The sequence below is a fragment of the Panthera onca genome, chromosome X, assembly GCF_046562875.1.
Source record: "Panthera onca isolate mPanOnc1 chromosome X, mPanOnc1 haplotype 2, whole genome shotgun sequence".
In the NCBI taxonomy this organism is placed as follows: Eukaryota; Metazoa; Chordata; class Mammalia; order Carnivora; family Felidae; genus Panthera; species Panthera onca.
In genome coordinates, this window is record NC_138357.1 from 46,380,174 (window position 1) to 46,452,262 (window position 72,089).

At 39.7% G+C, this 72,089-nt stretch overlaps 1 pseudogene; it reads right to left on the reverse strand.

The window, feature by feature from the left end:
* Positions 1-1,797: 1,797 nt before the first annotated feature.
* On the reverse strand, positions 1,798-56,425 carry LOC145713740 (NADH dehydrogenase [ubiquinone] 1 beta subcomplex subunit 5, mitochondrial pseudogene; annotated as a pseudogene).
* Positions 56,426-72,089: the final 15,664 nt, after the last annotated feature.

The window sequence follows — 72,089 nt, forward strand, 5'->3', positions numbered from 1 at the left end:
CTTTTATATTTATTGAGGTCTGTTTTGTTACCCAGTATGTGATCTATCTTGGAGAATGTTCCATGTTCACTCAAGAAGAAAGCGTGTTCTGTTGCTTTGGGAAGCAGAGTTCTAAATATATCTGTCAAGTCCATCTGGTCCAATGTATCCTTCAGGGCCATTGTTTCTTTACTGATTCTCCATCTAGATGATCTGTCCATTGCTGCAAGTGGAGTATTAAAGTCCCATGCAATTACCATATTCTTATCAATAAGGGCGCTTATGTCTGTGATTAAGTGTTTTATATATTTGGGGGCTACCGTATTCGGTGCATAGACATTTATAATTGTTAACTCTTCCTGATGGATAGACCATGTAATTATTATATAATGCCCCCCTTCATCTCTTGTGATAGTCTTTAATTTAAAGTCTAGTTTGTCCGATATAAGTATGGCTACTCCAGCTTTCTTTTGACTTCCAGGAGCATGATCGATGGTTCTCCATCCCCTCACTTTCAATCTGAAGGTGACCTGGGGTCTAAAATGAGTCTCTTGTGGACAGCAAATAGATAGGTCTTGTTTTTTATCCATTCTGATACCCTATGTCTTTTGATGGGGCCAGTTAGTCCGTTTACATTCAGTGTTATTATTGAAATATACGAGTTTAGACTTGTTGTGTTATCTGTAGGTTTCATGCTTGTAGTGATGTCTCTGGTACATTTTGGTCCTTGCAACTTTTCACTCACAGAGTCCTCCTTAGGATCTCTTGTTGGGCTGGTTTACTGGTGATGAATTCCTTCCGTTTTTGTGTGTTCGAGAACAGCTTTATCTCTCCTTCTAGTCTCAATGGCAGGCTTGCTGGATAAAGGATCCTTGGGGGGCATATTTCTCCTGTTCATCACATTGAAGATTCCCTGCCATTCTTTTCTGGCCTGCCAAGTTTCAGTAGATAGGTCTGCTACTACCCTCATTTGTCTACCCTTGTAGGTTAAGTCCCATTTATCCCTAGCTTCTTTCAGAGTTTTCTCTTTATCCTTGTATTTTGCCAGTTTCACTATGATATGTTGTGCAGAGGATCGATTCAAGTTATGCCTGAAGGGAGTTCTCTGTGCCTCTTGGATTTCAATGACTGTTTCCTTCCCCAGATTGGGGAAGTTCTCAGCTATGATTTGTTCAAGTACACCTTCAGCCCCTTTCTCTCTCTCTCTTCTTCTTCTTCTTCTGGAATTCCTATGATACGGATATTGTTCCGTTTGATTGAATCACTTAATTCTCTAATTCTCCCCTTGTAATCCTGGATTTTTTTTAACCTCTATTTTTCTCAGCTTCCTGTTTTTACATAATTTTATCTTCTAATCTACCTATTCTCCCCGCTGCCTCTTCAATCTGCACTGTGGCCGCCTCCATTTTATTTTGCACCTCATTTATAGCATTTTTTAATTCATCATGACTATTTCTTAGTCCCTTGATCTCTGTAGCAATAGATTCTCTGCTGTCCTGTATGCTTTTTTCAAGCCCAGCAATTAACTTTATGACTATTATTCTAAATTCTTGTTCAGTTATGTTGCTTAAATCTGTTTTGATCAATTCTTTAGCAGTCGCTACTCCCTGGAATTTCTTTTCAGGTGAATTCTTTCGTTTCATCATTTTAGCTAGTTTTCTGTCCCTTATGAGTTTTAAAATTTGTCGTGTGCTCTGCACCTGTGAGCACTGCTATATTAAAGGGTGGTCATACACTGTCCAGGGCCTGGCCCCTCAGGAGGTATTTTTTTGGAAAGTGTTACTTGCTCTCTGTTGTGACTTTGGTTAGTTTAGTTCCCTACTCATAGTCATGTCTTGGACCCTCCACCAGGTGTGCTTTGATTTTTTCCTTGACATACCCCTGTAAAGGAAAACAAACAGACAGTCAAACAGGAGACAAGAACATGCAAACACACAAACATATAAAACAAACAAACAAAAACAAAAAACCAAAACAATCCGACAGCAAAAGCCCAGAAACACCAGCTAAAAGTAAAGAACAGGGTGGAGGCGGTGCTGATGGAAGAGCACATACAAAGAGAAAGGACAGGGGCGGGGAAAAAGAAAAAAATAAACATTAACCAGGCAGAGAGACTAAAAGACTTAATCCAGAGAAAGAGCAAGGAAAATAAGGAAGGAGGCGGGGAAAAGAAATGAGAATAAAATTACCCAGACAAAGAAACTATATGGCTTGATTATTCCAGAGAGAGAGAAAGGAATGTAAAGAACGAGGTGTAGAACATGTATCAAGAGAATGGATTAAATATGTCTGTGTAAACCAACCAATAACCAGAGGAATCAGCCTAGAGGAGGGAAGAGATAAGAGGGAGAAATGGAGGGGGGGGGAATATATCTATATAGCAAGAAGTGTCCCAGAATTAATCCAGGCAATGCAGCAGCACTGATCAGGAGGAGGAGTCTGTCTGGTCCTACAGTGTCTACCCAGCTCCAGTAGATACACAGTTACCCAGCGTGGAAGGACCTGGTTTGGCGTAGGCTGGTCCCGCCTCCACTGTGGGCCCTGCAGACCGATCTCTGAGGTCCCACCTTGGTGGTGGTGGGGAGAAAAATGGCAAACCCCCAGTCTCTTCTCCATGACCCAGTGTCCCGAATCACTCCTTTGGAGCCATCCTCCCTGTGCTGCAGGCGCAGACAAGGCTGTCTGTCTTGCTCCTCCAACTCCTTTGCCCTGGAGGCTTGGCTGGGAGTTAAACTCAGCCTCCGTGTGCCCCAGTACTGGGGAAGCGCCTCCCCATATGAGGTCCTGGCTGCTTTTGTCCTGTGCCACAGCCCTTCAGGGGAGGGGACCGGTTTCTCCTACTGTGAACAGCGCCCCTGATCTCCCAGTGAACCCGGGGGTGGCTCCCCTCCTCCCCAGGTGTGCTAACAGGGCAGCGGACCCCAGCCCAAAGATGGGATCTGCAGTTAGAGATCCTCTAACCTGCAGTTAGAGATGGGATCCCTCTCCGTCCTGGTCCGAGGTTCTTCCTCTTGTCCAGATACAGTCCTACACTTCCCCAGCTGCTCTTTGTCTCTCAGCAGAAGGGGATCCCTCCCCTCCGTGCCTACACAGCCCATTTTATCTCCCCCAGTTTGCAATCACCCACCTATGGTCTCTCAAGCTGTCCCAGTTTCTCCCTTGTAGACTCAGTTTCTTTTCCTCCCAGACTCTTGTGGTTCAGAGTCCTTTCGCTTCAGTCCTTCTTTGTTTGGGAGACATGGGAAATACAGATCCCCTACTTCTCTGCCATGTTGTGAGCCTCATTTGTTTCTTAAATGCCACATATGAGCGAAGTGATATAATATTTGTCTTTCTCTGACTGACTTATTTCACTTAACATTATGCTCTCTAGCTCCATTCATGTTGTTTCAAATGGCAAGGTTTCATCCTTTTTATGGCTGAATAATATTCCTGTGTGCGTGCGTGTGTGCGTGTGTGTGTGTGTGTGTGTGTGTATCACTTCTTCTTTATCTATTCATCTTCCGGTGGGCACTTGGACTGCTTCCATAATTTGACTATTGTAAATAATGCTGCAATAAGCATAGGGGTGCATGTATCCTTTTGAATTAGTGTTCTTGTATTTTTGCATAAATACCCAGTAGTGCGATTACTGGATTGTAGGGTAGTTCCATTTTTAACTTTCTGAGGAAACTCCATACTGTTTTTTACAGTGGCTGCACCCGTTTGCATTCCCACCAACAGTGCAAGAAGTTTCCTTTTTCTCCACATTGTCGGCAACACTTGTCATTTCTTGTGGTTTGGATTGTACCCATTCTCATAGGGGTGAGGCGATACCTCATTGTGGTTTTGATTTGTATTTCCCTGATGATAAGTGATGTTGGGCACCTTTTCTTTTTTTAATTTTTTAATGTTTATTTATTTTTGAGAGACAGAGAGAGGAAGAGACAGAGAGTGAGCAGGGGAAGTGCAGAGAGAGAGGGAGACACAGAATCCGAAGCAGGCTCCAGGCTCTGTCCGTTGGACATCTGTATGTCTTCTGTGGGTAAATGTCTGTTCGTGTCCTCTCCCCATTTTTAAATTGGATTATTTGACTATTGAATGTCACAACAGCACTTCTAAATCATCAGTCACATCTCCAATGATTTGAAATGCTGCTTTAATCACATCCTAATCTTGAAAATATAATTAGGTTGTATTAGTATCATATTTTCTGTTTCATTAGTCATGCTGTCAATTCAAGAGTCAACATCATCTTCTTATATTGTACACTATGTATTGTGTGCTTTAGTATCTGATAGGACCAACTGTCACATCCTCCCATTACACTTATTTTCCAGATTTATTTGACAATTGCTGTTTATTCTATCAAACAATCTGACAATCAACTTATCTAAGCCTATCAAAACAGCTAATGGCATTTTAATGGGATTGCATTAAGTTAGTAAATTAACTTAGGGTCATTGGGACCATTATGATATTGAGTTCTTACCTAAGAATATTATATGTCTTTCTACTGCCTCAAGTTTAATTTTGTGGGGTTTTTCTTTATTCATTGCCCATTGCTAGCTGAGTTTATGACCAATCGTTTCCTTCTCGCCCATTATACCGTATAATGCTTTTGTTTGTTTGTTTGTTTGTTTGTACATACGAAGGTTATTGAGTTTTGATGTTGACAGCATAACCTGCTACTTTCCTAGATTCTATTTTTGTTTGTTGTACTTTTCCTAGCATTGGGGGGGGGGTTCCAACATGTAATCATATTATCAACAAATACAGAGAATTTTACCTCGTCCTTTGCTTCTATTGCTTGCCCTTGTCAGTTGTATTCATAACACCTCTCACACAGTGTCGAATATTGGAGGAGAAAAGTAGGCATCGTGTCTTGCTTTTGGCTTCATAAGGAAAGCCTCTAGTGATTCTCCATTAAGCAGGATGCTGGGGCTTTGTGTGTATGTGTGTATGTGTATGTATGTATATATGTATATACACAAATATATATACATATTATCCTCTGCTTTCTACCTTCTTGAGTTCTATAACATGGATGGATCAATGGATGAATGTGAATGGGTATTGATGCTGTCAAATGCCTTTTCTGCATCTGTGGAGGTCGTCATGTAATTTTTCTCTTCAGCTCTATTAATACAACAGTCATATTATTAGATTTCATGACATTACACCTTTGCAGTCTTAGGATAAACTGCACCGTGTCATGAACTGGTGTGTGTGTGTGTGTGTTTGTGTGTGTGTGTGCGTGCTTGTGCCATAGGATTGTGTTTGCTGATATTTAAGAAACTCCCTTCGTCATATTCTTCTGTGCAATTAGACTGTAATTTTCATTTTTGGTGAAAATTTGCGAGATTTTGGAATCAATTATGTACTTGTTTCATCATCTTATCATTAAAAGTTTGGTAGAATTTGCCTGAGGAAAGTACCACTCCAGCCACTTTTCTTTCTTTCTTTTTGTTTAATATAATTTATTGTCAAATTGGCTTACATAGAGTGTGTAAAGTGTGCTCTTGGTTTTGGGGGTAGATTCCCGTGGTTCATCGCTTACATACAATACCCAGTGTTCATCCCATCAAGTGCCCTCCTCAATGCCCATCACCCATTTTCCCCTCTTCCCCCAACAGACACATGAAAAGATGCTCAACATCACTCATCATCAGGGAAATACAAATCAAAACCACACTGAGCTACCACCTCACACCAGTCAGAGTGGCTAAAATGAACAACTCAGGAAACTACAGATGCTGGCAAGGATGTGGAGAAACGGGAACCCTCCTGCCCTGTTGGTGGGAATCCAGTCGCTTTTCTACGGGAGAAGTCTTGAGCCCGTTCCTCTATTTCTTCCAAGTAATGGGTTTGTTTAGACCTTCTGTCTCAACTGGGGTCAACTGGGTTAAGTTGTAATTTTCTAGAAATACGTCCATTTCATCTATGTGTTCAAGTGTAGTTGAATAGAGTTGTGCAAGTTCTTCACTTGAGAGTCTTGAGATCTTCCTTTGTTTTGATGACAATTTCCCACTTGTTACTTGAAATGTTCTGTGTCTGTCCTTTCCTGCCTGTTTTCTTGATTACTATACCATTGATTTGTGCATCTTGTTGATCCCTCCTGAACAAGCCTGCCAATATCTTTATGCATAAGTTCTATTGTAGTTTTGTTTTCTAACCCTTTTATTTCTAATTTTACTTTTAATGATTCTCTCTGTCTACATTCTTTTAGTTTCCATTGTGGTCCCTTATCTGGCTTTTTGGCTGAATGTTTTATTTATTTATGCTTATTTTTATTGACACAGGTATTTTTACCATAAAATTTACTCTGACAATTGTTCTAGCTTCCAATTCTGATATATTGCATTTTCATTATCATTACTCCCATCAAATTCTGTAGTTTTAACCTGAATTTTCCACTTATTTCTAAGATTTGTTTAACAGCCTCAGAAAGAGTCAGTTTTCACGAATGTTCCATGTTCGTCTGAAGAGTAGATGTATTACCTAATGTAAAGCTTCAGAATTCAGATGTCTATCTGTAAGGTGTGTCTTTTGCATTCTGATGTTTAGATCTTCTGTATGATTATTACATTTTTGGGGGACAAATTGGTCATTCTTGGAATGAGGGACTTGTGTTAAAATCATTGATCATCAGTGTCTTTCTTCCTATTTCTCCTTATACTTCCTACAGCTTTTGCTCTATGAATAGTTTTGCTGTGTGACTGGGTACATAATTATTCATAACTCACATCTTCCTTGTAAATTTTATCCTTTAGCTTTATCAATGGTGCTCTTTTTTCTCATCTAAATCATTTTGATGTCAATTCTATCTTCTTGAATATCAGGATTGTAAACCCTGCTTTCTTTTTTTATTTGCAATTGCCTTAACCGTGTGAATGACATTGTTTTAGGTGTATCTCTTGAAAGAGAATGGTTTTGGATGTTGCTTCAATGGCAACCTTGAAATATTTCTACCATTTACACTTTTTGATGGGATCACTATGTTTGGTCATTTGGCTCTGATCTGTTATAATGTTTATACACACATATAAACTATATATGTAACCTCAGTAGGTCTTTCACTAGGTTGTCCACTTCACTCTCTCCTTTTTGTTGGTGTTCAGAATGGTTATTATTTGTTTTCCAGTAGTTACTTCCATTACTCCTTAATAGCCTACTTAATATTCTTGATATGGAATGGACACTTATTTGTAAATAAATAGGTGGGCAAAGGATATCAATACATAATTCACATAAAAACAATACACATACAAACTGTCAGTTATATGATTGAATTAGTTCTGGAGATCTAGTGTACAGCATGGTGACCATAGTTAATAGTATTATATCGCATACTTGAAATTTGTTAAGAGGCTAGATCTCAAGAGTTCTCATTAAAGAAAAGTAACCATGTGACGTAATGGATGTGTTAATTAGCTTGATTGTGGCAATCATTTTGCAATGTATACGTATATCGAATCATCAAATTGTACACTTCAAAATATATACAATTTTAATTTCTCAATTATACTTCAATACGGCTGAGGAAAAAACCAACTGCATACCCACTGCCCTTTTAACATATGCTTAATTAAAATAATTAGAGAAATACAAATTAGTACCTTGGGCTATCATGCTAAGTGCAACAGGCACGTTGCTGAAAAAAATATATAATGCTATCTCAATTTTGCAAAAGGATATATGTATGTGAATATGTTTTGTGTATTTCAACACACGTGCATACACACACATCTCTAAGTAGGTGAATGTGTACGCACACACACACACACACACACACACACACACACACATCTCTAAGTAGGTAGATGTATGGGATCGTGAGTACTGAGTTCCTGAGTTCCTTTCATAAGCCTGACTGACCTCAGTTGTCTGTAAAATGGTCATAGTAATACTTACCTCACAAAGCTGTTATGAGTAGAGAAGAGAAAACCTATAGAAAATGTGTGACCCATAATGCTTCAACAAATTAAAGTTTGTTCTCCCCAGTGTTCTTCCTCTCACAAAAGGGCTCACTTAAGCATGGATATCTCATAGAGGTACTTGGATCAGAGGCAGCAAGAAATAAAATGTATACACACTTATATGATAAATGAGCTTTGCTGTCATTTCTTTGTAGGAGGAGATACCTACACATGGTGTGGGAGAGGAAGCAAATCATCCCCTAACTACTTTTTATTTGATGTGTGTTATCCTACTTGCCACAAATATGCCACTCATAGATCATTCCTGCTAATGTTTTCACCTGCATTGTATTCTTCCAAAAGTTTTCTTATTCAGGTATTTAGATATTTCTGCATGCATGTATTTATATGTTTATATTCAAAAGATGAGGTCTCAGGTTTCATGTAGTCTTATAAACTTATATCACTCTAGTGGATTTATTTGTGCCCCCCAAAAGGTATGTCCAAATCCTAACCCCCATATCTGTCAACATGACCTCATTTCAAAATAGAGTCTCTGCAAATGTAATTAAGTTAAATATCTCGAGATGAGATTACCCTGAATTTAAGGTGGTTCCTAGATTCAATGACTGCTGTCCTCCTAAGAGAAACAAAAGAGAGATTGCACACACACAGGGAAGAAGATCAGTGGCACTGCCACAAACCAAGGAAAGCCAGGAGCTACCAGAAGTTGGAAGAGGTAAGGAAGGATTCTCTTCTTGAGGCTTCAGGGAGAGTGCGGCCTTGCCAACACCTTATTTTAGACTTCTGGTCTCCATAACTGTGAGACACTAAATTCCCCTTGTTTTAGGTCACAAATTTTGTCATATTTTTTTTAATTGAAGCCCTAGGAAACTAATACACCTATTAGCAACATACTTCAGTGTCATCGGTTGTGAATTCATGTCAGTCTATATCCTTTTTTTTTTAATTCCTGTGGGAATGGTAATATAAATTATGATATATAAAAATAGATATGGCTGAAAATTTCTTATGTGCTAATATTTTATGAATTATCTCATTTAATGGTCACAGCACTCCTATGAGGTAGATACTGCTGCAAATTCCTATTTTGTAGGCAAAAAGTTGAGGGACACAAAGAACAATGACTTGGCCAGGACCGCACATTTAAGGAGCAGGACAGCTTGGGTTTGTACCCAGTACTTCATGCTCCAGAGCATGCCCCATGCCTAGGAAACTGTCAAAGATTTGCTGCTCATTAACAGAAGCAGTGTGCACAAATATTATTATTTTAGGAGGTTATTTAAATGAATATTCAGTATGTGTCAATATATGAAAAAAGTTGGACCTGGTGACAAAAGATGGCTTGTGATCTTGGTGAAAGCACATTCATTGCAATTATGGGGAAGGAAGACACAGTGCAGTGAGGTAAGGAGTCAATGGGAAGTGAAGAATGATAACAGGAAATGCAGGAAATGACTTCTGTAACTTTGTCTTTGAAGGAATCAAGGAGAGAGGAAGAGACAGAGAGAGGGAGAGAGAGAGAGAAAGGGAGAAAGAGAGAGGAAAGGTGAGAGAGAGAGAAAGAAAAGAAGAGAGAGAGAGAGAGAGAGGGAGAGAGAGAGAGAGAGAGAGAGAGGGAGAGAAAGGGAGAGAGACGGAGAGAGTGAGAGCGCACCACCTCTGGCTTAAAGGAGATGAGGGGTCCAAGGAGAGACTATTTTTCTTGTTTTTAATCTTTAATGCCTTGAAAGAGCTAATTTAAAAGTTCGTGTGAAGGAGCCATCTCATCTCAGATTTAACACTTGATTTTGCCCACATATTTATTTCTCTTCTTAGTCTCTTGTTTTAATTATAGAGTTAATGAAATGACTCTAATGGAACAGTATGAGTTTTAAGTTGAATACCACATATATTTAATTATCAGTGAATGAAATAAATGGATAATTGTGTATCAAAGAAATGTTAGCAATTTGTAAGTTTTTGCCTCTCAGGGAGGCATCAGACAGCTGAAATCCTGGTGGATGTGGTGAGATAACATATGATCTGAAGACCCCTGTACTGATGACTGCACAAAAGGTCCAAATTTTTCCTATAAATGTATTAGCATTCAGAGCAGTCCAGGAGCAGCAGTTAAGCTAGTACCACACTGTTTCCCTGGTGTCATTTCTCACTGAGCTCATCAGGTGAGTCAAAAACGAGACTGTCTTCCCAGCGTGGGGAACTGCATTAGGTTCTGCTCAGAGGCAGGATGGTATTAAACAGCCCTTTGGGGCTTCTGAGTCACTGAAGAAAGTAGAGAACCTTCCCTCTACTATATATTGAGTGCCCAATATCAAGGGCACTCAAAGGCAATTTTATTGACTTATTTTTTTAATGTTTATTTTTGACAGAGAGAGAGAAAGAGAGAGAGAGAGAGAGAGAGAGAGAGAGAGAGAACCATGAGCTGGGGAGGGACAGAGAGAGAGGGAGACACAGAATCTGAAGAAGGCTCCAGGCTCTAAGCTGTCAGCACAGAGCCCGACATGAGTCTCAAACACGCTGACCCCAAGACCATGACCTCAGCCCAACGCTAAGACTGGATGCTTAACTGACTGAGCCACCCAGGCACCCCAATTATTTTTTTTTAACTGAGTGTGGGTCACGGTTATGGACTGAATGCTTCTGTCCACCTCCCCATGCCCCCATGCCCCCATGCCCCCACACCCTCGCCAAATTCATGTGTAAGTTCTATCCCTTAAGATGATGGAATTTGGAGTGGGGCTTTCAGGAGCTCATTAGGATTGAATGAGGTCATAGGGGTATGACCCTTATGATGGGATTAGTGTCTTTAGAAGAGGCAATACTAGAGATCTTGCCCTCTCTCTCTCTCCCTCTCTGCCAACTGAGGGCTCAGCAAGAAGACAGCCATGTATAAGCCAGGAAGAGAGCTCTCCCCACATACCAACTGTGCTGGAATCCTGGTCTTGGACTTCCAGCCTCCATAACTGCAAAAAAAATGCACGTTTGTTGTTTAAGTCACCCAGCCTATGGTATGTTGTTATGAGTGCCCAAGCTGATTAATGTGTTCACCTTTTCCTCATTTTTATGTCTTGCAATATTTTTGAAAATTAGACCTTCTACATAATACATGTTTGCAACTCTGGCTTCTGATATTTTTCAACAATTTTGCTGTTGCTAGATCTATATCGTTTGTTTGTTTAGCCATATGTCTGGAAGAAACCTTTGAAATTTGCTTCCTTTGTCAAATACAGCAGATGATGCCTTGTTTAGTGTGTGTGTGTGTGTGTGTGTGTGTGTACTTTTGTGCACATGTAGGAACATGTCTTGCTCAGTTTTGTTCTTGCTTCTATTTATAGGTCTGTCTTATTAAGGGCATCCACTGGTTCTGTGTAGTCTAAGGATGAATAAATTACTGAATAGAGTATGTGCTCCAACAACTCCAGCCAGTAAGGCTTCTGTGCTCTGTCATTATATCTGTGTGTGGGTAGGGGAGCACATTCAAAGTTCTGGGTTCTTGTCACATCTCCTCTGTCTGTGAATGCTTGGCGCTCTCAGGGCTGGGGCCCTGGCTAAGGTTTGGGTTAGGTCTCAAGAGGGGACAGGACCTGGACCCCCAGCAGTGCAGTGGTCTCCCCAGAGGGCTGAGTTGAGGGCACAGGTTAGGATGTGGGTCAGGCTCAGTCTTTGGGTTCAGGTTAGGATGCAGGTCAGGCTCAGTCTTTGGGTTCAAGTGCCAGCCTCTGGTGTGGGCCAAGCTTAGCTTTGACCTCAGCACCCCCCTTGTGCAGCTCCATCCCTGCTTTAGAGATGGCATGATGACTTTCCAGGTTCCAGCTCAATAATCTTGCACCGGTTCTGGGCTCCAAATCCATTCTGTTCTCAGACCTAGGAATTGGGCCCCCATAAGGAAAGAGCCTTGGCTAGGGATAGGGTTAGATCCCAGGAAGGTTCAGGGGCTGAACCGACACCAGTCCAGTGACTTCCCTGGAGGGCTGAGTTGAGGGAGCCTGTTAGGGTGTGGGACTGGCGTAGGGTTTGGGTGCAATGGACGACCGATTGTGTGTCCGATGCTTAAGTTTGGGCCCCAGATCCTCCTCTGAGGCTCCATTCAGGCCCTGGAAATATCAAGGTCAACTCACCACTAGTCAGGAGTGTTTGGATAGCTGGGCCCTTTCTGATCTCTGCTATGCATTCATGTAGCTGCAGCCAGGAATATGCTCACCGCAACCATGACCAGAAGCTCAGGCTGGCAGAGTCATTACAGCTCCCACCTATCCACTTCAGAGATAATCAATGCCACCAACAGCTTCCCAAATTCAGCCAATCCCTTTAAGCACAGCAGAAAACCTCCTGTTCCTCCTGACCTGCCACACTGTAGAATTCCATACCTATCAAGCTGGAGGATGGAATGAGATGGAATGGGAACAGCCCCACCCAAACATCACAGAATCCCACTATTTTATGTAAAGTTCAGCAGTTTTCAAAGCATTCAGATTATTGTGCACCTCTGGTCGCTTTCCAAGGCATGGAAGTGGCTGGTTATTAAAATGTTGTCCAGCATCATAGTTGCTTTTTTGGGGACAGGAGCTGCCAGTCCTCTCAGTGACCATAGCCAGAAATCCTCCTCCTTTTTCTGAGCCCGACCTTCTTTCACAATTGTAACATTGCTCTTGTTGGCTCCTCTCTGAGCTCCCAAGATAGAGAAACACTTTGTGATGTCAGCTTTGGGTCTGGGCACTCCACTGTGGCTACTGCTTTCCTCCTCATGCTCTAGTGATGACTCAGCCTACAAAGGTGGCAGTGGAAGCAGCTGTACACTCTGGCCTCTTATTGAGTAAGAGTTGCCTCAAGTCCTCATTAAAACAGCATATGTATTTTGATTTAATAGACACCAACCGTCAGTGGCTTGTAAGGAGATGGGGACTTATGAGGAAAGCTTTACACATTCCCAGGCCCTTGTTTATAATCCCAGTAAGAAAAACCCCTGACCTCCCCTGCTTATAGGTAATGTGTTGGCTGAAGGTCAAAACCTGAAATAAATATTGCAACTGGTGTTCATGACTTCAACTCGTAAGAAAGACTGCACTCTCTACAAGGCCAGCTTCCACACATAAATCTGCATTTATTTTATTTTATTTATTTATTTTATCGGGGGGGGGTATTACTTTAGTTAGTAAAAACACAAGCCTTCCTCCCTGAGAAATTTCTTGACTTCATTTTTTAAACGCATATTTTTTTTCAAAAAGTAATTTTAGGCTTACAACAAAATTTGGAGGAAGGTAGAGATTTTCCAAATACTTTCTGCCCTCACACATGCATGATCACCCTCATTATCATCTTTCACCAGAATGATACTTTTTTTTTAACCACTGATGAACCTACATTGGCACACCATAATCACCCAGTACCCATAATTTGACCTCAGGCTGACCATTGGTGTTGTACATTACGTGGATTTAGACTAATATATAATGACACATTTTTATCACTATAATATCACACACAGCATTTTTATTGCTGTAAAAGTCCTCTGTGCTCTGTCTATTCATTTCTCACTCCCTCCACACACACACTGTCAGCCTTTACATTAAGTCCATAGTTTTCCCTTTTCCACACTGTCATATAATTGTAATCCTACACTTTTCAGATGGCTACTTTCACTTAGTAATATATATTTAAGGTTCTTCCATGATTTTTCATGGCTTGATATCTCATTTCTTTTTAGCACCGAATAAATAAATATGCCATTGTCTGGATGTATCATAGTTTATCTACTCACAAACTGAAGGATATCTTCAGAAACTTGATTGCTTCCAAGTTTTGGCAATTGTGAATAAAAATTCTACAAACATCTGCGTACAGGTTTTTGCGTAGACATAAGTTTTTAACTTCTTTGGATAAATAAACAAGGTGCATGATCATTAGGTAGTATGGTTAGAGGGTGTCTAGTTTTGTAAGAAACCACCAAACTGTCTTACAAAGTGGCTGTACTATTTTGCATTCCCACCAGCAATGAAGAAGAGTTATTTTTGCTCTACATCCTTGCCAACGTTTGGTGTTTTCAGTGTTCCGGATTTTGGCCATTCTAGTAAGTGCATAGTGGTACTTCACTGTTGTCTTAATTTGCATTTTCCTGATGACATATGATGTGACTCATCTTTCATAGGCTCATCTACCATCTACCTATCTTCTTTGATGAGGTGTCTGTTAAGATCTTTGGCCCATTTTTGTAATCAGGCTATTTGTTTCTTATGGTTGAGCTTTAAGAATTCTTTGTATATTTTTGATAGCAGTCCTTTGTCACATGTGTCTTTTGCAAATACTTTCTCCCAGATGGTAGCATGTTTTCTAATTTTCTTGACATTGTTTTTCACAGAGCGGACGTTTTCATTTTAATAAAGTCCAACATATCGGTTATTTATTTCATGAATAGTGACTTCTGAATTTTATCTGAAAAGCCATCACCATACCTAAGGTCATCTAGTTATTCTCCTATGTTATCTTCAAGAAGGCTTATAGTTTTGCATTTTACATTTATGTCTGTGATCCATTTTAAGTTAACTTTTATGAAGAGCATAAGGTCTGTATCTAGATTTTTATTGTTTTGTATGTGGATGTCTGTTTGTTCCTGCACTATTTTTGAAGAGACATTTTTTACCCATTATATTGCCTTTGCTCCTTTGTCAAAGATTGGTTGACTACATTCATGTAGGTCTACTTCTGTGCCCCTCCATTTGATATAATTTTCTATGACTTTGTCAAAATTACACTGTCTAGATTGCTGTAGATTTATAGTAAGTCTTGAAGTTGGGTATCTTCAGCCCTCTAACTTTGTAGTTATCCTTCAATATTGTGTTGGCTATTCTGGGCTTTTGCCTCTCCATATAAACTTTAGCATTCATTAGTTTTTGTTTTTGTTTTTGTTTTTGTTTTTTTGAAATGGGTTTAGACAAGTTAATTACCAAATACATTGGGCAGAATAAGCATCAAGCATAATCAATACATTCTGGAAAAGAAGTATCATGGGAGGGGATAACAGGTAGTCCTAACAGATACTAAAGCATAGAATATGCACTATAAAAGAGTGTGACACTTCCCATGAATAGACAGAAAGATTAATAAAACAGTACAAAGAATACTTACAACCAACTACATTTGAGAATTTAAAATATAATTAAGACAGTATTTCCAATCAGCAGATATATCACAGATTATTTACAAAATGGTATTGTGATAACTTGATGCCCATAAGCATAAGGCCATTCCACATAGAACAATTCCTGACAGCAGAAGACTAGAAATAAGACTAATGTCCACCAATAGGTAGATAGTTGAATAATCCAACATACATCCATGCTAGAGAGTACTATGTCACTATGAAAACAATAGAGACTCCGTCTCTTTACTGCTATGCAGTGTTCTCTAGGTTATACTGTTAAGTGAAAAAAGAAAGGTGCAGAAATGTGTGTAGAGATGCTGCATTCCAATACGGTATCTACTAGTCATGCATGGCTATTTATATTTAAATTTATTAAATTTAAAAGACACTCAAAATTTAGTTATTCCAGGGTTAGAGGAATAGCAAGGATGAAAGCTTATGATGTATATTTTCTGAAAAATATAATACATATTTACTGGCTCCATGAACTGAGAAGGCAAGAAACAGTGATCAATCCAGTAGTACTGAGCAATTCTAGTACCCAGGGTGATTCCTCTAAAATAATTTCCCACTGAAAGAAAGCCAGGATTCCTTGGAGAAATGGTGGGTTCCAGGTCTGGGGTAGAGTTTTTCACAGGAGAGTCTGGACCAAACTATCATTCCTGAAAACATGTCAAAACCAGTCAGAGGCCAACCTAAAGAGGCTCCCACTGGCCAAACATAGAACAATTTGAGCATCAAATAAAATAATGACTACAATGGATCAAAACACAACACACATACAAATATTTACGAACTCCGCATGACAGTCTAAAAGCAAAGCAAAACAAAACAAAACAAAACAAAACAAGCTCATTGCTCATCTTTAGAGGCTCCTAGAGAAACAACTCATTATTGTGAAAAGTGGAAATGTTGCCAGAGAATTAAGCAGTCATCCTACCCTTCTTGTGCATACCATATGCAGCGTGATCTAATAGCCAATGAAAGGAAGTTTCTTGTATATATGGATTCCAGCTAATAAATGAAGAGGTAATTATAGAACTAGAATAGCGCCCTTTTGCAACCTTTAATGAAATGCAGTTCTGGCAACTATCTTCAGACTGCAAAAATCATGTGGTAAAAAGGAGATGGAAATGTTATACTAGATGTATCAGGCTGAGAGCACTCAAACCCAGCCATCAACTTTAACGTCAGAGAAGAGACAAGACACAATGAACCTTCTGGTGCAACTCTATAGGAAGTTCAAGTTTGCTGTCAGAGGGCAAAAACCGTAGATTACCTCACTGGGTCTCTGTGTACTGATAATACTCTCATAGTGTCTCTTTTTTGTTTCTTTGGGTTTTTTTCACACAACACTGTATAAGTTTACAGCGTGCAGCATAGCGACTTAACATACAAATACACTTCAAAATGATCATCACATAAAGTTAACATCCATCAACTCACATAGTTACAAAAATTTTTTTTCCGTGTGATGAAAACCTTTAGGATTTACTGTCTTAGCAACTTTCATATATACCATACAGCATTGTAAACTATAGTCACGATGCTATACATTACATCCCAAGACTTCTTTATTTTATAGCTGGAAGTTTGTATTTTTTTGACCATTTTCACCCAACTCCTCCTTCCCCTCCCCCCGTACCACCACTGCTTTTGCTAACCACTAATCTGTTCTTCGTACTTAGGAGTTCAAGTGTTTATTTGTTTGTTTGTTTGTTTGTTTGTTTGTTTTAATTTTTTTTTTTAACGTTTTATTTATTTTTGAGACAGAGAGAGACAGAGCATGAACGGGGCAGGGGCAGAGAGAGAGGGAGACACAGAATCGGAAGCAGGCTCCAGGCTCTGAGCCATCAGCCCAGAGCCCGACGCGGGGCTCGAACTCACGGACCGCGAGATCGTGACCTGAGCTGAAGTCGGACGCTTAACCGACTGAGCCACCCAGGCGCCCCTTTTTGTTTGTTTTAGATGCCACATGTAAGTAAAATCATATGGTATTTGTCTTATTTGACTTATTTCATTTAGCATATCATAGTGTCTGTTTTTTTAAACCACACAAAATCCTTGACAACAGGGAAATGTTTTGCTTCACAACACTGAGCAGAGTTCTGCCAATTGCCTGGGTCCAAATCTAGTGCCTCTAGTATGCTCTTGCAGTCAGTGGTGTGAAGAGCCAAGGTGTTTTGTTTTCAGCAAAGGGTTAGGGACCTAAGGCAATGCCAAGATACTTCTGATACAGAGAACAAGTCAGTGAATCATGGTTGCCATTGAAACCTAATGTTATTATGGTGAACATGAGGACTTTTCATCATGACTTTACAGACAGACATGGCCATGGAGAAGAACAGGTCCTGTCTTCAGTTATTTGGGTCTCAGAAGAAACTGTGAGTGTCTTACTGTGGTGGATGAGTCGACTTGGGGTGTGGGGAGACAAAGGGATCTTAGATCCATTCACCTCTTTCCTCCTTTGGGACTCAATGTCCTGGCCATCTCTTAGGGAGATGAAATGGCCTTTGGGGTCCCACCTGGCTCCAGTAAGTGTAGTGTCCAATTACAGGGGTGTCCTGGAACTATTTTCTTTTTTAAAAGGCAGGGTGACTGACTCTTTCTGAACCTCAGCTTCTCCTTCTGCAAAACAGGGATGAGAATGCTGCACCCACACGATCGCTGAGAACGTTCAGTGATACACATGAGCAAGCTTCTGCCCTTGTGGTTATTGCAGGATCATGAATGCCTGTATGAATTTAAGCCACTTCTTATTCCTTTTCAACTTTGTAGTTAGGAGGTAGATGAGGGAAGATGAAGAAAAAGGCCTCGTGAGAAGTCCATTATAACATGTCCCTGTTATGTTGTATCATTGTATTATTGTCACTAACCCAGTGCCTCACACGGCTCCCAGTACCAAGTTACATCAGCAAAGCGTGGTGATTGCTGGATTTCTCTCTCTCTCTCTCTCTCTCTCTCTCTCTCTCTCTCTCTCCCTCCATGTACATCTCTTCATGCCAGTGGAAGAGCTCATATAAAGAGCCTGATGGAGACAGGTCCCGAGTTTCTGTGTCCTGATGGCTGCTGAAGCTTCTACTCCAGATTCAAGGGCAGCGGTCCTCACATTTTTATTGGGATATGATGCCTGGCTCAAATGAGTTCATAGATCTGGGGAAAAAAAAGCATGTTGTGGAATTTCTCCTGTGAGGTTCACACATGAGCCTTAAAGTAGAGAAGCTACTTTAATCTCATCATGGGAGAAGAAGTTTAGCAGGTGAAATTTCATTCCACCAGCAGCTATGTGCTGTGTAGCAGCCCTTGAGCCCCATCTTAGAGATTCCAGCTCTTGCTGAAAGGAATGAATTGTCCTACTTGAAGAAGGAATTTGATCTTCAATATGCATTTGGAATGAATGTACCTACATTGTCCTCATTTTATAAATATTAGTCAGAGATTCCTATGTTTCTTTCAGATGGATTTGATATATGCAGTTGATTAGAAGCTCTTCACGGCAAGTGGAGATTTTAGCATGGATTTCTCCCTGACAGCCACATTTTATCCATTTTGCAATCAATTTTTTAAATCCAGAAAGCTTGCAAGTGTTACTTAGAAATTGTCAGTTATGAGAATATGATAATTTCTAAAATAATAATTACTATAGAATTTTCGCTGCTGTAGTAATACCCAGCCACATTCCCTAAAACAACCAGGCATTCTTAAAGAGCACTATGGTTCTTTTCCCAGGATATAACATTTTCAGTTCTGTACTGTAAGGCTTTCTCTCCTTAACTCCTCTGCCACAACTCACAACTTGCTCTGTCCCCAGGCAACCACTGATATTCTGCCACTATAGATTATTTTTTATTTCCTACAATTCTGTTTAAATGGAGTCAATGGAACCATAAAGGTTGTATTATGTTATTAGGGGAGGTCTTCCTACTTTCCTTCAGCCTATTTATTTATAGATTTTTCCATATTATTGTATATGTCAGGAGTTCCTTCACTTTTATAGCTGAGTAGTATTCTGGTATATGAATATACCACAAATTGTTATATCCATTCACTTGTTGATAGATATTTGGTGGTTTCCATTTGGGGGCTCTGGTAAAAAAAGCTACTAGGAACGCTTGTGTGCAGGTCTTTACATGGACGCATACTTTCTCTAGGACAAATGCTAGAACTGCAATGGCTTGATGATATGGTAGATGTAAGGTTAACATTGTAAGAAACTGCCCAACAGTTTTTCAAAGTGGTTCTACCATTTTTGTCCTACCAGCAGCGTATGAGAAGTCCACCCTCCACAACTTTGCTGATGTTTGCTATGGTCAGGCTTTTCAGTTGTGGCTATTTACAAGAGGTTGCAAAGGTACCTCACTGCAGTTTTAATTTACATTTCCCTAATGATTGATGGTATTGAGTATATTTTTGTGTGCTTATTTGCTATTCTCATGTCTTCTTTGATGGAGTTATGTTCAAATCTTTTGCCTGTTTATTTATTGGACTGAGTCTTTCTTATACACATTTCTTTTTTAAATTGTGGTATAAAAACATAACTTAAAATTTAGTGTCTTATCCTTTTAGCTTTACAATACTGTTTCCTTATGAATCTTGTTGTGCAGAAGGCCTCTTAAATTTTTCAACTTGCAAAACTACAACTATATGGCCATTGAACAACAATTTCTCTTTTCTCCCTCCCTAAGCCCCTGGCAACTGCCGTTCTACTTTCTGTTTCTACGAGTTTGACTACTCTAGATATATCATACTACTGGAATCATGCATGTGCCTTTTTGTGACTGACATGTTTAACTTAAATAATGTCCTCAAGGTCCATCCATGTTGTAGCATATGACAGAACTTCCTTTTGTTTTAAGGCTGAATAATAATCCATTGTAGGTATATACCGCTTTTGAAATCCATTCATTCTATGATGGACATTTTGGGTTGCTTCCACCTCTTTGTTACTGGGAACAATGCCGTGATGAATATGAGTTTGCAAGTATCTCTTTGAGAACCCATTTTCAATTCTTTTGGATATATACCAGAAGTGGGATTGCTGGATCACATGATCATTCTATTTTTAGTTTGCTGAGGTGCCTCAATGAGGTTTTCCATAGCGGATTCACCAGTTTACATTTCCATCGACAGTGCACAGAGGTTCCATTTTCTTTACATCCTAGCCTACACCTGTTATTTTCTGTTTTATTTGAGATTGGCCATCCTAACGGTTGTGAAGTAACATCACATTCAGTTTTGATTTGCATCTCCCTGGTTGTCAGAGATGTTGCACATATTTTCATATACTTGCTATCCATTTGTATATCTGCTTAAGAGAAAAGTCTATACAAATCTTTTTCCCATGCTTTAATTGGATCATTTAGAGTTTTTGTTGCCGCTGTTCCTGTCGTTGACTTGTAGGACATCTGTATATATATATATATATATATATATATATATATATATATATATATATTATATAGTATATATAGCATAGTACATATAATATATATATATATATATATATATATATATATATATATACACCAGATATACAAGATATTTACCTTTTATAAATGGTCTACCAATATTTTCTACCAATATTTTCTCCTATTCCATAGCTTGCCTCTTCAACCCCTTGAGTGTTTCTTTTGCTGTGCAGAAGTTTTAAATTTTGATGTAGTCATATTTGACTACTTTTGCTTTTGTTGCCAACGATTTTGGCGTCATACTCAAGAAATCATTACCAAATCAAATGTCATGAAGATTCTCCCCCATGTATTCTTCTAAGATTTTTATAGTTTCAAATCTTAGATTTCAATCTTTAGTCCATTTTAAATTACGTTTTGTATATGGTGGAAGGACGATACAGCTCCAACTTCAGTCTTTTGCATGCGGATACCCAGTTTGCTCAACACCATATATCGAAGAGACTATACTTTCTGCTTTCCATAGCCTTGGCAACCTTGTCAGAGATCATTTCATCATACACATGAGGGTTTATTTCTGGGTTATCTAATCTGTTCTATTGGTTTATATATTTGTCTTCATGCCATTACCATACTATTTTGATTACTGTGCCTTTGTCATATATTTGTAAGCAGGAAGTGTGAGGCCTACAGCTTTGTACACCTGTTTCAAGACTGTTTTCACTATCGGAGAGGAGTCTTTGAAATTCCATATAAGTCTTAGGAAAATATTTTTTCTATTTCTGCAAAAAAATGCCATATTAAAAACTGACATACAATTATCCTGCAGTGTTATACAGTATCAGCTATACAGTGTAATGATTTAACAATTCTGTATGTTTCTCAGTGCTCAAGACAAGTGTACTCTTAATCCCCATGACCTATTTCACCCATCCCCCCTCCCACCTCCCCTAGAGCAACCATCTGTTTTTTCTCTCTATTTAAGGGTCTGTTGTTTGTTTGTTTGTCTCTTTTTTTATTTGTTTGTTCCCTTGTTTTGCTTCTTAAATTCCACCTATGAGTGAAATCATGTTATTTTTCTTTCTCTGGACTAGCTTATTTCGATTAGCACTATACCCTCTAGGTCCACCCATGTCACTGGAAATGGCAAGACTTCATTCTTTTTTATGGCTGAATAGTATTCCTTTGCATGGTGTGTGTGTGTGTGTGTGTGTAGCACTTCTTTTTTTATCAATATATGAAATTTATTGTCAATTGGTTTCTATACAACACCCAATGCTCATCCCAAAAGGTGCCCTCTTCCCTACCCATCACCCACCCTCCCCTCCCTCCCTATCAACCCTCAGTTTGTTCCCAGTTTTTAAGTCTCTTATGCTTTGGCTCTCTCCCACTCTAATCTCTTTTTTTTTCCTTCCCCTCCCCCATGGGCTTCTGTTAAGTTTCTCAGGATCCACATAAGAGTGAAACCATATGGTATCTGTCTTTCTCTGTATGGCTTATTTCACTTAGCATCACAATCTCCAGTTCCATCCACGTTGCTACAAAGGGCCATATTTCATTCTTTCTCATAGTGTAGCACTTCTTTATCCATACATCTATCAATGGACACTTGACTTGCTTTCATATCTTGGCTATTGTACATAATGCTGCAACAAATATACACATGCATATATCTTTTCCAGTTAGTGATTTTTGTATTCTCTGGGTAAATACCCGGTAGTGGAATTTCTGGGTCATATAGCAATTCTATTTTTAATTTTTTTGAGCAATGTCCATACTGTTTTGCACAGTGGCTGCACCAGTTTGCGTTCCTGCCACAGTGGTTCCTTTTTCTCCACATCCTCACCAGCGCTTGTTGTTTCTTGTGTTCTTGATTTTAGCCATTCTGACAGGTATAAAGTGGATATCCCATTCGGGTTTTAAGTTTCATTTCCATGATGATTACTGATGTTGAGCATCTTTTCATGCACATATATTGGAAGAATCAATATTGTTAAAACGTCCATACTACCCAAAGCAATCTACAGATTTAATGCAATCCCTATCAAAATATCAACAACATTTTTTACAGAACCAGAAAAATCAATCCTAAAATTAGTATAGAACCACAAAAGACCCCAAATAGCCAAAACAATTTTGACAAAGAACAAAGCTGGAGGTATCACAATCCCAGATATCAAGGTATGCTACAAAGCTTCAGTAATCAAAACAGTATGGCATAAGTCTTTTGATACGGATTGCACTGAATCTGTAGATCATGTTAGGTAGAAAGGACATTTCAGCAATTCATAGCTTCCAATCCACGAACATGGATGTCTTTCCATTTGTTTATGTTTTCTTTAATTCTTTTCAGCATGGTTTAGAAGTTTTCACTGTACGAGTCTTTTGACCACTTGGTTAAGTTTAATTCTAAGGATCTTATTCTTTTTGATGCTATATAACATGGGATTACTCTTTGAATTGTTCACTGTTAGTGCATAGAAACACAACAGTGTTGCTTTTGCGTCGGGCAACTTAGCTGAATGTGTTTGGTAGTTGTGGAATGTTTAGGGTTTTCTACATACAAGATACTGTCATCTGTGAACACAGATAATTTCACTACTTCCTTTCCAAATTGGATGTATTTTATTTCATTTTCCTTCCTAATTGCTTTGGCTAGGACTTCCAGTCCTCTGTTGAATAGAAGTAACAAAAGAGGGTATCCTGTCTTTGTTCCTAAGGAACACTTTGAGTTTTTCACTGTTGAGAATAATGTTAGCTATGGTCATTTCATACATGGTCTTTGTTATATTTCTATAACTTCCTTCTACTCACAATTTTAGTGTGTGGTGTTTTTGACATGAAAGTGTGTTGAGTTTTGAAAATGCTTTTCCTGCCTCGAGAAGATCATGTGATTTTTGTCCCTCATTCAGTTTTATATGGTGTATTACACTGATTGGTTTCCCTACCTTAAACTATCACTGCATTCCAGGAATAAATCCTACTTTGTCATACAATATAATACTTTTAGTGGGTTGTTGAATTGAGTTTCCTAATATTTTGTTGAGGATTATCCCATCAATATTCCTCAGGTATATTGGTCTCTAGTTTTCTTTTCTTGTAGAATCTTTGTCTAATTTTGGCATCAAGATCATGCCAACCTCATAAAAATGAGTTTTGAGAGAGGAGCCAAGATGGCAGAAAAGCATGGAATTTTTTTGTGTGTCTTGCATCCATGAAATACAGCCAGACCAACACTAAACCATCCTGCACACCTAGAAAACTGATCTGAGGATTAACACAACAATCTGCACAACCTGAACCAAAGAATTCAGCAGGTACGTGGCACAGAGAGGTGAACTGGGGGAGAGGGAAGCAGCGTAGGGCAAGGAGCCACTTTTGCGTGCGGAGAGAGGATGGAGAAGGTGTGTGGGGGAGAATACAGGAAAAGCGCCCCCCACAAAGCAGCTGGGGAGAAAGTGGAAAAGTGGAAACAGCCGCAGGGACAGAACTAAAAAGGGAGAAAGGAGAAAGGGGAGGGTTTAAGTTACATTAAGAATATAAACAGAGGGAGTGCAGAGTCTGAAACTCCACAGCTCGATACCAGGCGGTGCTCTGGTGGGAAGGGCAAATCCCCAGGAGCAGAGTGGAGTCCAGGGTTCTTCAGGCCACATGGGGAGAGGCAGTTCCCCAGCTGGGAAGACACCTGGTAGAGGCTGTGTGAGTCCTCTGAAAGCAAGGCCCCAATGGACCCAGGAGAACAACCACATTCACTGGGGCTGGAACAAGGTCATTAAGGGTGAAGCCTGGTGCCAGATGTGTGTTGTGATTTTTCATAAGCCCTGAAGCACTGCTGCTACATTATCTCGTGAACTTTTTCTGAGGTGGGCCGGCACCTGGCCGCAGTCTCTGGGCATCAGCAGCAGTGCAGACCCGCAAACGTTTCTGGGTGCAGCCAGCACCTGGCCATTGCTCAGTAAGACCCTCCGCAGAGGGGCAGAAAAGGTCAAAGCCGCAGTCCCTCAGAAGGGGTCAGGAAAAGCAGCCCCATCTGAGACAAAACTCAGGAGGGAGGTGCTGCCTGGGGCTTGGTCACGGACAGTGTAAAAGCAGGGAGTGGATGGAAGCTGAAGACAAAGGACGGGTGTGCAAGTGCTGATCAGGGAGAACAGAGTTCTGATACTAGAGACTGGGTAGCTGGGTGATGCCATTTTCACCGCTTCCGTGCACGTGCATATGCACCTACAAGCGCCACAACAATCCACCCCAGTAGGCTAAGCAGCACCGTCTAGTGGAGAATTGAGCCATTACACTAAGCCCCACCCAACATGGCCAACTTTGATCTTCAGGAACACAAATCTCTCCACCTGCTTACTTTATGGACTATAAAATTCTTCATAGTTTGACTTCTAGGGGAAAACGAAGTAACTTCATTTGTATTTCAGTCTGTTCACCGGACCATCTATTCAATTTTCTTTCTTTCTTTTTCATTTTCTTTTTTTCTTTTTTCTCTTTTTCATTTCTTGTCTTTTTCATGAATACATAAAGAGAAACAATTCATTTTTACTTTCAGTTTTTATTAAAAATATATTTTTCAACTACATTTTCTGGTTTTGTGCAAATTTTTTCAAATTCTATTTTACTTCCATCATTTCATTTTAGTCTACTTCATGTATTCATTTTTTTTCAAATTTTCAAACAATTTCCTTTTTCTTTCTTTTTTTTTCCTTTCCCCCTTTTTCTCTAATCTATCAAGCACCTTTCAACACCCAGACCAAAACACACCTAGTATCTAGCATCATTTATTCCATTTGTGTGTGTGCATGTGTTTGTTCTTTTTTTAAATTTTCATATGTTTATTTAATTTTAACATTTTTCATTTTAATTTCTTTACCTCATTAATTTCTTTTCTCCCTTCAAAATGACGAAATGAAGACGAAAGCAGGAAGAAACGACAGCCATGGACTTAACCAACACAGATACAAGCAAGATGTCTGAACCAGAATTTAGAATCACGATAATAAGAATACTAGCTGGAGCCGAAAATAGACTAGAATCCCTTTCTGCGGAGATAAAAGAAGTAAATCTTGTCAGGATGAAATAAAAATGCTATATATGAGCTGCAATCTCTAACGGATGCCACAGTGGCAAGGAATGAAAAGGCAGAACAGAGAATCAGCGATATAGAGGACAAACTTATGGAGAGTAATGAAGCAGAAAAAACAGGGAGATTAAGGCAAAAGAGCACAATTTAAGAATTAGAAAAATCAGTGACTAATTAAAAAGGAACAACATCAGAATCATAGGGGGTCCCAGAAAAGGAAGAGAGACATATAGGGGTAGAAGGGTTATGTGAGCAAATCATAGTGGAAAACGTCCCTAATCTGGGGAAAGACACAGACATCAAAATCCAGGAAGCACAGAGGACTCCCATTAGACGCAACAAAAACCATTAGACCATCAACAAGCCATACCATAGTCAAATTCACAAAATATTCAGGCAAGGAGAGAATCATGAAAGCAGCAAGGGAAAAAAAAGTCCCTAACCTACAAGGAAAGACAGAGCAGGTTTGCAGGAGACCTATCCACAGAAAGTTGGCAGGCCAGAAAGGAGTGGCAGGATATATTCCATGTGCTGAATCAGAAAAATATACGGCCAAGAATTCTTTAGCCAGCAAGGCTGTCATTCAAAATAGAAGGAGAGGGGCACCTGGGTGGCTCGGTCGGTTAAGCGTCCGACTTCGGCTCAGGTCATGATCTCATGGTCCATGAGTTCGAGGCCCGCATCGGGCTCTGTGCTGACAGCTCAGAGCCTGGAGCCTGTTTCAGATTCTGTGTCTCCCTCTCTCTTTGCCCCTCCCCTGTTCATGTTCTGTCTCTCTCTGTCTCAAAAATAAATAAACGTAAAAAAAAATAAAAAAAATAGAAGGAGAAATAAAAAGTTTCCCAGACAAACAAAACTTAAAGGAGTTTGTGAACAATAAACCAGTCCTGCAAGAAATTTTAAGGGGAACTATCTGAGGGGAGAAAAGATGAAAGTAGAAGAAAGAAAGAAAGAAAGAAAGAAAGAAAGAAAGAAAGAAAGACACCAAAAACAACAAAGATTACAAAGGACCAGAGAACACCACCAGAAACTCCAAATCTACAAGCAACATAATGGTAATAAATTCATATCTTTCAGTACTCACTCTAAATGTCAATCGACTGAATGCTCCAATCAAAAGACATAGGGTAACAGAGTGGAACAGAAAACAAGATCCATCTATATGCTGTTTACAAGAGACCCACTTTAGACCTAAAGACACTTTGAGATCGAAAGTAAGGGGATGGAGAACTATCTATCATGCTAATGGTCAACAAAAGAAAGCCATAGTAGCCATACTTATATCAGACAATCTAGGCTTTAAAATAAAGATTGTATCAAGAGATGCAGAAGGGCATTATATCATAATCAAGGGATCTATAGACCAAGAAGACCTAACAATTGTAAACATTTATGCACCAAATGTGATAGAACCCAAATATATAAATCAATTAATCACAAACATCAAGAAACTCATCGCTAGTAATATCATAATAGTAGGAGACTTCAACACCCCACTCACAGCAGCGGACAGATCATCTAATCAAAAAATCAACAAGAAAACAATGGCTTTGAATGACACACTGGACCAGATGGACTTAACAGATATATTCAGGAAATTTCATCCAAAAGCAACGGAATATACATTCTTCTCCAGTGCACATGGCACGTTCTCCAGAATAGACCACACACTGGGACACAAATCAGCCCTCAACAAGTACAAAAAGTTCAAGATCATACCATGCATATTTTCAGACCATAATGCTATGAAACTCAAAATCAACCACAAGAAAAAATGTGGAAAGATAACAAATACTTGGAGACTGAAGAACATCCTACCAAAGAATGAATGGGCTAACCATGAAGTTAAAGAGGAAATTGAAAAGTACATAGGAGCCAATGAAAATGATAACACCACAGTCCAAAACCTCTGGGAGGCAGCAAAGGTGGTCATAAGAGGGAAATATATACCAATCCAGGCCTTCCTGAAGAAGGAAGAAAGATCTCAGATATACAACCTAACCTTACACCTTAAAGAGCTGGAAAAAGAACAGCAAACAAAACGCAAAAACAGCAGAAGACAGGAAATAATAAAGATTACAGCATAAATCAATGCTATCGAAACCAAAAACACACTAGAACAGACCAATAAAACCAGAAACTGGTTCTTTGAAAGAATTAACAAAATTGATAAACCACTAGCTAGTTTGATCAAAAGGAAAAAGGAAAAGACCCAAATAAATAAAATCAAGAATGAGAGAGGAGAGATCACAACCAACACAACAGAAATAAAAACAATAAGAGAATATTATGAGCAATTATATGGAAATAAAATGGGCAATCTGGAAGAAATGGACAGATTCCTAGAAACATATACACTACCAAAACTGAAACAGGAATAAAAAGACAATTTGAACAGACCCATTAGCAGTAATGAAGTCGAATTAGTATTCAAAAGTCCCCCCAAAAAACAAGAAGTCCAGGGTCAGACGGCTTTACCGGGGATTTCTACCAAACATTTAAGGAAGAGTTAACACCTATTCTCTTGAAGTTGTTCCAAAAAAAAAAAATTTGAAAAGGAAGGAAAACTTTCAAACTCTTTCTATGAAGCCAGCATTACCTTGATTCCAAAACCAGACAGAGACCCCACTAAAAAAGAGAATTATAGACCAATTTCCCTGATGAATATGAATGCAAAAATCCTCAACAAGATACTAGCCAACCGGCTCCATCAGTACATTAAAAACATTATTCACACAACCAAGTGGGATTTATACCTGGGATGCAGGGCTGGGTCAATATCCGCAAAACAATTAGCGTGATTTATCACATCAATAAAAGAAAGGACAAGAACCGTAGGGTCCTCTCAGTAGAGGCAGAGAAAGCATTTGACAAACTACAGCATTCTTTCTTGATAAAAACCCTAAGGAAAGTAAGGATAGAAGGATCATACCTCAAGATCATAAAATCTGTATATGAAAGACCCAACGCTAATATCATTCTCAATGGGGAGAAACTGAAAGCTTTCCCCTTAAGGTCAAGAAGAAGACAGGGATGTCTACTCTCGCCACTGTTATTCAACATAGTATTGGAAGTCTTAGCCTCTGCAATCAGACAACACAAAGAAATAAAAAGCATCCAAATGGGCCAGGAGGAGGTCAAACTTTCACTCTTCACAGATGACATGATACTCTATATGGAAAACCCAAAAGATTCCACTGGAAAACTACTAGAGCTGATTAATGAATTCAGCAAAGTTGCAGGATATAAAATCAACGCACAGAAATCGGTTGCATTCCTATACACCAACAATGAAGCAACAGAAAGAGAAATCAAGGAATTGATCCCATTTTCAATTGCACCAAAAACCACAAAAAAAAAAAAAAAAAAAAAAAAAAAAAAAAAAAGCCTGGAATAAATCTAACCAAAGGGGAGAAAAATCAATACACTGAAAACTATAGAAAGCTGATGAAAGAAATTGAAGAAGACACAAAAAAATGGAAAAAGATGCCATGCTCCTGGATGGGAAGAAAAAATATTGTTATAATGTCAATACTACCCAAAACAATCGACATATTCAATGCAATCCCTGTCAAAATAACAACAGCCTTCTTCACAGAACTACAACAAATAATCCTAAAATTTGTATGGAACCAGAAAAGACCCCGAATAGCCAAAGCAATCTCAAAAACGAAAACCAAAGCAGGAGGCATCACAAGCCCGGACTTCAAGCTATACTGCAAAGCTGTAATCGTCGAGACAGTATGGTACTGGCACAAAAAGAGACACTTAGATCAATGGAACAGAATAGAGAACACAGAAATGGGCCCACAAACGTATGTCCAACTAATCTTTGACAAGGCAGGAAAGAATACCCAGTGGAATAAAGACAGTCTCTTCAGCAAGTGGTGTTGGGAAAACTGGACAGTGACATGCAGAAAAATGAACCGGGACCACTTTCTTACATCATACACAAAAATAAACTCAAAATGGATGAAAGGCCCAAAACAGATGAACATAAGGGAAAGGAAACAAAAATAATATAAAAACAGGGAGGGGGAGAAAAGATAAGAGACTGTAACTATGGAGAACAATCAGAGGGTTGCTGGAAGGGTTGTGGGAGGGGGGATGGGCTAAATGGGTAAGGGGCCTTAAGGAATCTACACCTGAAATCATTGTTACACTGTATGCTAATTCATTTGGATGTAAATTTTAAAAAATTAAAAAAATAAAAAAAAATGGATGGAAGACCTAAATATAAGACAGGAAGCCATCAAAAGCCTCGAGGAGAAAGCAGGCAAAAATCTCTTTGATCTTGGCCGCAGCAACTTCTTACTTAACATGTCTCCGAGGCAAGGGGAGCAAAAGCAAAAATGAACTATTGGGACCTCATCAAGATTAAAAAAATAAATAAATAAACTGCTGCATGGCATAGGGAACAATCAGAAAAACTTAAAGGCAATCGATGGAATGGGAGAAGATATTTGCAAACGACATATCAGATAAAGGGTTAGTATCCAAAATCTATAAAGAACTTATCGAACTCAACACCCAAAACACAAATAATCCAATGAAGGAATGGGAAAAAGACATGAATAGACACTTCTCCAAAGAAAACACCCAGATGGCCAATCAACACATGAAAAAATGCTCAACATCACCCATCATCAGGGAAATACAAATCAAAACCACAATGAGATACCACCTTACACCTGTCAGAATGGCTAACATTAACAACTCAGGCAACAACAGATGGTGGCGAGGATGCGGAGAAAAAAGGATCTCTTTTGCATTTTTGGTGGGAATGTAAGCTGGTGCAGCCCCTCTGGAAAACAGTAAGGAGGTTCCTCAAAAAATTAAAAATAGAACTACCCTACGACCCAGCAATTGCACTAGTAGGCATTTGTCCAAGGGATACAGGTATGCTGTTTCAAAGGGACACATGTTTATAGCAGCACTATCAACAATAGCCAAAGTATGGAAAGAGCCCCAATGTCCATGTATGGATTAATGGATATAGAAGATGTGGCATACACACACACACACACACACACACACACACACACACACACACACACACAGTGGAGTATTACTCGGCAATCAAAAAGAATGAAATCTTGTCACTTGCGACTACGTGGATGGAATGAGAGGGTATAATGCTAAGCGAAATTAGTCAGAGAAAGAAAAATATCATATGACTTCACTCATATGAGGACTTTAAGACAGAGAACAGATGAACATAAGGGAAGGGAAGCAAAAATAATATAAAAACAGGGATAGGGACAAAACTTAAGAGACTCTTAAATATGGAGAACAAACAGAGGGTTGCTGGAGGGGTTGTGGGAGGGGGGGTCAGCCAAACAGGTAAGGGACATTAAGGAATCTACTCCTGAAATCATTGTTGCACTACATGCTAACTAATTTTATGTAAATTTTAAGAAAACTAAATTTTTTTAAAAAATGAGTTTTGATGCGTCCTTTCTCCTTCAATTTTTTGGAAAGAGTTTTGGAAAGACTGATGTAAATTCTCCTTTAAGTGATTGGTAAAATAGGAGGCTCCTGGGTGGCTCAGTCGGCTAAGCGTCTGACTTCAGCTCAGGTCATGATCTCACAGTTCGTGGGTTCGAGCCCCGCGTTGGGCTCTGTGCTGACAGCTCAGAGCCTGGAGCCTGTTTCAGATTCTGTGTCTCCCTCTCTCTGACCCTCCCCCGTTCATGCTCTATCTCTCTCTGTCTCAAAAACAAATAAACGTTAAAAAAATTTTTAAAAAAATGAAAAGCATTGCTGTTAGATTTGCAACAAAAACTTAAAATTTTTTGAATCCTCTGATGTCTAATTTCGTTGTCAACTACTCCTGCTACTCAACTTTAAATGCCTATCTGCTCCAGCGTGTTAGATCAGTAACACTTCTTTCATTTAAGTAATATTTTTCTAGTGATTTATATGTCGCTGGGCACACAGCACAGAGAATGTGACAGGCAGGCTCCCTGGAGTTTTCATTCTGGTTTGGGAACACTGGAAGTTAGTAGGCAAAGAAATTAATAAGCATATTAATGTCATATGAGGAATTGTGCTTTGAAGAAAATAAACACCTGAGTAGAAAATGACTGGAACGGAGATTATTATGGATGGGGTTTTCAGTGAAGCTCTTTCTCAGGAACTGACATGTTAAATGAGTCCTGAACAGAAGAAGAAGGCAGGCATAGGCAGGCCCCCTTAACTGGGAGAGAAGGCCTTACATGTAGCAGAAACCTCCTGTCATCTCAGATGGACCCTTTCATAGACTACATCGGAGAGACCACCCTCCTGGGAATAAGGCAGACAGATCAAAAATCTACCACTTTGAATAACAAAGAGGTAATGGAGAAAGTAAAACCTCTAATCCAGGCCCAGGAGAAGAACCAACATTGAAACTACACAATGGTTGCCTTGTCCTTCAGTCTCTATTAAGAGAGATTCTATCAGGAAAAGGTAATAGTCTGTTAGCTCTATGCAAGAAGACAAATGTTTGGGTTACAAGTTGCCTCAGTTTCCCAAGCTCGCAACTTCTCTCCCACTCAATTGTACCGTTTTGTGCTTTGATGCTAGGATTCCAAGAGTCAAGGTCAAGCTTGGACTAAACTTGCTTGGAATGGCGTCCACTTGAGATCATAGTTCACTATCCTATGGGGTGGGCACTAACATCTATCTTGCTCCCTGTGAACATTTCCAGTTATGCAGGTTTAGAGATCAAGAGAGGGAGGGTTGAAATGCAGACAAGGAATGGACAACAGTGCCTGACAGACAGTAAACACCCAATACAAATTAACAAAATAATGAAACGTAGATGCAGGAGCAAGCAGGAAACAAAACTACTACGTATCTGTCCTCTCAACCTTTTCATACACATATGACTTTTTCAAAGAGAATTAGGACCAGACTGTACTTACTGTTTCATAATCTCCTTTGAAGGAAATATTTTGCTTCTGCTTCTAAAAAAACCTATGCCTTTTCAGTGGGGGGGAGGGGGGGGGAAGACTCCTAGAAAATGGACATAGATGTCACCAAATGATCATAAGGCATGTGGGGGGAGTGTGGGAAATACACTGATTCCATTGTGTAAGCCAAAGCGTTCTGCACTTTTCCACACAGAGTCACTTATCCTTCCTTCTATATATATATGTCCATCATGGGATCTTCAAGTCCGGGGCCTGGAAGTCCTGCTTCTAAGCAAACTGAAGAGAAAGCTGCATGAGTTAGCATGTACAATTATTGTGAAGATGCTTGAGAGTTAGAAACACACATATGCCCACATGCACACTGACATGCATGTGTGCATACATACATGCATGCAAACGCTATCAAATAAATTGTTCTAATCTGCTCCTTTACCCATGAAATCTATACTGGGAATATATTTCCAAAGCAATGAATATAAAGGCATCATATTCATTATCAGTTCAAAATCATCCTATATTTCCAACCTTTTATTCAATAAAATTTTCGTATTTTAAACCCTACAGAAATTTAAATTTAAAATAAAAAATATCCTCTCTCACCAGCATGCACACATCGAATTATTTTCAAATGAAACCTTTACTGTGTTATTTTTTTGCAACAGTATATGAACATATGTCTAAGTCAATAAATGTATTCCTGCACTACCATTTTGTGACTCAATTTACAGATTTTCCCATTTTACTAAACTTTACCTCTTTACCATTGTCAGATTACCAATTAATACCTTTCATTGTTTATTGAGTATGAAACAATATATAAATGTTTATTTAGAAACTGAAATTATTCTATCCTTCCCTACTCTCCCACTTTCTGCTCCCCGTAATACAAAGACAGTCTCTGTTAATTTATTTGTGCCTGTTTCCCAGAATTTTCCTCTGTGTGTAATGCACCTCTTAACAATCACACACACTCTTGTACACTCATGTTGGTATATATTATTTTGCATAATGCAATCATATTATTCATAATATTCAACAACTTCTGTTTTGCATAATATGATTCATTTTCATTTTAATTACTTTGTGTTTGGGGGCATATGTCCAAGTGTTTATTGGAGGTTTATACTTCTTTATATGTACATTCTTCCTTGATATTATTGACTCATCTCTACTGTTGAGTATTTCACACATCAAGGATATAAACACTGTAGCTGAATAGAAGTTGTAAATAATTTCTCATCACTTTTCACATGCCTTTTGATTTTTAATTTTTGGTACATGGATGGCATTCTACACTTTATAATGATGTTTAGCATTTAGAAAGTACCTCAGCACATTGTTTTTATTTATTTATTTATTTATTTATTTATTTATTTATTTATTTATAATATGAAATTTATTGCCAAATTGGTTTCCATACAACACCCAGTGCTCATCCCAAAAGGTGCCCTCCTCAATACCCATCGCCCACCCTCCCCCCCCACCCCCATCAACCCTCAGTTTGTTCTCAGTTTTTAAGAGTCTCTTATGCTTTGGCTGTCTCCCTCTCTAACCTCTTTTTTTTTTTTTTTCTTCCGCTCCTCCATGGACCTCTTTTAAGTTTCTCAGGATCCACATAAGAGTGAAAACATATGGTATCTATCTTTCTCTGTATGACTTATTTCACTTAGCATAACACTCTCCAGTCCCATCCACGTTGCTACAAAAGGCCATGTTTCATTCTTTCTCATTGCCACGTAGTATTCCATTGTGTATCTAAACCACAATTTCTTTATCCCGCACATTGTTTTAAAAAGAACAACTGACTAATAATGCGTTGAGGTATATCAAATGTCAGCTTATAGGACAGAGTGGCAAAAAGCTTAGTCTTTTGTGCAATTTCAGGTTTTGAGTCCCGGAGCATTAATTTATAATGTGTTTTCTTAGGTCATGTTACTTATTCTTTTAACTTCAGTTCCATTGTCTGAGTAATAGGGATAATTATTGTTCTTGAATGGAGCTATTAGTATTACATGAGATTGAACAGAAAAAGGAAAAAAAAACCTGCATAAGATACTTTTGTACCTGTTAATATCTTACCATTCAGGTTCCCTTTCCAAAAGTCAACAGTCAGTGCTGCTTCCTTGGGTCCATTAAAACATCTCAGGAATCAGCCACTCTATGTGTCCCCATACTGAGGCCTATTGACCCATGGGGCAGGATTTCATGCCCACCATCATCTTCATGCCCAATGGAAGCATGACACAACCCAGTTTACATTTGAAGGAGTTTCCCACAATTGGGTCTTAAGCCCAGGAAATCAATCACCTAAACAGGAGGCTGCCGGTTGGCCTGTTTGACTCTGGAAAATTTACACAGCTCTGTAAATGTGAGTTTGGTCATCTCTAAAATGGGACTAAGAGTGGTGCCTTCCTCACAGATTTGTTGTAAGAAAAAAAAAACAGAGAAACTCTCAAAGAATGTCTGGTACATAGCAGGACTTTGATAAATGTTACTCTCAGCCCACCCCACATCTTCTGTCCCACAAGATAGAAGATTTGAAACAAGACCACATCTGGAAATGTAGCAGCAAGAAGTAAACTTTGGTCCCATCTCACCATTTCCTTTTTTCCAAGTACTTTCCTATCTCTCCATTTTCTTTCTAGCTTGACTAGAAGCAATTTCTTATTGTGCTCCAGAAAGGAGAAATAGTATGGAAGAGCATAGAATAGGAACAGGTCAGCTACACAGAAGATGGGAGTCATCAAACATGCATCTCAGTTGCCAGACTCATTAACTGACCACAGGATATTGGGCAAGTCCCTTTCCCTGTGCTGGCCTCCAGCCTAACACAGAAGAACACTCAATATACAAACAGGGGTTAGAGGCATCAAATGTGGGATCAGAAATGACCAGGATTTGACCCTGGGAATCATTACTTGCTGGTCGTATGATGCTAACCAAGAGTTTTATCTGTTAATCTACTATCTGCTCTATGACTATCGATGTCTTTTGTGATTGTTGATTCTTATTATTCCCACCATCAGTCCAAAGGGTGAATAAAGAGGGGTAGGGATTCCCTTGCCAGCTGTTACAATTTCCCAAGAATCTATTATTTTATCACTGTTGGATAAAGTGGTTGGTGTACAATGTAAAAGAACTTTAGAAAGCTCATGAACAGACCAGGATGTACAACATTATTTAATATATAATGAATTTGGCATTTCCAATCAAATTCAGTGCTCAAGGTTTGGATCTCTGTCACTTCACTAAGTGTTCATTAATAAATACAATTAGATCATCTCTTATACCCTGACATTTAATCAGAACTCTTCTACTTGCTGGTACTTAAGGTACAAATTAAAAAGGAAAGCAAATAAAAAAACACCCAGAATACTTACCTCTATATTTGGTATGATAATAGTTCTATGAAACATATACATGTTACATTCGTATGCACAGAAAAAAAAAATGATGGAACAAAATAGCAAAATGTGAATTTCAAAGATGATGGGATTGGTGTGAACTGAGATGTTTAACCTCTGCCTTTGTCTCAGTATGAAACATTTGCTAAGATGAGTATGGCTTTTATTTATGATAAAAAGTGTAGCTCTTACAAGCTCTACTACTTATGAACAACAGTTCAAATAAAAAGCATAGAAAGCTATAAATTTAATTGAGGTTAAGGAAAAATTTTGTTCCTCTGTAATTACATCTTCTTTGTCTTCCTCTAGAGATAATCACTATCCAGAGTGAAATAAGTGTCAGGTTAACACATCGCTTTATCTTTTTATGCCATATAAGAACGTACTTAAACAAAATACAGTATTGTTGTTCACACTCTCACTGCACACTCACACACACACACACACACACACACACATTCACAACACACACACGGTAGGCACCCTTATCCCCCATCTTGCTAATTTATTTAACTGTGTGTGTGTGTGTGTGTGTGTGTGTGTGTGTGTGTGTGTAAGAGGGAATGTGCAAGAGAGAGAGAAAGAGCTTTGTAAAGAAATCACGGTGAACCCTTTTTCAAGATCCCAAAACCGTGTTTGACCCATTGTCAATGCCAGTGTTTGTTTCCTTCCCATCTGTGTTAGTCTTAACAAATTACCAGACTGGATGGCTTAAACAGCACAAATTGACTTGTTGAAGTTTTGGAGGCTAGAAGTTGAAGATCAAGGTTCTGGCAAGGTTGATTTCTGGTGAGACCTGTCTCCCTGGTTTGCAAATGGCCACATTCTCACTGGGTCCTTACATAGCCCTTCCTCTCTGCGTGTGTGCAGGGAGAGAACCAGTTCTAGTTTTTCTTCCTCTTCTTATGAGGACACCAGTCCTATAGGACTAGGGTCCCATCCTTATGACCACATTTAGCCTCAACTACCTCCTTAAAGTCCCTATATCCAAAGAGAGCCACGTTGGGGATCAGGACTTTAATATGTGAATGTGAGCGTAAAATTAATTCCATAATGTTCTGCCCTCTGAACCCCCAAAATGCATGTTCTCACATGCAAAAATACATCCACTGCCATCTCAACAGCGCCAAGAGCCTTAACTCACTCCAGCATGAATTCCAAGTGTAAAGCCTCATGTAAATATCATCTAAATGGCATATGGATGACTTGGAGGTATGATTAAACCTGAGCCATAATTCCTCCCAGCTGTGAACCTGTGAAACCAGACAAGCTGTGTGCTTCCAAAATACAAAATGAGGGGGACAGGCATAGAAAAGACACTCTCATTTGAAGAAAAGAGATATCAGAGGGAAAACATGGATAAACAGATTCCAAACAAGTCAAATACACAGCAAGGCAAATTCCATTATTCTTTGAGCTCAAGAATAATGCTCTTACGCTGGATGATCTCTCAAGACTCACTGGGACAGCAGTTTCACTCTAAGGGCCTAGACAGCATCCCCACCCGCATAAAATAGCCCTACAAGGCAGTGTGGTCCCTGAGGCACTGGCCACTGAAACTGAGGAGGTGGCCCCACCAGTGAAACCCAGGATAAACCCACAGACTTGCCCCGTTGACTTGTAGTGGGAGGAGATAGAAGCACTGATGTCTTGGAATAGTCTTTGGAGGGTGATTCTTCCCTTTTCCTGAAGGATAGAACATGTTTGCAACCAAGTAACTGCACTCCGCTCCCTCCCCCAAAGTCCCCACAATTCCCACAGCCTTTTTTCCCTTCTATCCCCATTTTTTTTCTGTCCATTTCAATCCCAGGTGGCAGTGTCTCTGCTGGTAGAATCCCATCTCTATTTCTGAATTCAGCTGAGATGGCTGATTAAATCCAGAGGTAATCTCTTCCTGGAGTGATTTCCCAGCCATATCGTTGGTGTTTTCTCCTGAACAAGCTTTCTCACATTTTTATACTATACGTAGGCTCAGAATGTTCCATACCTTCAAGGCCCATTTATTTTTTGCTTGCTAGTTCATTGGATTTATCTCTCCTCTCACATTTTATTATCAGTAGTAAGGGGAAACCAGCCCACACTTCAACATTTTGCCTAGAAATCGCCCCTGCTAAATATCCAAGGTGGTTACTCACAAGTAGAAACACTAATGGTGCATTCTGGCATGATGATAATCATAAGAATAGTTAATATTGCTGTGCCCCACCGTGTTGTATGTGCTAAGGCTAAACTTACTCATTTTATCCTCAGCAGAGCCTATGAGGAAGAGCTATTGTTCCCTGATTTTAAACACCAGGAAACTGAGGCACAGTGAAGGCAGAGCTAGCAAGTCACAAGACAGATTTGAACAGATTCTGTGTGGCTGCTGAGCCCCATATCTCTCCAGTGTACACTATTGCTTCTCATCTGATAAGGCCCTCAAAAGACAAGAAAATAAAAGAAAGAAAAACTGAATTACAACGTTTTCCCACAGTTTAATAGGCAGGAATTTAAAATATTGACAACAATCGCTGTGGTTTGCAATATGGAGGGAAATTATCTTGTTATATTGAGGAAAGGGTTTCCTTCAAATCTTGTCTTCTTTCCTGTCCCATAAGTACGTTCCCATTCTAAAGGCTTTCCTGTGGATGGTCTAAGAATACACTTTCTTCCCTGTCACTTATAATTATTTTTTAAACTGCAGTTTCTTTTTTTTCAATACATGAAATTTATTGTCAAATTTGTTTCCATACAACACCCGGTGCTCATCCCAAAAGGTGCCCTCCTCAATACCCATCACCCACCCTCCCCTCCCTCTCAACGCCTATCAACCCTCAGTTTGTCCTCAGTTTCTAAGAGTCTCCTATGCTTTGGCTCTCTCCCACTGTAACCTTTTTTTTTTTTTTAATTTTCTTCCTTCCCCTCCCCCATGGGTTTCTTTTAAGTTTCTCAGGATCCACATAAAAGTGGAACCATATGGTATCTGTCTTTCTCTGCATGGCTTATTTCACTTAGCATCACTCTCCAGTTCCATCCACGTTGCTACAAAGGGCCATATTTCATGCTTTCTCATTGCCACGTAGTACTCCATTGTGTATTTAAACCACAATTTCTTTATCCATTCATCAGTTGATGGACACATAGGCTCTTTCCACAATTTGGCTATTGTTGAGAGAGTGCTGCTATAAACATTGGGGTACAAGTGCCCCTATGCATCAGTACTCCTGTATCCCTTGGGTAAATTCCTAGCAGTGCTACTGCTGGCTCATAGGGTAGGTCTATTTTTAAATTTTTGAGGAACCTCCACACTGTTTTCCAGAGTGGCTGCACCAATTTGCATTCCCACCAACAGTGCAAGAGGGTTCCCGTTTCTCCACATCCTCTCCAGCATCTATAGTCTCCTGATTTGTTCATTTTAGCCACTCTGACTGTCGTGAGGTGATATCTGAGTGTGGTTATGATTTGTCTTTCCCTGATGAGGAACGACGTTGAGCATCTTTTCATGTGCCTGTTGGCCATCTGGATGTCTTCTTTAGAGAAGTGTCTATTCATGTTTTCTGCCCATTTCTTCACTGGTTATTTGTTTTTGGGTGTGGAGTTTGGTGAGCTCTTTATAGATTTTGGATACTAGCCCTTTGTCTGATATGTCATTTGCAAATATCTTTTCCCATTCCGTTGCTTGCCTTTTAGTTTTGTTGGTTGTTTCCTTTGCTGTACAGAAGCTTTTTATCTACATAAGGTCCCAGTGGTTCATTTTTGCTTTTAATTCCCTTGTCTTTGGGCATGTGTCAAGTAAGAAATTGCTGCGGCTGAGGTCAGAGAGGTCTTTTCCTGCTTTCTCCTCTAAGGTTTTGATGGTTTCCTGTCTCACATTCAGGTCCTTTATCCATTTTGAGTTTCTTTTTGTGGATGGTGTGAGAAAGTGGTCTAGTTTCATCCTTCTGCATGTTGCTGTCCAGTTCTCCCAGCACCATTTGTTAAAGAGACTGTCTTTTTTCCATTGCATGTTTTTTCCTGCTTTGTCAAAGATGAGTAGGCCATACGTTTGTGGGTCTATTTCTGGGGTTTCTATTCTATTCCATTGGTCTATGTGTCTGTTTTTGTGCCAATACCATGCTGTCTTGATGATGACAGCTTTGTAGTAGAGGCTAAAGTCTGGGATTGTGATGCCTCCTGCTTTGGTCTTCCTCAAAATTACTTTGGTTATTCTGGGCCTTTTGTGGTTCCATATGAATTTTAGAATTGCTTGTTGTAGTTTCGAGAAGAATGCTGGTGCAATTTTCATTCGGATTGCATGGACTTACAATCCATGAGCACGGAATGTTTTTCCTTTTCTTTATATCTTCTTCCATTTCCTTCATAAGCTTTCTATAGTTTTCAGCATACAGATCTTTTACATCTTTGGTTAGATTTATCCCTTGGTACTCTATGCCTCCTGGTGCAATCATGAATTGGATCAGTTTCTTTATTTGTCTTTCTGTTGCTTCATTGTTAGTGTATAAGAATGCAACTGATTTCTGTACATTGATTTTGTATCCTGCAACTTTGCTGAATTCATGTATCAGTTCTAGCAGACTTTTGGTGGAGTCTATCGGATTTTCCATGTATAATATCATGTCATCTGCAAAAAGTGACAGCTTGACTTTATCTTTGCCAGTTTTGATGCCTTTGATTTCCTTTTGTTGTCTGATTGCTGATGCTAGCACTTCCAACACTATGTTTAACAACTGCGGTGAGAATGGCATCCCTGTTGTGTTCCTGATTTCAGGGAAAAAGCTCTCAGTTGTTCCCCATTGAGGATAATGTTGGCTGTGGGCTTTTCATACATGGATTTTATGATGTTTAAGTATGTTCTTTCTATCCTGACTTTCTCCAGGGTTTGTATTAAGAAACGATGCTGAATTTTGTCAAATGCCTTTTATGCATCGATTGACAGGGTAATATGGTTCTTATCTTTTCTTCTATTAATGGGATGCAGCACGTTGATTGATTTGTTAATGTTGAACCAGCCCTGCAGCCCAGGAATGAACCCCACTTGATCATGGTGAATAATGCTCTTTATATGCTGTTGAATTTGATTTGCTAGTATCTTATTGAGAATTTTTGCATCCATATTCATCAGGGATACTGGCCTGTAGTTCTCTTTTTTTACTGGGTCTCTGTCTGGTTGAGGAATCAAAGTAATACTGGCTTCATAGAATGAGTCTGGAAGTTTTCCTTCCCTTTCTATTTCTTGGAATAGGTTGAGAAGGATAGGTATTATCCCTGCTTTAAACATCTGGTAGAACTCCCCTGGGAGGCCATCTGGTCCTGGACTCATTTGTTGGGAGATTTTTGATGACTGATTCAATTCCTTCGCTGCTTATGGGTCTGTTCAAGCTTTCTATTTCCTCCTGATTGAGTTTTGGAAGAGTGTGGGTGTTTAGGAATTTGTCCATTTCTTCCAGGTTGTCCAGTTTGTTGGCATATAATTTTTCGTAGTATTCCCTGATAATTGCTTGTATCTCTGAGGGATTCGTTGTAATAATTCCATTTTCATTCATGATTTTATCTATTTGGGTCATCTCCCTTTTCTTTTTGAGAAGCCTGGCTAGAGGTGGATCAATTTTGTTTCTTTTTTCAAGAAACCAACTCTTGGTTTCATTGATCTGCTCTACAGTTTTTTTAGATTCTATATTGTTTATTTCTGCTCTGATCTTTATTATTTCTCTTCTTCTGCTGGGTTTAGCTACCTTTGCTGTTCTGCTTCTATTTCCTTTAGGTGTGCTGTTACATTTTGTATTTGGGATTTTTCTTGTTTCTGGAGATAGGCCTGGATTGCAATGTATTTTCCTCTCAGGACTGCCTTCGCTGCATCCCAAAGCATTTGGATTCTTGTATTTTCATTTTCGTTTGTTTCCATACATTTTTTAATTTCTTCCCTAATTGCCTGGTTGACCCACTCATTCTTTAGTAGGGTGTTCTTTAACCTCCATGCTTTTGGAGGTTTTCCAGACTTTTTCCTGTGGTTGATTTCAAGCTTCATAGCATTGTGGTCCGAAAGCATGCATGGTATGATCTCAATTCTTGTATACTTATGAAGGGCTGTTGTGTGACGCAGTATGTGATCTATCTTGGAGAATGTTCCATGTGCACTCGAGAAGAAAGTATATTCTGTTGCTTTGGGATGCAGAGTTCTAAATATATCTGTCAAGTCCATCTGATCCAATGTGTCATTCAGGGCCCTTGTTTCTTTATTGACCGTGAGTCTAGATGATCTATCCATTTCTGTAAGTGGTGTGTTAAAGTCCCCTGTGATTACCACATTCTTATCAATAAGGTTGCTTATGTTTATGAGTAATTGTTTTATACATTTGGGGGCTCCCATATTCGGCACATAGACATTTATAATTGTTAGCTCTTCCTGATGGATAGACCCTGCGATTATTATATAATGCCCTTCTTCATCTCTTGTTACAGCCTTTGACTGAAAGTCTAGTTTGTCTGCTATAAGTATGGATACTCCAGCTTTCTTTTGACTTCCAGTGGCATGATAAATAGTTCTCCATCCCCTCACTCTCAATCTGAAGGTGTCCTCAGGTCTAAAATGAGTCTCTTGTAGACAGCAAATAGATGGGTCTTGTTTTTTGATCCGTTCTGATACCCTGTGTCTTTTGGTTGGAGCATTTAGTCCATTTACGTTCAGTGTTATTATAGAAAGATATGGGTTTAGAGTCATTGTGATGTCTGTAGGTTTCATGCTTGTAGCGATGTCTCTGGTACTTTGTCTCACAGGATCCCCCTTAGGATCTCTTGTAGCGCTAGTTTAGTGGTGATGAATTCCTTCAGTTTTTGTTTGTTTGGGAAGACCTTTATCTCTCCTTCTATTCTAAATGACAGACTTGCTGGATAAAGGATTCTCGGCTGGATATTTTTTTCTGTTCAATACATTGAAGATCTCTTGCCAATCCTTTCTGGCCTGCAAGTTTCAAAAGAGAGATCAGTCACGAGTCTTGTAGGTCTCCCTTTATAAGTTAGGGCACGTTTATCCCTTGCTGCTTTCAGAATTTTCTCTTTATCCTTGTATTTTGCCAGTTTCACTATGATATGTCGTGCAGAAGATCAATTCAAGTTACGTCTGAAGGGATTTCTCTGTGCCTCTTGGATTTCAATGTCTTTTTCCTTCCCCAGTTCAGGGAAGTTCTCAGCTATTATTTCTTCAAGTACACCTTCAGCACCTTTCCCTCTCTCTTCTTCCTCTGGGATACCAATTATGTGTATATTATTTCTTTTTAGTGTATCACTTAGTTCTCTAATTTTCCCCCTCATACTCCTATATTTTTTTTATCTCTCTTTTTCTCAGCTTCCTCTTTTTCCATAACTTTATCTTCTGGTTTCACCTATTCTCTCCACTGTTTCTTCAGTCTGAGCTGTCGTCGTTTCCATTTTGTTTTGCATTTCGTTTAAAGCGTTTTTCAGCTCCTCCTGACTGTTCCTTAGTCCCTTGATCTCTGTAGCAAGAGATTCTCCGCTGTCCTCTATACTGTTTTCAAGCCCAGCGATTAATTTTATGACTATTAGTCTAAATTCACTTTCTGTTATATTATTTAAATCCTTTTTGATCAGTTCATTGGCTGTTGTTGTTTCCTGGAGATTCTTCTGAGGGGAATTCTTCCGTTTGGTCATTTTGGATAGTGTTTGGAGTGGTGTGGACCTGCAGGGCACTTCCCCTGTGCTGTGGTGTATAACTGGAGTTGGTAGGCGGGGCAGCAGTCAGACCTGGTGTCTGCCCCCAGCCCACCGCTGGGGCCAAAGTCAGACTGGTGTGTGCCTTCTCTTCCCCTCTCCTAGGGGCGGGATTCACTGTGGGGTGGCCTGGCCTGTCTGGGCTACTTGCACACTGCCAGGCTTGTGGTGCTGGGAATCTGGCGTATTAGCTGGGGTGGGTAAGCAAGGTGCACAGGGGCAGGAGGGGTAGGCTTAGCTCGCTTCTCCTTAGGTGATCCACCTCAGGAGGGGCCCTGTGGCAGCAGGGGGGAGTCAGACCCGCTGACGGAGGGGTGGCTCTACAGAAGCACAGCGTTGGGTGTTTGCGCGTAGCAAGCAAGTTCCTTGGAAGGAACTGGTTCCTTTTGGGATTTTGGCTGGGGGTTGGGTGAGGGAGATGGCGCTGGCGAGCACCTTTGTTCCCCAACCAACTGAGCTCTGTCGTCCGGGGGCTCAGCAACTCTCCCTCCCTTTGTCCTCCAGGCTTCCCGCTTTCTGAGCAGAGCTGTTCACTTATGACCTCCCAGATGCTAAGTCGAGCTTGCTGTCGGAACACACTCCGTCCAGCCCCTCTGCTTTTGCCAGCCAGACTCGGGGGCTCTGCTTGGCCGGTGGGCCGCCCCTCTGCCCCGGCTCCCTCCCGCCAGTCCGTGGAGCACGCACTGCCTCGCTGCCCTTCCTACCCTCTTCCGTGGGCCTCTCGTCTGCGCTTGGCTCCAGAAACTCCGTTCTGCTAGTCTTCTGGTGGTTTTCTGGGTTAGTTAGGCAGGTGTAGGTGGAATCTAAGTGATCAGCAGGGCGCGCGGTGAGCCCAGCGTCCTCCTAAGCCGCCATCTTCGGAACCCTCCATTTATAGCATTTTTTAGCTCCTCCTGACTGTTCCTTAGTCCCTTGATCTCTGTAGCAATAGATTCTCTGCTGTCCTCTATACTGTTTCCAAGCCCAGCAATTAATTTTATGACTATTATTCTAAATTCACTTTCTGTTATATTGTTTAAATCGTTTTTGATCAGTTTGTTAGCTGTTGTTATTTCCTGGAGATTCTTTTGAGAGGAATTCTTCTGTTTCGTCATTTTGGATAGTCCCTGGAGTGGTGCAGAACTGCAGGGCACTTCCCCTGTGCTGTCTTGAATAACTGGAGTTGGTGGGCGGGGCCACAGTCAGACCTGATGTCTGCCCCCAGCCCACCGCTGGGGCCACAGTCAGACTTGTGTGTACCTTCTCTTCCCCTCTCCTAGGGGCGGGATTCACTGTGGGGTGGTGTGGTCCATCTGGGCTACTTGCACACTGCCAGGCTTGTGGTGCTGGGGATCTGGCATATTAGCAGGGGTGGATCAGCAAGGTGCACAGGGGTGGGAGGGGCAGGCTCAGCTCACTTATCCTTTGCCGATCCGCTTCGGGAAGGGCCCTGCGGCACTGGGAGGGAGTCAGACCCTCCGCTGGAGGGATGGATCCTCAGAAGCACAGTGTTGGGTGTTTGTTCAGTGCAAGCAAGTTCCTTGGCAGGAACTGGTTCCCTTTGGGATTTTGGCTGGGGGATGGGCGAGGGAGATGGCACTGGCAAGCGCCTTTGTTCCCCTCCAAGCTGAGTTCTGTTGTCCAGGGCTCAACAACTCTCCCTCCCGTTGTCCTCCAGCCTTCCCGCTCTCTGAGCAGCACTGTTAACTTATACCTTCCAGGTGTTAAGTCCTGCTTGCTGTCAGAACACACTCCGTCTGGCCCCTCCGCTTTTGCAAGCCAGACTCGGGGGCTCAGCTTTGCCGACGGGCTGCCCCTCCATCCCGGCTCCCTCCTGCCAGTCCGTGTAGGGCGCACCTCCTCTCCGCCCTTCCTACCCTGTTCCGTGGGCCTCTTGTCTGCACTTGGCTCCAGAGAATCCATTCTGCTAGTCTTCTGGCGGTTATCTGGGTTATTTAGGCAGGTGTAGGTGGACTCTAAGTGATCAGCAGGACGTAGTGAGCCCAGCGTCCTCCTACACCTCCATCTTCCCTCCTGAGATATAAACTGTAGTTTCAAAAGCAATAGGTCATCTGGATGTCTTCTTTAGCGAAGTGTCTATTCATGTTTCCTGCCCATTTCTTCACTGGATTATTTGTGTTTTGTGTGTGGAGTTTGGTGAGCTCTTTATAGATTTTGGATACTAGCCCTTTGTCCGATATGTCATTTACAAATATCTTTTCCAATTTCCGTTGGTTGCCGTTTACTTTTGATTGTTTCCTTTGCTGTGCAGAAGCATTTTATCTTCATGAGGTCCCAATAGGTCATGTTTGCTTTTAATTCCCTTGCCTTTGGGCATGTGTCAAGTAAGAAATTGCTGTGGCTGAGGTCAGAGAGTTCTTTTCCTGCTTTCTCCTCTAGTGTTTTGATGGTTTCCTGTCTCACATTCAAGTCCTTTATCCATTTTGAGTTTATTTTTGTGAATCGTGTAAGAAAGTGGTCTAGTTTCATTTTTCTGCATGTTGCTGTCCAGTTCTCCCAGCACCATTTGTTAAAGAGACTGTCTTTTTTCCATTGGATATTCTTTCCTGCTTTGCCAAAGATTAGTTGACCATACTTTTGTGGGTCTAGTTGAAAAGATGCTCAGCATCGCTCTTCATCCGGGAAATACAAATCAAAACCACACTCAGATATCACTTCACGACAGTCAGAGTGGCCAAAATGAACAAATCAGGAGACTATAGATGCTGGAGAGGTTGTGGAGAAACAGGAACCCTCTTGCACTGTTGGTGGGAATGCAAACTGGTGCAGCCACTCTGGAAAACAGTGTGGAGGTTCCTCAAAAAATTAAAAATAGAGCTACCCTATGACCCAGCAGTAGCGCTGCTAGGAATTGACCCAAGGGATACAGGAGTACTGATGCATAGGGGCACTTGTACCCCAATGTTTATAGCAGCACTCTCAACAACAGCCAAATTGTGGAAAAAGCCTAAATGTCCATCAACTGATGAATGGATAAAGAAATTGTGGTTTAGATACACAATGGAGTACTATGTGGCAATGAGAAGGAATGAAATATGGCCCTTTGTAGCAACGTGGATGGAACAGGAGAGTGATGCTATGTGAAATAAGCCATACAGAGAAAGACAGATGCCATATGTTTTCACTCTTATGTGGATCCTGAGAAACTTAACAGAAACCCATGGGGGAGGGGAAGGGAAAAAAAAAACAAAACAAAAAGAAGTTAGAGTGGGAGAGAGAGCCAAAGCATAAGAGACTCTTAAAAACTGAGAACAAACTGAGGGTTGATGGGGGGTGGGAAGGAGGGGAGAGTAGGTGATAGGCATTGAAGAGGGCATCTTTTGGGATGAGCACTGGGTGTTGTATGGAAACTAATTTGACAATAAATATCATATATTAAAAAAATAAAAAAATTAAAAATTAAAAAAAAAAAGCAATATGTATTTATCTTAGGTAAAATAGATAATATGGAAGAGAGGGGAAAAAAGCATTACCCCAAAACATACAACCAACAGACGGCCCCTGAAAGTTTTAATCTGCATTATATTCTTCACGAATGCATTACATTCTTGCGTATGCAGGTATTTTATGTTTGTTCATGTATGCATATGGTTGTATATTTATATAGGAAAGGTAAGATCTTCTAACCTAAATGTCATGGTAATGGATTAATTTATGTCCTGAACAAGATATGTCCAAACCTCAACCTCTGAACTTGTGATGGAACCTTATTTGGAAACAAGGTCTATGCACACATAGTTAAGGACCTTGAGATCTAGGGTAGTCCCTAAATCTAATGAGTGTTGTTCTTATAAGAGAAACAAAAGGAGGCATCACACACAAGGAAGAAGGCCATGTGAAGATAAGGCAGAGGTTAGAGTTATGCTGGCACAAACCACAGAAGACCAGGAACCACCAGACACTGGAAGAGTCAAGAATGAATTTTGCCCTAGAGCCTTCAGAGGAAGCATGGCCCTGTCTGACACCTTGATTTTGGGCTTCTGACATTCAGAACTATGAAAGAATACATTTTTGATATTTCAAACTACAGAATTTGTGGAGACTTGTTATGGCATCCTAGGCAATTAACACACTCACTACAACATATCCCATATATCACTGTGAATAATCCTTAGACAATATCTGAACCTAGTGAGAATAAAGTGGCTTGTGACCTTGGTGAGAATGCATCATTGCAATCATGGAGACAGAAGCAGTGAGATAAAGATTTGGTGCGAAGTGAAGGTCAAAATCTCTGGAACTTTGATTTTGAAGGGGAGGGGGTGGGCAGAAAGATGGAGAGACAGAGTGAGAGGCTTATGTCTGCATGGGAATTAGGGGTCAGAGAAGGGAATTTTTTTCTTTCTTTTTATGTTTTTTTTTAACTTGTTTTATTTTTTATTATTTTTAATTTACATCCAAATTAGTTAGCATATAGCGTGCTACAATGATTTTAGGAGTAGATTCCTTAGTGCCCCTTACCCATTTAGCTCATCCCCCCCAACCCCTCCCGTAACCCTCAGTTTGTTCTCCATATTTATGAGTCTCTTCTATTTTGTCCCCCTCCCTGTTTTGATATTATTTTTGTTTCCCTTCCCTTATGTTCATCTGTTTTGTCTCTTAAAGTCCTCATATGAGTGAAGTCATATGATTTTTGTCTTTCTCTGACTGACTAGTTTCACTTAGCATAATACCCTCCAGTTCTATCCACGTAGTTGCACATGGCAAGATTTCATTCTTTTTGATTGCTGAGTAATACTCCATTGTATATAGATACCACATCTTTATCCATTCATCCATCGATGGACATTTGGGCTCTTTCCATACTTTGGCTATTGTTGATAGTGCTGCTATAAACATGGGGGTGCATGTGTCCCTTCGAAACAGCACACCTGTATCCCTTGGATAGATGCCTAGTAGTGCAATTGCTGGGTCGTAGGGTAGTCCTATTTTTAGTTTTTTTGGGGGAACTTCCATACTGTTTTCCAGAGTGGCTACACCAGCTTGCATTCCCAAAGGGAATTAAAAAAAATATTTGATGCCCTGAAGTTTGAACAAGTTTAAAAGTTAATGTTTAAGAGTTATTTCATCTCAGATTTAACCGTTGAATTTTCCAGTATATTCATTTTCCTCCTTATCCTCTTATTTACACTACATAATTAATGGAACACTTTCAATGGACAGTATGGGTTTTAAGCCAATATATATTTAGTTATTAGTGAATGAAAGAACTGACAAGTGTATGTCAAAGAAATGCTAGTAAATCTTGGTTTTCTGCATCTCAGGGAGACAGCAGTTGGCTGAAATTCTGGTGTGATATGGTTGGATAACGCATGGTCTGAAGGCTCCTGCAATGGTGACTCCAGGACTGGTCTAGAATATTCCTGTAAATGTATTAACCTATGGAGCAGTCCAAGAGCAGCAGTTAGGCAAGTACCACACCTTGCTGCCATGATGTGCTCTATCACTGAGGTGAGTTAAAAACAGGCCTGTCCTTTTAACCATATGTGGAATTTAAGAACCAGAACAGGTGAACATAGGGAAAGGGCAAAAAAAGAGAGAAGGAAGCAAACCGTCAGAGACACTTAACTGTAGATAACAAACTAAGGGTTGCTGGAGGGGAGGTAGGCCAGGGATGGACTAAATGGATGATTGGGTATTAAGGAGGTCACTTGTTGTGTTGAGCACTGAATGTTATATGTAAGTGATGAATCACTAAATTCTACTCCTGAAACCAATATTACATTATATGTTAACTAAGTAGAATTTAAATAGAATTTTGAAAAAGAAAAAAACACAGAGCTGTCTTATTGCATCATTAATTATAATAGACAAGATATGGAAGCAACCCAAGTGTCTATCAATAGGCAAATGGATAAAGAATATGTGATACACACACACACACACACACACACACACACACACACACACCACAGTGGAATATTACCCAGCCATAAAAAGAATGAAATCTTGCCATTCACAATAACATGGATGGACTTAGAGGGCATTATACTCAGTAAAACAAGTCAGACAAACAGGCAAATACCATATGATTTCACTTATATTTGGAATCTAGTAAACAAAACAAATGAACGAACAAAACATAACAGAAACAAGCTCATAAATACAGAGAACAAACGTGGTTGCCAGATGGTAGGAGATGAAGGGGGGATGGGTGAAATAGATGGAGGGGATTAAGAGATACAAAACGGAAGTTATAAGATAAATAAGTCGTGGGGATGAAAAGTACACCACAGACAATATAGTCAATAATATTTTAATAACTTTGTATGGTGACAAAGGGTGTCTACGCTAATAGTAGTGAGCGTTTTGTAATGTATATAATTGTTGAAACACACTTCGTACACCTAAAACTAATATAATATTCTGTGTCACCTGCACTTCAATAAAAAAAAGCAAACAAAAAGTAAACGAATAAGCAGTCCTGTCTGCCCAGGGTGGGGAACTGGATTAGGGTCTGCTCAGAAGCATGATGTTGAGCATTGCTTATAAGCTTCTGATTCACCCAAGAAACTAGGGATCCTTCTGTCTACAAGATTTTAAACACAAGGTGTATAAGAGAAATATATGCTTCTTTCATAAGGATATCTATATTTTCGTTAGGAGAAACAGTGAGAAATACCTTTTCACTATGCCTGCCTTAGCCCTGAAGCTCAGCCAGCCTCTATTGCTGCGTCTCAACTTTTAAAGGGCCCTTGAAGTCCCACTACATGCCATATATTCTGAGTAGGTTTTCTCATTTTTCCCTTGGGACACTTGTGTGGCAAAAGTATCCTGAGTCCCATTTCACAGATGGCAAAGCTCATGCTCACAAAACCAAATTCACCTCTCCAGTTAAATGGCAGGATGGGAATGAGGTTCCATCCTTCACCCTCTCTTGAGGACACAGAGCAGGCTTGCTTTTAGAAGATGGGTTTCTAAGCCTTGATAAATGAGCATTTCACACTCCCCTGATATTGTGGCACCATGGGTATTCATCCAAAAAGCCCCTTTTAACAATGATGGTAGTAATGCACATGTATGTTCATGTACGTGTACATTCTTCATTTCATAAACACTCATTATATTCAATTTTATAGGAGAACCAAGTAGGTTTCAAAATTGAATTGATTCTGTGTGTGTGTGTGTGTGTGTGTGTGTGTGTGTGTGTGTGTTTCCTCTGGCTCAACCACCCCATCTCAAGTGTAGCTCTAGATTCAGTTCATACAAGGGGTGGGTTCTGAACTCAGATTTAGATATCCCAGAAAATGATGGACACCAAGGAATTACTGCCATGAAGTGAAAAATTCCCAAAAACTTTGGCTGAAACCATTCAACCAAGATCACAAACTCCATCTTTCCTTCTTCCTTGCTGAGCCTCCTGGTCTGTGCCTCAGACCTGCAATTCTGGCTCTGGCTATCAAGTGGCATCCGTCTCCATTTTCTTTTTCAAATAAACCAAGCAAAGAATAAGAAAAGTCTTGGAATCATTTGTTTACTAAGATTATGTTTGGAAAATTCATATGTATATTAAAGCAGTTCCATTTGCTGTTGGCCCCAAACCTATATCGCATTTAGTGATGTATTTTTTCCCCTCTTCAGTGCAGGTTGACCATGTCCACAATGTAGCATGTCCCTCCCAGAGACAAATTTTCTCCCTCCACCACCCCACCCCCATACAGGCTTCCCAGTCTCAGTCCAGTGCCCCATTCTCTCTCAGGCACCTCCTACCTGTCCTGTTCTGCCCTGCCCTAAGCCCACCTGCCTTACCTCCTACTGCCATGGTGCAACACTATCGCCTGTGTATCATTTTAAGAATGTCCTGGGGTATATATATATATATATATATATATATATATATATATATATATCATCTATACATATATCTATACATATATCTATCTATCTATCTATCTAACCCATCAGTTCTATCAGACAGAATTTAAATTATATAAATTATTGTATACAGTTGGTTCACATGCTAGGTCTTAAGGGAAGGTGTTTTTGTTTGTTTGGTTGGTTGCTTGGTTGGTTTTTGGTTTTTGCCCCTTGAATAAACAAACCTCTTGTAGAGAAATTGATGGTGGAAGTACGTTGGTGCCACCTCGTGACAGGAGCCTGAGCTGCAGTTTGAGCATGGCTGAGCAGGAAGGTGGGAGGGAGGGGCTGTGGTGAAAACCCACCAGACAGCTTTCAGGACATCTGAGTAGAAAGGGGGCATTCCCAAGGGTACAGAGACATTCTCAAGGGTGCCTGTGTGAGGTGTCCAGACTCTTTCCATGCTGAATAAAAGCTCTAGGCCACTGGAACAACAAGATCACTTTGATTTTATGCCTTGAGACCTCTGGATAAATAGGTATATGCCTATATAAACAAAAAATGGATCTGTGCCCTTTATGATCATTGTAACCTGTTTTAGCACATTTTTTTACCATCTTTCTATGTAAACACATATTTCAATGATAATATTTTCAATTATTTTACAAAATTTCACTTATTTTTTAAATAAAGACCAGTTGTGGCATCATATGAATGGCCCAACATTTATTTCTCCAATACTAGTAATGTAAATATAGTTCTTTTACCACATTTTCTATTACAAACAATAGTATGTTAACATTCTCTCTTCTTAAAGTTTATTTATTTATTTTGAGAGAGAGAGAGAGAGAGAGAGAGAGAGAGAGAGAGAGAACGAGTGGGGGAGGGGCAGAAAGGGAGGGGGGCAGAAAGTCCAAAGCGGGCTGGGTGCTGACAGCAGAGAGCCCAGTGTGGGACTGTAACTCATGGACTGCAAGATCATGACCTGAGCTGAAGTCGGATCCTTAACTGGCTGAGCCACCCAGGCAGCCCTCTCTTGTCTTAATTTTAAATCCAGTACAGTTAACATGCAGTGTTCTGTTAGTTTCAGGTGTACAATATACTGATTCAACAATTCTATACATTACTTAGTGCCTATCATGATAAGTCTTCTCTTAATCCCCTTCACCTACATCACCCACCTCCTCTCTGGTACTATCAGTTCTCTGTAGCTAAAGAGTCTGTTTCATAGTGTTTTGTGGTCTCTCTCTCTCTCTCTCTCTCTCTCTCTCTCTCTTTTCCTTTGCTCATTTGTTTTGTTTCTCAAATTCCACATAGGAGTGAAATCGTATGGTATCTGTCTTTGTCTGACTGACTTATTTCACTTGGCATTATACTCTCTAGCTCCATCCATGTTGCTACAAATGGCAAGATTTCATTTTTTTTTTTATGGCTGAGCGATATTCCATTGTATATATATACTACTTTTTATCCATGAATCAATCGGTGGAACTTGGGCTGCCTCCATAATTTGTCTATGGTAAATAATACCACAATAAGCAGAGAGGTGCATGTACCTTCTCGAATTAGTGTTTTTGTATTCTTTGGGTAAATACCCAGCAGTGAAATTACTGGATCGTACGGTAGTTACATTTTAACTTCTTGAGGAAGCTCCATACTGTTTTCCAGAGTGACTGAGGCAGCTTGCATTCCCATCAACAGTGCAAGGGGGTTCCTTTTTCTGCACATCCTCTCCAACATTTGTAGTTTCTTGTGTTTTTGATGGGGGTCATTCTGACAGGTGTGAGGTGATATCTCACTGTGGTTTTGATTTGCATTTCCCTGATGATGAGTGATGTTGAGCATCTTTTCATGTGTCTTTTGGCCATCTGGATGTCTTCTTTGGAGAAATGTCTGTTCATGTCTTCTGCCCATTTTTTAATTGGATTATTTGTCTTTTGGGTGTTGATTTGTATACATTCTTCATAAATTTTGGATGCTAAGCCCTTTTATTATTTAATTTACTTTTAAAATTTACATTCAAGTTAGTTAGCACATAGTGCATCAATGATTTCAGGAGTAGATACCTTAATGCCCCTTACCCATTTAGCTCATACCCCCTCTCACAACGCCTCCAGTAATCCTCTGTTTGTTCTCCATACTTAAGAGTCTCTTACGTTTTGTCCCCCTCCCTGTTTTTATGTTATTTTTTCCCTCCCTTCCGTTATGTCCATCTGTCTTGTACCTTAAAGTCCTCATATGTGTGAAGTCATATGATATTTGTCTTTCTCTGACTAATTTTGCTTAGCATAATACCCTCTAGTTCCATCCATGTAGTTTCAAATGACAAGATTTCATTCTTTTTGATTGCCGAGTAATACTCCATTGTGTGTGTGTGTGTGTGTGTGTGTGTGTGTGTGTGTGTGTGTATCCCTGATGATGAGTGATGTTGTGCATTTTTTCATGTGTCGGTTATGGATGCTAAGACTTTATCAGATATATCGTTTGGAAATATCTTCTCCCATTGAGTAGTTTGTCCTTTAGTTTCGATTTTTTTCCTTTGCTGTGTAGAAACTTGTTATTTCGATGTAGTCCCAATAGTTTATTTTTGCTTGTGTTTCTCTTGCCTCAGGAGTCATATCCAAAAAAGAAAAAAAAAAGGAATTGTTACAGTCGGTGTCAGAGAAATTACTGCCTGTGCTCCTTTCTAAGATGTTTTATATTTTCAGGACTCACATTTAGTTCCTTAATCTATTTTAAGTTCATTTTTGTGTGTGGTGTAGGATTGTGGTCTGGTTTTATTCTTTGGCATGTAGCTGTCCAGCTTTCCCAACATCATTTGTTGAAGAGACTGTCTATTTCCCACTGGATATTCTTGCCTCCTTTGTCAAAGATCAATTGACCAAATAGTCATGGGCTTATTTCTGGGATCTCTATTCTGTGCCACTGATCTGTGTGTCCATTTTTGTGCCAGTGCCATACTGTTTTGAGTACTACAGTTTTGTGATATAAGTTGAAGTCTGGAATTTTGATACCTCCAGCTTTGTTTTCCTTTCCAATATTGCTTTGGCTGTTCGGCGTCTCTTATGGTCCCATACAAATTTTAGGATTGCTTGTTCGAGTTCTGTGAAAAATGCTGTTGGTATTTTTTGACAGCGATTCCATTAAATCTGTAGACTGTTCAGGATAGCATGGACATTTTAACAGTGTTTGTTCTTCCTATCCATGAGCATGGGATGTCTTCCCATTTGTGCTGTCTTCAATTTCTCTCATCAATGTTTTATAGTTTTCAGAGTACAGGTCTTTTATATCCTTGGTTATGTTTATTCCTAGGCATTTTATTATTTTTGATACCATTGTAAATGGGATTGTTTTCTTAATTTCTCTTTCTGCTGCTTCATTATTAGTGTGTAGACATGCAACAGCTTTCTGTACGTTGATTTTGTATCCTGAGACCTTACTGAATTCATTTATCATTACTAGTAGTTTTTGGGGTAGAGTCTTTAGGGTTTTCTATATATGGTATCATGTTTTTCTGCCAATAGTGAACGTTTTACTTCTTTCGTACCAATTTGGATGCCTTGTATTCCTTTTTCTTGTCTGATGGCTGCGCCTAGGACTTCTGGTACTATGTTGAATAAAAGTGGTGAGAGTGGACATCCTTGTCTTGTTGCTGACACTAGGAGGGGAAATCTTTCAGTTTCTCCACGTTGAGTATGATGTTCACTGTGGGATTTTCGTATATGGCTTTTATTATGTTGAGGTATGTTTCCTCTGAACCAACTTTGTTGAACGTTTTTACCATAAATGGATCTTATACTTTGTAAATGCTTTCTCTGCATCTTTCTAAATGATGACATGGTTCTTTTTTTTGTCACTGAAAAATTGTTTATTCAGGGGTTAATGGTTTATATAGTTAGTTCAATATTTATGTAATTTAAAATTATGAATTACCTGTGAGTAATCTAGATATCTACAATACAGACATTTGTGTAAACTACTATATTTCTTGGTATTTAACATAATTGGACTTCTCTAACTTCCAATTATGAGTCAAATAAAACATTAAACTTTCGAAGTTACACCGTTGGGAGTTCACAAATTCCTATTTGTTCAAGTTTCTATATTTACCTATATACCTTCTTATAGGAGGAAGCCAAAACCCACAAATCAAAAGTTTTAATCTGCCCTTCACAATGGGTACCAAGTCATCATAATGTACACTTTAAATATCTTACAATATTGTCCACTATGCCCCAATACAATAAAGCTGAAAAAAATGAAATCCCACACTAAAGTCTTAATCTGAACCAATGCTGAGAAATAGAGCAATAGAAGGCCTTTTATTCATCGCTTGAGCAAAAATACAGAATATATTTTTAATTAATATACTTATACCTAAAGAGAATATACTTTGTATTTAGATAAATAAGAGATTCGATGTTGGGAGTTGCTTTTGGAGAATGATCAATCAGCGCCTTATCAATGGAAGGATACTGATACAAGGGACCATTGCCTCTGGGATGCATTAACTAACCTTGGTACTTCCAGTTACTTTAACCATAAATCAGACTTTTCAGCTTCAATTTGAAAAATAGCCATTGTCTTTTCATAATTCTTTTCAGGGCCATCGAAGAAAGTTCTGGAAATCCATCTTGATATAGGATGCTTGAAACATTCCCAGTGTTCCAGAATTTGGCCTTCTGGAATTTCTGCTAACTCAGGCTTCACCAATGAATATATTCACCAGAGTTATGCCAATTGCTACTGGAATCCCACTCAACAAAAATGTAGAATTTCATTAAACTCAAATAACACCTGTCATAGAATCCAGAAGGTTTGGTGGTAAACAGTCTTTTCTCATTGTTTCCACTGTGTCGCACTGAGCTGCAGTCTTCAGAAAGCCATGGGTGAGGAAGCCCTTGAATCCAAGCTGAGTGCCGAGACAGTGGCCAGAGAGAGTGGACACTGCAGTGACAGAAACCCACTGTAATGAACTCATGACCACCATGGCTACTGCAAGCAATTCGGATCATATGGTTCTTATCCTTTCTTTTATTAAAGTGGTAAATCACGTTGGTTGATTTGCAAATATTGAACCACTCTTGTATCCAATGACTAAACCCCCTTGATTGTGGTGAATTATTTTTTAAGTGTATTGCTGGATTCGGTTTGACAATATTTTCTTGAGGATTTTCACACCTATGTTCATCAAAGTGATTGGCCTGTACTTCTCTCTCTCTCTCTCTCTCTCTCTCTCTCTCTGTCTCTCTCTTTCTCTGTCTCTCTGTAATGTCTTTATCTGGCTTTAGTATCAGGCTACTACTGGCCTGATAGAATGAATTTGGAAGATTTCCTTCCTCTTCTATTCCTTTTTTGGAATAGTTTGAGAAGATTAGGTATTAACTCTTCTTTCAATGATTGGTAGAATTCACCTGTGAAGTCATCTGGTCCTGGACTTTTGTTTCTTGGGATATTTTTGTTTTGTTTTCTTTTGTTTCATTACTGATTCTGTTTCATTGCTGTTAGTTGTTCTGTTCAAATTTTCTATTTCTTCCCTATTCAGTTTTGGGAGGTTACATGTTTCTAGGTATTTATCCATCTCTTCCAGTTTGCCCAGTTTGTTGGGATATAATTTTTCATACTATTCTCTTATAATCCTTTGCATCTCTGTGATGTCAGTTGTTATTTATCTTCTTTCATTTGTGATTTTGTTTATTTGACTCCTCTCTCTTTTTATGATGAGTCTGGCTAATGATTGATCACTTCTGTTGATCTTTCCAAGGAACCAACTCCTAGGTTCATTGATCTGTTCTTTTGTTTTTTGTTTTGTTTTGTTTTGTTTCTTTTTCATTTATCTCTTCTCTAATCTTTATTATTTCCTTCCTTCTATTGTTTTTGGATTTTGTTTGTTCTTTTTCTAGTTCCTGGAGGTGTAAGGTTAGATTGTTTACTTTTAGATTTTTCTTGCTTCTTCAGGTAGGACTGCATTGCTGTAAACTTCCTCCTTAGGACAGCTTTTGCTGCATCCCAAAGATTTTGGATTGCTGTGTTTTCTTCTTCTTTTATCTCCATGTATTTTTATTTTAATTCCCCGTTTATTTATTTGTTAGCCCATTCATTGTTTAGTAGCATGTTATTTAACTTCCATGTATTTGTGCTAGTTCCAGATTTTTCTCTTGTGGTTCTTTTCCTGTTTCACAGCACTGTGGTCAGAAAAGGTGCATGGTGGTATGACTTTGATCCTTTTGAATTTGTTGAGACTGTCTTGTGGCCTAATATGTGATATATTCTGGAGAATGTTCCATGTGCACTCGGAGAAAAATGTGTATTCTGCTGTTTCTGGATGGAATGTTCTGAATATATGTGTTAAATCCGTCTGGTCCAAAGTGTCATTCAAAGACATTGCTTCCTTGTTGATTTTCTGTTTAGGAGATCCACCCATTGATGTCAGTGGGCTGTTAAAGCCCCCTACTATTATCGTATTATTATGAATTGCCTTCTTTATGTTTGTTATGAACGGCTTTATGTATTTGGATGCTCTCATGTCAGGTGCATAAATATTTACAATTGTTATATCTTCTTGTTGCATTGTCCCCTTTATGATTATATAATGTGCTTCTTTGTCCCCTCTTACAGTTCTTGTTTAAAATCTATTTTGCCCAATATAAGTATTGCTACCTTGGCTTTCTTTTCATATCTATATGCATGATAAATGTTTCTCCATCACTTCATTTGCAATCTGCATGTGTCTTTAGGTCTGTAGTGAGTCTCTTGCAAGCAACATATAAATGTGTCTTGCTTTTTCACATTTCTGTCACCCTATGTCTTTTGATCAGAGCGGTTAGTCCATTTACATTAAAATTAGAGATAGGTAGGTAATCATTACCATTCTGTTACCCAATTTATGGTGGTTTTTGTGGTTTTTCTCTGTTCCTTACTTTTCTTGCTCTCTTTCTTCACAGTTAGTTGGCTTTTTTATTGATAAACTTGGATTCCTTTCTCTTTAGTTTTTGCTTATCTGTTACTGTTTTTTTTTTTTTCTTTTACCGTTCAGCTTGTATATAATATCTTGTGCAAATAGTTGATGGCTGGTTAAGTTTGAACTCATTCTTTACTCCTCTCCCCTCACCCCACGTTTTGGGTGTATGTTGCCATAATTTACATCCGTTTGTTTTGAGAGACCCTTCGACTGTTTTTTATAGATGTACTTATTTTTACCGCTTTGATGCTTCCTACATTTCTTATTTCTGCTTATGGTATTTCCTTTCCACTCAAAGAATCCCCTTTAACATTTCTTGTAGGGATGGTTTAGTGATCATGGATTCCTTTAGCTTTTGTTTGTCTGGGAAACTCTTTACCTGTCCTTATATTCTGAATGGTAGCCTTCCTGGATAGAATATTCTTGGCTGCAGATTTTTTAGTTTTGCCACTTTGAATATATCATGCCACTCCCTTCTGGCCTCCAAAGCTTCTGTTAAAAAATCCACTGATCGCTTTATGGGGTTTACCTTGTATGGAATGGTTTTCTTTCCTCTTGCTGCTTTTAAAATTATCTCATTGCCACTGCTTTTTACCATTTTAAGTATTATGTGTTGGTGTTGACCACTTTAGGTTGATTTTTGGGGGGGCCGCCTGTGCTTCCTGGATCTGGATTTCTCTTTCCTTCCCTAGATTTGGGATGTTTTCTTCAGCTATTATTTTTTCAAATTAATTTTCTGCCCCCTTTTCTCTCTCTTTTCCTTCTGGAGCCCCTATAATGTGAACGTTATTACGCTTGATGGTGTCACTGAGGTCCCAAAGTCTGTTTTCATTTTGTGTTTTGTTTCTTCTCAACCGTCCAGCTTGGTTGCTTTCCATTACCCTGCCCCCCAGGTTGCTGATATGATCTGCTTCATCTAGTCTACTATTCTTTATATCTGGTGTATTTTTAATTTCAGTTATTGGGTTCTTCATCCCTGATTGTTTCTTTTTTATGATTTCTATCTCTTTGTTCAGGGTCTCACTGAGGTCCTCCAAACTTTTCTCGCATCTCATGGTATCTTTATGATCATTACTGTCAATTCTCTGTCAGACATACTACTCAATCCCCATTTCACTTAGGTCTCTTGCTGTGATTTTGTCTTGTTCCTCCATTTGGGACATATTCCTCTGTCTCCTTATTTTGTCTAACTCTCTGCACCTGTTTCTGTGTGTTAGGAAAGTTAACCACATCCCCTGCTCTTAAAACCAGTGGCCTTATGAAGAAGCAAGCCTGTAGTGCCTGCAGTGCAGTGTCCCCTATTTACCAGAATTTAGCGCTTCAGGGTTTCTCGTATGTTTGTTGTGTGCACCCTGCTCTTGTGGATGAGCTGCTTTTTCCTTCAGTTCAGCCATCCACAATGGTGCTCTTTGCCTGTGGTGGGCAGGGTTTGGTCCCTGTGTTCCTGGTGGGCCAGTCTGGGGCCACCTTGGGCTTGATTTGAGTCAGACCAGGCATCTCCCAGGGATACACTAGCACTGAACTACAGGGTACTTTCCCTGTTTTGTCCCCTGAGAAGCTTTCCTTGATGGGCAAGGCCTGCAGTCAGACCCCCTGTCTGCCCACAGCCCACTGCTGGGGCCACAGTCTGATTGTTGTGTGTGGTTATGTTTCTCTCTCCCCAGGGCAGAAGTCACTTTGGGGTGGCACTGGCCCTTCTTGGGGCTGCTTGCAAACTTCCAGGCTTGTGACACTGCTTTACATAAGCTCTGTCCAAGAGAGGATTGGAGGGGGTGGATCCATGGAAGCGTGGGGGGCTGGGGAGGAGAATGGACTTGCAGTGTTAGCAAGGTTTGCATGGGTCTGCTGTGGGAGAAGACCTGGAGCCAAGGCCCGATTGGAGGGGGCATGTCCACAGTGAAACACGAGGGCCGGGTGTCCTGTCAGCAAGTTAAGTAGGGAATGTCAGCACCTCACTGGTTCTTTGTTTGTTCCCCCAGGTGGCTGTGTGTTCATGCTGCGGTTGGGGGGAGGAAACTGGCTCCCACCAGCTCCTTTGTTTGTGGGCAAGTCCCCCACACATCCCTGCCCTTTCAACACATGCTCCGAGATCAGTAAGTAAATCTCCCTCCCATGTCCCCATGTGATTTTCAAACTGCCCCTTCTATGCTGTATCTCCACAGGGCTGTTTGTTGTCCTGTCTCTTTAAAGGTGGGAACTCAGTTTCCCCTCACCATGCTGGGTTTAAGTCCCACTGGTTGTACAAACTCGTGAAATTTGGCCCTTCTGGTTTTTGCAGCCAATGTGATGAGAACTTGTCTTTCCTGTGCGGGCTACATAGTGTGAGAGTCTATTTCTCTCCCCTCTCCACACCTTGGGCAGCCCTCTCTCCTGAGGGCAGTCTCGTGGGTCCATTTAGTACCCCCACTGCATCTTCACCCTTCCTACTTTCTTTCATCAGCTTCTTCTCTATATTTATCTGTGGAGAGTTTCTTCTGCAAGTCTTTGGGTTGTCTTATGGGCTATTTACACTGATATGAATGCTATCTGGTAGTATCAATGAGCCAAGGTGAGCTTAGAGTTTTCTGACTCCACCATCATCCCGGGGAGTCTCTTAACATTCTTCTTCATAGGCATTCAGATGTTTTAGTAAGCATTTCTCTTAATAAGTTCTTGAAAGTGTTTTTTTCAAAACCATGAAAACTGTATTTTATATGAACACAACTTTGAAAGAAACTATTTTATATTTCTAACAACGCTGTATGATAGTGCCTGTTTCCCCACACATTACAAATGTGAATCATTGCTAATCTGATAGGCAACAAATCGTCCCTCCTGGTTGTTTTCATTAAAACTCATGTTTGCTCCCTGCATAGAATTGTACCTTTTCTTTTTTTTTTTTAATTTTTTTAACGTTTATTTATTTTTGAGACAGAGAGAGACAGAGCATGAACAGGGGAGGGGCAGAGAGAGAGGGAGACACAGAATCTGAAACAGGCTCCAGGCTCTGAGCTGTCAGCACAGAGCCCGACGCGGGACTCGAACTCACAGACTGTGAGATCATGACCTGAGTCGAAGTCGGACGCTTAACCGACCAAGCCACCCAGGCGCCCTGAATTGTACCTTTTCAATGGGACATAATCAATTGTCACAGCCCTATGTTATTTGGAATTCAGAGTGTTTCTCATATTCCCAATTATCAACACTTCGTGGATGGCACCTGACTGTGCTGAAGAGCACAGTTCATGTGGCTTTTGCACTGGTGAGCTAAATGTGTTCTCTTTGAGCACAGCACACTGTCTTGGGAGAGTTCTAGTTCATGAGAAAAACTGGTAGGGAATTATCAAGATGACTATCCTTAGAACCAAATCCTACTTCCATCCTTAACTCTGCCCTTAAGTTAAACTTCTATCAGGGAAATTGTTGGTGTGAAGGATGTACACCTCTGTAGCCTTTTGAGAAGTCCCACCATACCGACATCCAGAAATATAGTTCCTGAATTGTCCCCTCAAAGAGGAGCCACATGAGAAAGTCCACAGAGCAGTGAAGAAAGTAGTAATGTTAAGGTCATGTCACACAGGCCAGGCCCTGGACTCTATTCTTGGATTCCTCATGCTCTTTTGTAATCTCTTCATCCACCCTCCTGTAGCCTCCGACTGCCTCCCCTGGGACCTCTCCCTGTTCCCAGGTAACCACTGAACTTCTGTCACCATTAATTTCTCTTAAAAAAAAACAAACCTTTCTGTCAATAAAACTGTATAGAATGCACTTTTGTTTTCTTGCTTCTTTCATTCAACTTAACTATGTGTCAAGCTATCCATTTGTTGCATGGTTGGATAGTTCCTTAGTATTGCTAAATAATATTCCATTGTATGTATATATGACAATTTGTTTTAGCCATTCACCTGGTGATGGACATGTGGATTGTTTTCGGCTTGAAGCTCTTTTCAGTAAAACTGTTGTGAATATTTGTATACAAATCTTTACATGGACAAGATTTCTTCTGTAGGGTAAATACATAAGGGTTCAATGACTGGATCATATGGTAGATGTTAGATGAACAATGTAAGAAACTACCAAACTAGTTCTAGAGTGTTTGTATCATCTTTAATTCCCACCAGCAGTCTATGAGAGTTCCATCCTCCACAATGCTTAGTATGGTCAGTATTTTTAATGTTGGCCATTCTCACAGGGGTGTAGTGATATTTCATTGTAGTTTTAATTTACATTTCCTTATTAACTAACGACGTTGATCACCTTTTCATGACCCTATTTGTCACTTGTATAATCTCTTGGATGAAGTGTTTGTTTAATTGTTTGCTCATTTATTTATTGGCATGTCTATTACTGACTTAACACCCCAGGGATTTTCCATATTTTGGATTCAGGTCTATATTTTCTATATTTTGGATACAGGTCCTTTACCAGGTAAATGACTTGCAAATATTTTTCTCCCAGTCAGTGGCTTGCTTTTCATTCTCTCAGCAGTGTCTTTGGAAGAGTAGACTTTTTTTTTTCTTTTCATTTTGAGGTGGTCCAATTTATCAACTCGTTTATTTGTGGATTGTGTTTTGGGTGTGGTATCTAATAAATCTTCACCTAAGCCAAGGTCAGAAGGATTTTCTTCCATGTTTTCCTCTCCTGTGTTTTCTCCTATGTTTTTATAGCTTTAGGTTTTATATTGAGGTCTATGGTCCATTCTCATTAGACTTCTATATGGGGTGATTATATGGATCACAGTTTCTATTTGTTTTTATAGTCTAGGTCGTTTTGTTATCCATACGTGAATTTTAAATTCAGCTGTTGATTTCCAATAATAATAATAATAATAATTAATAATAATGATGATGATAAGGCCCACTAAGATTTTGATTCGGATTGTATTGAATCCGTAGATGAGTGTGGGGATTTCTCATCTTAACAATTTTTGTCTTAACAATAGTGAGCTTTCCAACCCAAGGATATGGAAAAATGTTCCAGAGACAGACTTTAGATCTACTACAGAAAAATAAATCACTAAAATAAAGTTGTTATGGTACTTTCCACTTGGTAGGTGTGATTAGAATTGAGTTTGTTGAATTGTGGATTTTTTCTTCATTACCCTTCCGTAAATCCACTTCAGTGAATTCCTGGAAACTTGAATAGTAAAAGAGAAAGTGGGACAAAGCATGCATGTATTGGGGTCTGTATGCATGTTTGTAATTATGTATGTTTGCATGCATGTATGCTTAAATCGGTAAAACTGCGAGGAGTATTTATTTTGAGAAATAGGTGGTGTTAATTGCTTCACATCGTGTCTGTGCTATACAGATCTTAGTACATATTAGGAACGAAAAGAGAGTGGTGGTGGCTTGTTGTTTTTCCAGCATTCTTGGGTGAGCATGGCTGCCATGGTGACTGTGCCTGCAGTGGGATTTGGCTCAGACTGAGCTTCCATTCAGGGCTCTTGCCTGAATCACTTGTTACTATGATAGTTGGTCAAGTGTTGTTTTTATAATTCTGTCGTTCCTTCTGGATTTATTAGTTGGCATCTGACTGTATGGGAGACCTTCCCTTCTGCTCTAAGGTTCATTTAGTTATGTGTTCATTCAAGTATTTATTTATGTCAGAATGACCCATAGATTCTTATTTGTCCCAGAGTGTTAGCATTTGTTACTCTATTTACTTTGATTCTGGAATTGTCCCAGAATTGGGCAGTGTTAGCTCTTCAGTTGGCCTCTGCATCCATTCGACACCTCCCTAGATTTCTTTGAATATGTACTTTGTTCTCTGGGCCTATTTCTCCGTGCGTAGAAAGGAAGTAGTGATGCCACCTCAGCAGACTACTTTGAGGACTTGAAGCGACAAAGTCTGAAAATAACAACCCACTCTATGTGTAGCATCTAGAAAGCCCTCAGCAAATATGATTAGTTGCCCATTCCAGCTTTGGCTCCTTCCTTCTGTCAGTGTGATGCCTCTGACATAAACATCATAGTATGACTTCCTAGGGAAAATACTTGGATATGGAGCTGCAAGCAGAGATGAGCCTGCATTTCCATGATGTGAGAACTTCAGTGCCACTGCTGTGTGCAGGAAGAGGCTGTGGAATGGAGCTGGCAAGGAGGCACAGTGTCATTGCACAGCTTCCAGTGACCTGAGTGGAGACAGGCAAGCATGTCCTCACCCCTTTCCTCTGCCTTTCATGCATTCTCCTTTCCTCTCCCCTTCCTCTCTATTCTATGTGCTGTCTGATCTCCTGACTCTCCCTTCTAGTGGGACATCAGAGAAAGTGTGTGAACTCTGAGCCCCAGAAACAGGAGGTGATAGAGAAGAACAAGGTGTGATGTCCAGTGTCCTAGACAATTTTCTGGAGCAAGAGTGAAGAGATCAGGGTCCCATCATTGGTGCACTTTAGTTAAATCACTATCCTTCCACTAGCCTCATCTATACGATGGGATAACAATACCCAATCCAACCACTCAGAAATATTGCAGACTTTAAGTGTGATCCTATGTGGAAAAGAAATCTTTGGTCATAGGTAAGAAGGAAAGACCAGTGCCCTTTGAGTAATCATATTAGCAGACACTCAGACACCCCCCCTGATATCACAGACATCTGCATGGTAGCCGTCACATTAATGCTACACAAATTTCAGCTGTTTAGGTCAGGATTTCTCCAAGTGCGGTTCTCAGAGCACTTCTTTAATCAATAGGGAGTGCTTGTTAAATTTCCAAATTCCTGGGGCCACCTAGGTCTCCTGAATCAAAACCAGAGAGGTGGCATGGGAAGTCTCTACATTTTGAGTGATATCTACAGCTGTTTCTGGCACCCATCCAAGTTTAAAAAGCACTGCTGAGGATTTGCAATAAACACTCATTTAAAAATTTGAATTCCTTGATGTTTAATCTCCTTGTCAACTTCTCCTGCCATTCAGTTCTAAATATCTGTGTCTTCTCCAGTGTGTCCCATAGGAATCAATCCTTTCTTGTAAGTAATATTTATTCAGTGATTCGTATGTGAGGCACTGAACCAGAATCGGGGACACAGCACAGAGAACAAGATAAAAAGGGTCCCAGGAGCTTTCAGTCTAGTTTTGGAACACTTGAAATAAGCAGAAAAATCAATAAGTGGGAGAATTCTATATGGGGATTTGTGCTTTAAGAAACATGAACACATGAATCGAGTAGAAAATGACCGGTCAGAGACAACTATAAATGGGACTGTCAGTGAAGCTCTTTCTCAGAAAGTACATTTGAATTGAATCCTGAACAACAAGAAAAAAAAAACAGGCTTGGGCAGGCCTTTTTGTGTATGCATGAGCAAAGTGTGTGAGTACCAGTTTTCTAGGAGCAGACACAAATAGACACATGAAAAACTTCAATGGGCTGGAGCTTGTCAGACACAATACAGATGAAGATAGGAGATGAAGTCAAATAGGAAAACAAGAGCCAATCCAGTGACTGTAAGAAGAAATGAAGTATTCACACTCACGTAGTTTATAAGTGGCAGAACTAGGGTTTAGACCTAGTCTACCTTCAGAGCCCACATTCCTAACCAGTACACTTAGCAAGATGAAAAAGACATGTGTTGAACTATGTCAACCCATGGTGGTTGATGTTCGGCTGGGGTCTCTTGGTACTCTAAAAAGCAAACAAACAAATAAATAAATAAACAAAACCAACTCTCTGAGGTGGCTCACAGGGTCCGTTTGGGTGGATACTATATTTGGGAAGCATTTTTCCATGTGCTAGGTGGTAATTATTTAATAAAACAGAAAGGTAACAATCATAAAAACAGAAAAGTTAATAATCATCACAGTCACTACACATTAGACAACTTGGCTATTAAGATAATTCTTTGGACTCCCATGGCTAATTTTTTGCCCCCTGTTATTAACTCAGAGTGCCAATTTCCAGATGGGGATCGCATTTCTCTATGTCTGAGACCTTGCTGGTTGGCAGGCAGGGCTGGTCTGATCCTCTTTGGCAAATGAAGTCAGATGGAGTGTCATCTAGAGGTAGTAGGTTAGGTCTGCCACTGTGGCCAGGTATGTCTCCTGTCATGCACCCAGTTGCCTGTCCATCAGACAGCATTAACTTTGTTCCTATGTTTAGTAAGTCACTTTTCAAGGATTCAAAGGATACATATTTGAGATTACCCTGCAGGTAATATAAGAAGACACTGTATCAGTCATCATTCCCCAGCGAAATAGAACCCATAGGATGTGTTGTACGTGTGTAGAGATAGATAGATAGATAGATAGATAGATAGATAGATACATGATAGTAGATAGATAGATAGATAGATAGATGATAGGTAGATAGATAGATATAGGTAGATATAGGTTTGAAGGAATTGGCTCACACGGTTATCGAGGCTGAAGGCCATCTGCTGCCTAGTTCACCCTTGCTTGGGGGAGGTGAATCTTTTGTTCTATTCAGACCTTTGACTGATTGGATGAGGCCCACTCACATAATGATTTATGCAAAGCCACCAATTTACATGTTATTCCCATTCAAAAACACTGACAGAAACATCCACAATAATGTTTGACCAAATACCTGGGTAGTGTGGCCAAGGCAAGCTGACACATAAAATTAACCATCATAGATGTTCTAAGTACCTTGAAATAAAAGGAAACAGAGTACTTGTTTTCCTCTCTTTCTCCAACCATCTAAAATAAACAGTTTCCAGCTGTATGACACAACTACTAGCAAAACAACCAGGTAAGGAGCTGGGCTACCTCCACCCATGAAGATCCCTCTTTCAGAAAGCCCTGGGTAAACCTAGATAACTGAGCCCTTGAATGACCCCACTTTTCCCTTCCTATGTCTTAATTCCTGCTGTCATGATTTAAATTAGCCAATAAAGAGTGAACACACAAAACCCTAGACAAGCCAGTCTTCAACCCTAATAAAGGCAAATCCCAGGTCCCTGCTCACTTCCCCCCCCCCCTTTACCTCGCCCCCCACAACAACATGCTGTGTAGCCCTCAGGTGTTCCATGTGTCCTCCTGGATCTGTGAGTAATAGATTTCGTTCCTCAAAGTTCCCTAATGGCTTTTTGCTGAAGCACATCCTGCAATAATAATGCAATCATAATAAACCACAAGGAAGAACCACAAGGGCCAGTCCAGCCACAACATTGGCCCCTGTGGGGGAAAAGTCTGTGGGGTCTTCCTAGGAGCAATATGGGTGTAGATGAGTGCATCAGGCATTCCTAGCCACTATCAATAGGCTGGCCCTTGTGATATTGATAGTGACGCTATCACTATCATTAGGCTGGGACTGACACAACAGTAGAGTATTGCCTTGTGTGGCTATTTCACAACCTATATGTTTGTTAGGGGGATTTGGGTATTTTCCATATTTGACTTATTATCATAATGAGGCTCTGAACATTCTTGTACATGTCTTTCGGGTGGACATTTCTTTCTCTTGGGCATGTCTCAAAGTGTGGTATTTCCAAGTCATAGAGTGTGTTCACATTGAGCTCAGAAGATACTACCCAGCAGTTTTTCAAAATGTTTGTTCTAATCTGCATGCCCACCAGCAGTGTGTGAGAGTTGCACTGCTCCACATCCTCACCAACGCTTGGTATTTTCCATCTTTTTCATTTTTGTTGTTTTGGTGGTATCCCATTGTGGTGTTAATTTTAATTTATCTGTTTTAATTTCTCTTGAACTTAACTCTCTCTGAAGTTTTTAGTCTCTTTTACTCTAAAGAAATTCCACCCTCTTTTTTTTTTCTAACATCCCGATTTATTGACTTACGAAACTGGATCTTTTTCCTGTGGAGTTTGCATTCTGGGTTTTTGCCAATTGTATCCTTATTGTGTTTATTATGCTCCTATGGCTTTCTTCTTTCCTTTAAATCAGTAATTAGATTTAGAGACTTGCTTAGATATGTATCTTTTGGCAAGAGTACCTCAGATGTGGTGGTGGACTTCCCATAGCCTTACACCAGGAGCCTAGTAGTGTCTGGTGGTATCTCCTCCTGCGATGATGAGATCGATCACTGGGCTCAACTGTCAGCCTGATCCAGCCAGTATAAAGTCTTCCGCCTGCTTTTCACTTCATGTTTTTCACCGTTTCTAATGATTATGGCCTAGAACTGCATTTCAGTAAGGTTATAAAAGCACGATGTACTAATTCTTTGATTTCTTCTGCATGTTATTAGCTGACATCCTTTTATAAAAGAAACTTCCCCTCATCAACTGTTAGGTTAAGCTTACGTATAGGAACCACAGGAGGGTAAGGCGAATGCTTAGTTCTTTTGCAACATTTCCACAATCTAAAAAGATGAGTTATTTTCCTAGGATCCTCAAAGGTGAGCAATGAGTTGGATTTTTGTTTTTTTTTTCTTTTTTTTTTTTCAGATTCTTATCATGAGTTCAGGGATGTTTCTGTATTTGATGTGCTTTAGTATCTTTGGCCGGTGGGAGCCCCTTCAAATTGGCTTCTTACTCTTTGGACATGCTTTCTGGCATGAGAGTTCAGTCCAGACTCACCTGGTACAACCCCGACTTAGACCAGGAATCAGTCATTTAGTGGGAAATGTGCTTAAAGGATTCAGTCTGCGGACTAGAATTGCTCTTTGCTACTGGGTTGCTCATTGTTTCTTGCCTTTTCCAGGGCATGGAGCCTGTGAATCTATGTTATATTTTTTAGAGAATATACATCATCAACTTACGTCCTGGGCTGTCCCCCTGTCCCTTTATAGGCAAGCATTTTTTTAATCATCTTTTGTTTTAACCATACAGGTTTTTTTTTAATATAAGGAAATACATCATGTGTTTTAATTTTCTATACCTTTCGCAGGTAAAAGTTGTTATATTCTACACCAGTGCTGTGCAGTAGAAATTTCCGCAGAGAGAAATATTCTGTATCTGCACTGTCCAACACAGTGGCAACTAGCTACCTGAATGTTTTATTTGGGAATTAAACATTTAGCACCCAAAATGTCGCAACTGAGACTGAGTAACTGATTTTGAAATTCCGTGTACTTTAATTTAATTTAATGTAAATACTTGTTTGTGACTGGTGGCTACCATACTGGACAGTAGCAGCTCTGCACACTTTTCTGCACCTGGATTTTTTCACTTAACGACATATCTTAGAGATTACTTCAAAGCACTATAGGGAGAGTCGTTGGTTTTTATGGCTGCATAGTACTCCAGGATGTATATATACCATGGTTTATTCAACCAGCCCCCTATTGGTGGACATGCCTCTTTTTCTTGTCTTCTTTATGAATTGTTATGCCAGGAATGGCTTTGTGCTTATGCCTTTTTTTTTTTTTTGCATTTTTTGGGGGGATAAATTCTTAGAAGACAAATTGCTGATTCCAAGTGTAAGTACCCTAGTAATTTTATAATATAATATCAAATCCCCTGAATGGGGGTTGTACCATGTACCATTACTGCAAACAATGCTTGAGACTGCCTCTTTCTTCACAGATGAGGTAAATAATGAAAAGAGGCATCACAGTTTATTTTTCTTTGCATCTCCTATCAAGAGTAAGATTTACAAAGAGGTGAAAGACCTGTACTCTGAAAACTGCAAAACACTGATGAAAGAAATTGATGGGGCACCTGGGTGGCCCAGTCATTTAAGCATCTGACTTTGGCTCAGGTAATGATCTCACGATTTGTGGGTTCGAGTCCTGCATCAGGCTCTGTTGTGACAGTTTGGAGCCTGGAGTCTGCTTCAGATTCTCTGTCTCCTTCTCTTTGCCTCTCCCCCACTCATTCTCTCTCTCTCTCTCTCTCTCTCTCTCTCTCTCTCTTCTCTCTCTCCTTTTCTCAAAAATAAATAAATATTACCAAAATTAAAAAAAAAAAGAAATTGAAGACAACACAAAGAAATGGAAAGACATTCCATGCTCACGGATTGGAAAAAACAAATATTGTTAAAATGTCTATACTACACAAAGCAATTTACACCTTTAATGAAATCCTTATCAAAATACCAACAGCATTTTTCACGGAACAAGAAAAAAACAATCCTAAAATTTATATGAAACCACAAAATACCCTGAATAGCCAAAACAACCTTGAAGAAGAAAAGCAAGCCTGGAGGCATCAAAATTCCAGACTTCAACTTATGACACAAAGCTGTGGTGATCAAAACAGTATGGTACTGGCACAAAAATAGACACACAGATCAGTGGAACAGAATAGAAAACCCAGAAATAAACCCACAATTATAAGGTCAATTACTCTCCAACAAAGCAGGAAAGAACATGCAATGGGAAAAAGACAGTCATTTCAACAAATGGTGTTGGTGAAACTGGTCACCTACATGCAAAAGAATGAAACTGGAACCACTTTCTGTCACCATACACAAAATAAATTCAAAATGGGTTAAAGACTTAATGTGAGACCTGAAACCATAAAAATCCTAGAAGGCAGTAATTTCTCTGAGGTCAGCTTAGCAACTTTTTGTTTCTAAATAGGTCACCTGAGGCAATGAAATCTAAAGCAAAAATAAACTATTGGACTACATCAAACAAACTATGAAGCTTCTGCACAGCGAAGGAAACACAAGAACTAAAAGGCAACCTACTGAATGGGAGAAGATATTTACAAATGGCATGTCCAATAAAGGGTTAGTATCCAAAATCTATAAAGAACTCATACAACTCAGCACCCAAAAACCAAATAATCCAATTAAAAAATAGGCAGAAGACATGAACAGACCTTTCTGCAAAGAAGACATCCAGAGAGATGACCAACAGACACATGAAAATGTTCTCAGCATCACTTATCATCAGAGAAGTGCAAATCAAAACCACAATGAGATATCACCTCACACCTGTCAGAATGGCTAAAATCAAAGTCAGAAGAAATGACAAGTGTTGGGGACGATGTGGAGAAAAAGCAACACTCATGCACTGTTGGTGGGAATGCAAAATGATGCGATCACTGTGGAAGACAGTATGGAGGCTCCTCAAAAAGTTAAAAATTGAACTATCCTACAATCTAGTAATTGCAATACTGGGTTTTTACCCAAAGAATATGAGAAAACCAATTCAAAGTGATACATTCACCCCTATGTTTATTGCAGCATTACTTACTATAGCTAAGTTATGGAAGCAGCCCAAGTGCTCATCAATTGATGAATGGGTAAAGAAGTGGGATATATATGCAATGGAATATTATTCAGCCATAAAAGCAAGAATGAAATCTTCCCATTGGCAATAACATGGATGGAGCTAGAGTATAATGCTAAATGAAATAAGTCATCACAGAAAGACAAATACCATGATTTCATTCATATGTGGACTTTAAGAAACAAAACAAACAAGCAAAGGGTAAAAAGAGAAAGGGAGAGATAAACCAAGAAACAGACTCATAACTATAGAGAACAAACTGATGGCTACCAGAGGGGAGGTGGAGGGGATGGGTGAAATAGGTGATGGAGATTAAGGAGTATACTTGTCCTGATGAGCACTGGGTGATTAAAATAGAAACTTAAAAAAGGAGTAAGATTTAGCATTCTTTTATATGTTTAAGAAACATTTTCTTGGTGAAATACCCCTTTGTATCTAGTGCCTTTGCTGCCTCACATGTTGTGATTTGCCCTTGCTTTTCGATAATCTCTGTTACAAGGTATGCAAACCTTCTGACCTAACTTGTAAGTATTGTGCCCTGTTTGTAATTTTTCACATTAGTTTGCTCATGGGATTTTTTTTTTTTTGCCGTGCAATTTTTTTTAATATGAAATGTATTGCCAAATTGGTTTCCACACAACACCCAATGCTCATACCAACAGGTGCCCTCCTCAATGCCCATCACCCATTTTCCCCTCCCTCCCAC